The 60,948-nt window shown below is 40.5% G+C and overlaps 1 long non-coding RNA gene across 1 annotated transcript; it reads left to right on the top strand.

The window, feature by feature from the left end:
- The first annotated feature begins 15,259 nt into the window (after positions 1 to 15,259).
- LOC127528913 (uncharacterized) lies at positions 15,260 to 29,290 on the top strand. The gene is made up of 5 exons (XR_007935533.1): positions 15,260 to 15,307; positions 16,155 to 16,175; positions 25,729 to 25,761; positions 26,027 to 26,067; positions 29,167 to 29,290. It is a non-coding gene; the product is annotated as an uncharacterized LOC127528913 (long non-coding RNA).
- Positions 29,291 to 60,948: the final 31,658 nt, after the last annotated feature.

The raw sequence follows: 60,948 nt of genomic DNA, 5'->3' as shown, positions 1-60,948 counted from the left end.
TAATTTATACCATTATACACTAATCAAGGCTGTTTTTTCCATGTCTTAAAGAGCAAGATATAGCATTGAAGTTTGTGCAATTATTAATGTGAGCAAAACAAAGCTGTGCTAGTCAAGGTATTAAAAAAATCAGCATGGTGGCACAGTTCTAAGTGCTCCGGATCCCTGGGCTCAAGTCCAAGCTGACTGTGTGCATTTTGTTTTTGCCGCCATGGCTGCATGGCATTTTCTTCAGTGAGCTGCTTTCCTGCCCCATCCCAGCAAGCTGCAGTCGGGATGGACAGGCAACTCTAAATTATCCCAGAGTGAGTGAGCACGGTAATGGACTAGCATTCAATCCAGGTTTGCTTTCAGCCTTATGTCCAATACAACCATGACCCCGTAATGGAATAACTGGTGTCGGAAAAGGAATGAATTAATACAATTTGATTCATTAATAGTTGGAGCTCAAAAACTATATTACACTCAGACTGAAAGAAGTGCATTTTCAGTGAATAAATGGTTTAGCCCCATCCACTATTAAATTTATTGAAACAATTAACTAAAGATGAGTATTATTATGTTTCAGTCTAACTGAACCTGACTGTCATTAGAAAATGAACAAAAATGAGTATCAGTGGAGCATATTTTATGATCTCAGCTAACTTTGACTTTTATACAGTTTACAAAAGCATCACATCTGTGTAGGTGACATAGCTGCAGATTGTGACTATGAGAATGACACAAAATAACGTTAGCCAACCGATTTCTTAGACTGGTACGCTCAAAACTCTGCTACCACATCTTACTACATAACTGATAATAGTTGCGGATATACTTTACTTGTATTTAAAGTTATTTTAAATAAGATAGTGATCTTTTTATTTTATTCCAATGGCTGTTATTCTTTCTGTCATTTCAGATATGGAAGCTCAAGGCATCAAGGAGAGAGGTTTGTGGTTATAGTGCTGATTACTATCTAACTATTAAACAAAAAGAATAATTTAACTTGTTCTACCTTTTTCAAAAAATTTGCATGACATTGCCTATCAGTTTTAACGCTTCTAAAAGATGCAAAATTTGTACAGCAAGTCCCTTTATTGTGCCCCGGCACGTGGACTTATTTTACATAACCATTTTGTTGGAAGAAATGGCTAAAGATGTTCTTGGTGTCTGAGAGTCTGAAAGCGAGTGCGTTAAAAGGTCTTTAAAAAGTAGAGAGATACAGACTTGGAAGAGTGGTGCCATGCAAACCAAAGCTGAAAATGTGAAAAATTTGAGTGGTAAAAAAAGAAAATATAATGAGAAATGGTTACAAAGCTTGAAAAGTACAAAAGGAATCAATGGAAGGAATTTAAAGAAGTAGTGTGCTTGAATTGTAAGGTTTTATGCTTATTCATACATTAGAAAATAGCAGAATTTCACAACTACTTCAAAACAAGCTATTAAGTGTAAATTGATGGAAGGGTGGAACAGAAAGATGTTAAAAGTATATGTTTTCTCCTTTATGTTGTGTATATCACTATCAATATGACAACAAAGAATTTTATAAAGCAACGAACAACATGACGGTACAAGATTAGTCTACCTGCTGCTGCTAAGACTGCTTTTGCTTATTACAGGAGTCATTTCAGCAGAAACAGATAACACGAAGGAGCTGCAAACAAATGGAAAGCGAGGTATTTTAATTTTTTTGTTGTTTGTTTCTTTCACATTGATAAATCTGTGTACATACCCCACTACAACAATTTATTTTCATGAAACACAAAGGACTGGTGGGCAGCACGGTGGTGCAGTGGTAGTGCTGCTGCCTCGCAGTAAGGAGACCCGGGTTTTCTTCTTGTGTCCTCCCTGCGTGGAGTTTGCATGTTCTCTCTGTGTCTGCATAGGTTTCCTCCCACAGTCCAAAGACATGCAGGTTAGGTGCATTGGCGATCCTAAATTGTCCCTAGTGTGTGCTTGGTGTGTGGGTGTGTGTGTCCTGTAGTGGGCTGGCACCCTGCCCGGAGTTTGTTCCTGCCTTGTGCCCTGTGCTGGCTGGGATTGGCTCCAGCAGACCCCCGTGACTCTGTGTTAGGATATAGCAGGTTGGGACTGGCAAAGGACTGGTTTGGTGTGCTGCACAGACTGAAATGCAGTGCCCAGAAAAACCAATACACGAATTATCTGGAATCCTAAACTTTTGGACAAGAAGCATGTATCGTACACTGACACCTGTTTATTTGGTGAGGTATCCATGACACAAGACACCTTGTGGTTTAGGTGCTCTTAAGAGGAGTGCTTACTTCAGGCTGAGCTTACCCTGCTGAGATTACATATTGGAATAATTTTTACCTGGGAAAGACTTCTGACTTTTCACAACAGTAAAGGATCCTTGATCAAATTTAAAGACCTTTTCTTGGGTAAAACAGGTTCATATGCATACAGGCCAAGATCAAAAGGTGGTATATACAGTATTTTCTCAGGGTATCTTAATCTGTAAATAAAAAAGCCAAGTACTAGTAGTTTGTGTTAAGGCAGATTTGAATGAGCACCACTAAATACAATGTGATTACAAAGAGAAGTTAAAACAACACCTTCTAAAAAGCATATACAGTATAGGTTTAGTGCAGGGGTACATTACATATGAAAAGGTCATTATTTAGCAAAGAATCAGCTAAAGTGCAATAGCAAGAGAGTGATATTTCAGAATAGTGAAACATACACTCCCATAGAATGTGAATACATGAAGAAATATAACCCACTTGTGGGCTCGTGCTTGCTTAAGGTGTGGGTTCGAAAGAGCTGCAAGCAGACAAATCCAAAAATTTAGTGGTCACTAAATGCTTGTTTAGGTATCTTGTGTTTACTTGCATGAAACTCTCCAGGAAATCGTTCAAGCCTGCAGAAGTGATGTATGAAGTGAAGTGAAAGTGCGGGTCAGAGCTAAAACGTGTTGTACTGTAATAATGAAATCCATCCATCCATTATCCAACCCGCTATATCCTAACTACAGGGTCATGGGGGTCTGCTGGAGCCAATCCCAGCCAACACAGGGTGCAAGGCAGGAAACAAACCCTGGGCAGGGTGCCAGCCCACCGCAGTAATAATGAAATGATGCTACTTATTCTGTATGCCTTCCCCAAGACATAACAAGAAAAGTTAAAGATTTCACCAATAGATGGCGCTAGTAACGGATAGAAATATTAAAGGAAGTGTTAAAATATTGATTACAAAATTATACTAAAACAAACCCAAGACTAAAAAGTTGAAAATAATATATACATTAAAAAATACCTTTTAAAACCACACTTATATTAAGTTAAAAAGTGTAGTAAAAAGTAAAAAATAAGTCTCTCATACATCACTCATAAAAAAAAAAGGGTGGGCAGTTTTGTTAAGATTTTATTGATTGATGAAAAGCGCCCACGCTTTTATTTTATGAGTGATGTATGAGAGACTTATTTTTTACTTTTTACTACACTTTTTAACTGAACTTAAACCACTTAAGTGTGGTTTTTAAAAAGTATTTTTTAATCTATATATTATTTTCAACTTTTTAGTCTTGGGTTTGTTTTAGTATAATTTTGTAATCAATATTTTAACACTTCCTTTAATATTTCTATCCGTTACTAGCGCCATCTATTGGTGAAATCTTTAACTTTTCTTTATATGAAAATTTCATTTCTTAATTAACATGGATTAATTGATCAATTAGTGAAACTGATTATTGATTCATGTATTGTCATCGGAAGTGAGTAAGTGTGCAAAATTTCAATTCATTTGGACAATAGGAAGTGCGTTAAATATCGATTACAAGATTTGTACCAGACAACAAACAGGTGAAGTTAAAAGAAGCGTGGCAATAACTGACAAGCAAAATTAAATGCAATGGCCGTGTCTGTAAGGAAAACTACACCTAGAAATACACAGTGAATAAAAGGGCATCTTACAGCATTTGGCAGAAGTAGGCAGTGCTAAAATGAACAGATCTTCAGCTGCATTCCTCAGTGTATCCTTACGTACTGCCGCATAAGTCTGGAATTTTGGTTTTATGATCATAATTGCTTTACACACAGATATATAGGAGCTGAAACTTTCCAGCAAGCATGGCTTTTTGTTGGCATAATTGGGTGGCCTTTACGGTTAAGTAAGAAATCAGACTGGCCACCGTCCTCCACATGATCGTAACAAAATAGTGTTTGGTCAGATTTGCATATGCTTTGTTGACAAGTTGATTGGTGTACTTTAAAAAGAAGGAATTATCCAAAAATTAAGACATACAAGCTTGCCCGATGGCTAGCACAAGATTTCTCTGCTGGCCAATGTCAAGTCTATGATTCATTCTCCTCTGTAGAGGATAAGGCCAAATTTTGGAGACGCCACTATAGGACTGTGCTGTTCAGTTGGTTTCTTCCAGCGATTTTTATTTGGGAAGGTAATCTAACATCCAAAAAAAAAAAAAAAAACACTAAGCACATCTTTACTTTAGTTTAATTTTTTTTTTTGTTTAAAGATCTCCACTATAAGAATTGGTAATTTCACAGCTTTCATTGAACTGCAATTTTCAAACAATACATTTGCAAATATTTGTGCCCTCTGCCTAATACAGTGGTACAATATGCAAATAATAATTAAGTCCTAAAGCATTTAGTTAGTTTACACTTTGCTAAAGAATAGAGGTGTTTTAACACTGCGGTCAATGGCCCTGTTGCTGTTAGGCCACTCCAAAATTTACAGCCCAGTAATTAAAGTCTTAGAATTAGGGAATTGCCAGCATTGTTGGAATCGCAGGTTCACAATCTTTAATTATGTCATTATGATAAAGGGAAGCTGATCCATTACCTGCTTTATAAGTTAGAAAGTGGATTCCTGAAGTCCATTCTAAACTGTAATGGCAGCCAACAGACGTACTTTTACTGTCATGATCCTTGCTGACTTAACTCCTGTGTAGCTCTGTGAGACAACATGATGTTCACGCCAGTAAAGGATAACATGAATCAGTCCTGCTTGACACAATGCATATTATCAGTTGTGTGTTATTTGTGCCATCGAGAAGTTGGGGAAAGCACACATTTGATGGTAATTTAGCAGGAACATAAAACAAAACAAAACAAAACACAGACATTCACAAACAAACTGAGCAAAGTTAAGTTTGCGTCCTTAGAATTTAGAACCGCATTACTTCTACAAAATTTCTAACCAAATGAAAGAACTTCAGTTTTCTTTGGGTTAAAAGATAAATGATTTCCATCAATGCAGTGTTTAATTTCTTTAAAGCAGTTAACCAACAACATAATTAACTGTGTATTGTATAAGGTATTAAAGCTGACAGTATTAATAATGAGTGAAAATTAATATTATGTATCCATAATAAATGGTCTCATTCAATGATGGCATTAATATCATTTTATTGAACCATGGGGTTTGTGTGGGTGCCAAAGTCATTGATTATAAATGCAGATATAGTAAATGAAAACCACTTTCTAAACATGTTAAATTTATTTCAGGTTAAAATAGGACCAGAGGCCATAAGGGATGTACAAGATGGGGTTTGTTTCCAGACACAATCATACTGAGAAATTTTCAGTTCATCAATTACCCAAACATGGATGTTTTTGGGATGTGTGGAAAAAAAATGTCAGGAATACCTGGACAAAGACAAAGGGGGAACACGCAAACTCCATACTGGCAGTAACTGAGCCAGAAGTCAAACACTAACTGCTATACCAACTGCTACCAACCAATTCAGAAAATAACCTTAGCAGGTAGTGTCAGTTTCTTAGCACTTTAGCTGCAGAGCTCTGGTAGGGTGGAGTGGTGGCACTGAGGCTAGAGAACAGTGCTGGCAATCGGAAGGTTGCCGGTTTGAATCCCGCAAATGCCAATAGGGATTCTGCTTTGTTGGGGCCTTGAGCAAAGCCCTTAACCTGCAATTGCTGAGTGCTTTAGTAGTGAGAAAAGCACTATATAAAAGCAAAGAATTATAATAACACCTGCACTTGTACACCTGATGTTGGTGCGGATATCACCTTTGGGCACATTAGATCTTAATCAGAAATCAGTCTTTTTAATTTTAGTGCGATGATAATGATTTTATGTTTTTGTTTTTCAGATCTTGATGCACAAGACCTTGAGGAGAGAGGTGTGTAGTTGCAGAGTTTGATCCTATCTAGCTGTTTACCAAAAATGGTGATATGCAACCCAATATATAGAGCCAATGGGTTAATTAGTTCATGGCGTGGTAGAGCACAAGTTACAAAGGGTACAGGATCAGCAAAACAATCTAGCTTTGTATGAGGTGCACCTAACAAGTATATATTATAAAACAGGTAATAAAATCACATCATGGTATGAAATAATAGAGCTCATTGTGAAGGCTTTGTGACACAAAAATGAAATGTTGGAAGAATGCTCAACCCAAACATGATCATTTTTTACCCGCTATTTACCCTGTGTTGTTTAGTGGTGGACATCCTCAGTCCTGGTGGTCCATGGTGGCTGCAGATTTTTGCTCCAACCCAGTTGTTAAAAGAGAAGTCAATTAATTCTGATAAAGCACTAATTGCATAAGTAACATTTTTCTGCTTCATTTTAGTTGTTTCACTTGTTTGTATTTCGAATCCTTAATTGCTTATTTTAGTCTTAAATAGCTGCATTCCCTGTTTTTTTAATTGCTCGTTATTAGCAATAAGAATCGAATGACAAAGGAGACAGCAGTTCTTCATCTAACTTGTTTCTGTTTATACCTGTGTGTATTCATCATGCATTATTTGGTTTAATAAAATACTTAGAAGAAAACTGAAGTGAAAAAAGTGAGGGGCTAAAACCTACACATTTGGATGAAATCCTTAGGGGGGAAACTATTTACAATATAAGAATGATCTGATACTGCTGACTTAACATTGGCAAGCCATGATATTAATTAAGATCTCTTACTGACAAGGATTGTTTTCTAATTAAGCAACTGGGTTGGAACAAAATACTTCTGGGTCAACTTGCTCACCCCGGTTTAGAGTTATGAACAAGAAAAACTTTAATCTCATGGGAGAATAGAGATCAGAGAATTCCTGATACAATAAGCTTCAACGGAGATTCAGCCTGAACAATGTGCTCTAGTTTTATTCATGAGATGATTTTCTAGATTTGGTTTATTTACCATTATTTTAGCCAAATTATGTTTAAGGTGTTAACATTATATGACTCAAAATGGGTTATATGACACAAGCAGGTTTTCGTCCTGGTCGCGGAACAGTGGACCAGCTCTACACCCTTAGCAGGGTCCTGGAGGGTGCATGGGAGTTTGCCCAACCAGTCTACATGTGTTTTGTGGACTTGGAAAAGTCATTCGACCGTGTCCCTCGGGGATTCCTGTGGGGGGTACTCTGAGCGTATGGGGTACCGGACCCCCTGATAAGGGCTGTTCGGTCCCTGTACGATTGGTGCCAGAGCTTGGTCCGCATTGCCGGCAGTAAGTTGAACCCGTTTCCAGTGAGAAAACGGCGTCTCAGGAAGGGGAAGCAGTGCAGTGTCAACACTGTATATGGTGGGGATGGTGCGCTGCTGACCTCGACTCGGGATGTTGTGGGTTGGTGGGGGGAATACTTCGAAGACCTCCTCAATCCCATTAACATGCCTTCCAATGAGGAAGCAGAGCCTGGGGACTCAGAGGTGGGCTCCCCCATCTCTGGGACTGAGGTCACCGAGGTGGTCAAAAAACTCCTTGGTGGTAGGGCCCCGGGGGTGGATGAGATACGCCCGGAGTTCCTCAAGGCTCTGGATGTTGTAGGACTGTCTTGGCTGACACGCCTCTGCAACATCGCATGGACATCAGGGACAGTGCCTCTGGATTGGCAGACCGGGGTGGTGGTCCCCCTCTTTAAGAAGGGGGATCGGAGGGTGTGTTCCAACTACAGAGGGATCACACTCCTCAGCCTCCCTGGAAGAGTCTATTCAGGGGTCCTGGAGAGGAGGGTCCGTCGGATAGTCGAGCCTCGGATTCAGGAGGAACAGTGTGGTTTTCGTCCTGGTCGCGGAACAGTGGACCAGCTCTATACCCTTAGCAGGGTCCTGGAGGGTGCATGGGAGTTTGCCCAACCAGTCTACATGTGTTTTGTGGACTTAGAAAAGGCATTCGACCGTGTCCCTCGGGGAATCCTGTGGGGGGTACTCCGAGAGTATGGGGTACCGGCCCCCCTGATAAGGGCTGTTCAGTCACTGTACGATCGGTGCCAGAGCTTGGTCCGCATTGCCGGCAGTAAGTCGAACCCGTTTCCAGTGAGAGTTGGACTCCGCCAGGGCTGCCCTTTGTCACCGATTCTGTTCATAACTTTTATGGACAGAATTTCTAGGTGCAGCCAGGGCGTTGAGGGGGTCCGGTTTGGTGGGCTCAGGATTGGGTCACTGCTTTTTGCAGATGATGTTGTCCTGTTTGCTTCATCAGGCCGTGATCTTCAGCTCTCTCTGGATCGGTTCGCAGCCGAGTGTGAAGCGGCTGGCATGGGAATCAGCACCTCCAAATCCGAGACCATGGTCCTCAGCCGGAAAAGGGTGGAGTGCCCTCTCAGGGTTGGTAGCGAGATCCTGCCCCAAGTGGAGGAGTTCAAGTATCTCGGGGTCTTGTTCACGAGTGAGGGAAGAATAGAGCGGGAGATCGACAGGCAGATCGATGCGGCATCCGCAGTGATGCGGGCTCTGCATCGGTCTGTCGTGGTGAAAAAGGAGCTGAGCCATAAGGCGAAGCTCTCAATTTACCAGTCGATCTATGTTCCTACCCTCACCTATGGTCATGAGCTATGGGTAGTGACCAAAAGAACGAGATCGCGAATACAAGCAGCTGAAATGAGTTTCCTCTGCAGGGTGTCTGGGCTCTCCCTTAAAGATAGGGTGAAAAGCTCAGTCATCCGGGAGGGGCTCAGAGTAGAGCCGCTGCTCCTCCACATGGAGAGGAGTCAGATGAGGTGGCTCGGGCATCTGATCAGGATGCCTCCTGGACGCCTCCCTGATGAGGTGTTCTGGGCACGTCTAACCGGGAGGAGGCCCTGGGGAAGACCAAGGACACGCTGGAGGGACTATGTCTCCCAGCTGGCCTGGGAACGCCTTGGGATTCTCCCGGAAGAGCTAGAAGAAGTGGCCGGGGAGAGGGACGTCTGGGCATTTCTGCTCAAGCTGCTGCCCCCGTGACCTAACCTCGGATAATTGGAAGAGAATGGATGGATGGATGGAAATTTTGATATTGTTTACTGTTGTTCAAACTGGGGCACTAGTGAAGTGAACTTGTATCAGGAATTTTGTGAAATGTTCTTGTGCAGATGAGATGTGTGTGTCAAAATGACTAGAGTATGGATTGTTAAAGGACTGCTGGTCACTTACATGATTTATTGCAGATTAATAGCCTATAATTTTCCACGGCCTTTATGTCTATAGGCTTTTGGTATGCAATTAAAGAAAACCATTAAATTAAAATTTGCTCTGGTTTTTGGAGAGACTTAATAACGCAAATGGAATTTTTTTACAATTTAAACAAATATGTTTTATAATTTCAGATACAGCGTATTTAGATGATCAAGATATCGATGGTAAGATATAGTGCCTAAGTGATGCCATATTTTATGCAACATTTGTAAGATAAAATCCTAATTAGTCTTCATTATTATGAAGAAACCTCTACCAAACCACTTTGCGATCATCCACATATTTTTGATTTTGATTTGATATACTTTATTAATCCCCGAGGGGAAATGTCTTCTCGTACAGGATCACCCATTATGCTGCACCCCTGGAGCAATTTTCACATTAATCATCTCCATTATTACAAATGAGTGAGTTTAAATTCTGCATTGGTACCACCCAGTAAAAAGTAAAGCACTGCCATCTATCATCTCCACAGTGTCAAGACTCACTCTCAATTTCACTTCTCAGCAGAAGACCCCAGGGGCGAGTCTGAGCTTAAGAGTTACTTAGTGTCGCCATTCAGTCTAACCTACTGGCCTTTGGCTTGTGTAAGGTAAACTGGAGTGACTGGAAATGTCACGTTGACACAAGGGATTGGCCTGATATGTTAGCCCTGTATGCTGGAGTTGTGAGACAAAGCTGGTAACCAACTTGTTACCCTTAAATGAGCTAATAAAGCAAAAAAGCTAATTTACAATGGGCCTTGAAGATATCAAAATCCATTATATGTAATTGCAGAGAAGGTGTGTCATTTTAAAAGCATTGTATTATCAAAATAAATTCTGATTTATACTGTACTTCCTCCCCTATCTTAATAAGATATTGATTAACCCATTTAATATTATCTATGATTTGTGTTCAGTTTATTTACATCTCCATGCATTGTGTGGTTTTATCATACAGACAAAATGACTAAGTGAATTTGTGCTCATATACTGTATTTTATAATAACAATTACCAAGTACAAATTGCATTTTGAAAGCTTGTTTGCATTTTCAGATGAGGTTGAAAATGAGGACCTCTCACTGGGTAAGTAGACGAACTGCTTGATCTCTTCATTAGGAATGCACTGTGCAAAATAAATTATTCAACTCTCCCAAAAACACTTTTAATCATATAGACACTGGGATTGAAAACACATTTAGATGTGTATTTGATATTGTTGGAAATGTATAATTAAACCATGATATTAGAGTATGATATTACAAGTACAGCAACAGCCATCTCCTAACTTGTTAAATTTTAACATCTGGACCAGTTTCATTAATATGTGGTCATCAATATTTGTGTCTGCTGTTGTGTTTAAAAATAGTCGCTTTAGAGTTAGGAATATTTCTCTTTGAAATTTGGAGGTTTCCTCTGTAAATCCTGAAAATATATTGCAATTTAGTAAGTGCAGTTGGATTCCAAATGTTGAAATTCCACTCTGTCTTCTCACTCTGCTACATGACGTTAAAAACGTTGTAAGATGGCTAACCTTAATAACAGTGTGACCAGTAAACAAAGTGGAATGACCATCAACAGAAATTATAGTCAGTGGTCTAGATAGCAATGGACACATCCTGTAGGAAGGGAAAATCAAAAAAGAGATCTCCTTAATGTCTTTTTGGTTTCTTCTAGACAGCAATGAGCTCAGAAATAACTAAACATGGAAACGTTTTCTTTTATTTCATGCTTCTCAGATTGTTCTCCTGAGAAAAAAAATACTCCAGTATTCTCACAAGTGTCTCCTTTTTGAGTTTCAGTTGAGATCTCAGCAAAGTCAGACAATGAGTTCAGATCTTCCAAGATGTGTCTAAACACTTTGTTTGCAATTTGAAAGAATTTACATTGTGTGCTCAGTAATATATGGTGAAATGTATGAACAGTTGTGGTAATAAAACACTTTACTATGATTACATAGCTGTAGGCCTTGCTTCTGAATACAACTATTAGTTGCTATAATTCATATTGCTGTGCTCCAATTAGATCATACTCAGGCTAGAAGAAAAGCTAGCCATTATGGCATAATGGGTAAGATGGCAGAGATCAGACCCTGAGTTGTGGACTCAAAACCCACTACTAACACCAGGTGATCACAAGCAAGTCACTTCATCTGCTTGTGTTCCAACAAAAGAAATGTAACTAATGGTGTCTCAAATGTAAGTCACCTTTGATAAAGGCATCAGTCCAATTAGTAAAAAATATGAAGTCTTGAAGAAGATTAAAGAAAGACTACAAAATGTGTCCATCCATTCCACTATATCCTAACACAGGGTCATGGGGGTCTGCTGGAGCCAATCCCAGCCAGCACAGGGTGCAAGGCAGGAACAAATCCCGGGCAGGGTGCCATCCCACTGCAGGGCACACACACCAAGCTAGGGGACAATTTAGGATCGCCAATGCACCTAACCTGCTTGTGTTTGGACTGTGGGAGGAAAGCAGAGTAAACCCACACAAACACGGGGAGAACATGTAAACTCCACATAGGGAGGATCCGGGAAGCGAACCTGGGTCTCCTAACTGTGAGGCAGCAGCGCTACCACTGCGCCACCGTGCCGCCTACCATGCTTCTCAACCCCCATTATTAGTATGGAATTCTTTAACCTCAGTTGTGTCTCCTTTCTATCTAAAGCTATTTCTCCTAAGGAATTTTAAGAGACACATTAATGACAAAGTTGATTATTAAATGAAACATAAACGAGAATCTCTTTTAGGTCTCATGAGCCATCAAAGATCAACTTTTGAGTAGTAACATTTTCCTATGGGAAAAGATAAGGAGAAATCTTGCTGTTGTATTGTTTGTCAGTAGCTGCAAAGGATGTCATACTTAAGGCCGCAGCGTCCAGACAGCGTTGCCTTTCTGATCTGTCCAGGTGAGAGACAGGGAGGGAGATGTTAAGTGCAATATCCTGTTTAAGTTTTATTCTCACCTCTGACAAAGGGGGTGATGCTTTAATTCTTACACAGTGTAGACATTCACCACCATAACATCTTTAGCAGATGGAGAAATCAAAAAAGGTAAAAGAAAAGTCCTGACGCAGAACATAGCCTCTATTCATATTATGTACACGGTAAAATTATTTACATCAGGTTCTCCCACAGTGATAATTCGCTCACTCGTAAGGCTGAATTTAAATCTAGTACAGTTGTTAGACACTGGCAATGTTGATGTAAATGTTATAAATATTGCCTCATGATGGACTGCTGCTCTGTCCAGGGTTGTTTCCCTTCATGCACCCAGTGCTCTGGCCTCTGTGATCCTCAAACAAATAAAGCAACTACTAAAAATATATCCACAGATTGCTTAGTGCACCTCCAACCCTTTCTTTGCAGCATTTCCCTTCCTATAGTTGTGGAAGCCTCAACTTTATTTGAGTCTCTGTTCCTTTAGCTAAGAATACATTGCAAAGTGTCCACTTAGTCTTATTTAGTGCTGTCACTTTCCCAGAGGGATGGTTTCTTTGGAGAATTCAACTCGGCGACTACATGGCATGCATCTACAAGTGGAATGGAAGATGGCAGGTTTTGCTGAAGGTAATGTCCTTTTATACACAAGGCTACCATGTTCTTTAAAGCGCTGTTTCTTCTTTTCATAGGCAATCTCGCTCTAGAAGCTAATGAAGGTGAAAATTTAGGTGAGCCTTTTTTAAACTATAAATGTGTTGAATAACAGGTTTTGTTGCTATTGGCAGCCAGCATGAAGCAAGCACTCCATTATAACACCGTCACCTGTCAGAAGCCTAACTGAAATACTGTGGTGCACTGGAATGAAAATGGCAGGCCTCAGGCACTTGATAAAAAGAACACTGTTGTGAATTGAGTCCCAAATGAGCTATGAAATGGTGTGAGGCCTTAAAAATGAGCCACCAAAGCAAGTCTCCCCACTGGCTTGTGTAGAAACCCCTCACCCTAATCCTGCCAGGCCCCCGACTGCGAACAGAAGGCTTCAGCCTGTCTAGGCCTCAACATGCAGAAACTGGTTTAAAAATTCAAAAAAGTCTCAGACTCTCAAGAATGCCTTACAAGAGGAAGGACCATGGATAGTGCACCTTGTATGGAGAAATCAAAGCACTGAATTTTTATTAAAAAAATGGGAAATCACAAAAAATGTTTAAACAATAGCAAAAACAAGGCAATTAAAGGTAACCACATTTAAAAACACGCTTTCAGATAAAAAATAAGAAACAGAGCAGAAAATAGTCAATAGCCAGGAAATCCAAATCAAAAAGCAACACCTTAATATTCTCCGATGAATTTCAATGAACCGCTCCAGAGTGTCATATCTCCACTAAGCTTCCTCCCCCTGGCTAGGGTGCAAATGCTTGTTTTATGTTTTTGTTGTACATTTTTGCATTATTTGTATGCATCTCTATTTATTTAGTTAATGATTTGCAGCATTCTTTTATGTATCTGAGTATCTGTATGCTTGAGTTGATCCATGTCTTCTGTGGGTGGTCCCCTAGAAGGTGGTGCCACCTGCCAGTCACCGCCAGGAACTGCCTTTCATAGTTCCTGGTGGTTCATTGTGAATGCGCTCGGGACTTGGTGAGTTTACTTGTATTTATTACTCTTCTGTGTTTATTGGATTTCTGGATTTTTGACTTTCTGCTTTGGGTTTTGACCTCTCTATTGGAATCTGTATTGGGAATTGTTTTACTTGGATTGCCTTTGTGCTCCACAGAGCTTCAATATGATTGGAAACTATTTTTTTGTGGAGAATACATTTTTTTTTATAACAGTTTTTCAAGGCCCATGAGTATCTAGTTTGGGTTTATGATGGGATTTCACCCTCTAGTGGTTATTTTTGGAAGTGGACATACTTTGCAACTCCTAGTTCACGATACTATAGCATTTTGTTCACTAAATATATAGCCAGGGGAGGTCTCAGCAGCAGTGACATCATTGTAGCCCCACCTCTTGCAAAACCACTCACAAAGATCATGGAGTATAGCCACAATTAAAGGGACAGTACACAAACATTTCCAAATAAAATAAAAAAATACATTAGACATAGTGGTGAAGATCAAGATGCCACTCAGCCCCATTCTGATTGGCGTAATGCCTTGTGCTCGATGCATTCCTGATATTGATGTGCTTTTTTTTTTCTTTTTACATTATTGTTTGGGTAAATGGTACTGGACTTTTTGTAATTCTTTACTGGCTTGTGCTACATAGCCTTGACTACGAAAAGTGTAGACCAGAAATGCAAATGCATAATTAGTTAGTTAGTTGTTTTTCATTGGAACCCTGTGCCCTATAGGGTTAATTATAAAATGCCTGGAATAGCTATGTATTTCTTAAAGTTTTATAGAAAATACAAGTTGTGTGGCAAATGCATACATAACATGTTTGTGAAGACATAACTTTGATGTGAAAAATAACTTACCGTTTAAACACCCAAGAAAACAGGTCATGTAACCAAACGTAAAATTTTAAGTGACAGTGTCCTGTAAACACATACATTCCTTAGCTCCTTACACTTACCAGTTTCTTTACATTATATGTACTATTACACAGGAAGCAATCGTAGCACTAAAGACGGATGCCTCATAAACGCCATCTGTTGGTCATTTGGGATAGCCAAGCGTGCAGCTCCCACATGACATACTGAAGGGTACACCGCACACTCAGTGTGGCTACATCTGTATGTTCACAGAAGGCTTTAGGCAATATGAAATGTGTTTCCTCAAGCTAATGGGGTCCTAGATCATATGGGTGTAATTATGTTCATTAATGAACGGCTCCGTGCTCCAAAATATTATGAGATGTACAGTATGGTATTAATCAGCTGTTCATTATTTCCACCTGTGTTGGATGTATTGAGTTTCTTACTGCCATGTGCTAGAGCTGCTAAAAAGATTACATGTTCTTCTTGTTTCAGAAAATTTGGCTGCAAACAAATTTGATCATTCAGGTATATTTTACATTTTGATCAACTGCATTTCTTATTCCTGCATTCAGGCCTGTGATTCTTGTCAAATGTAAATGATTTTAAGTGGCCAGATGTTTGAGAGAGAACAGGTAGAGCTTCACTTGCAATGAAATGAGGATGTTCTCTGGCTTTAGAAAGCGTCAGACACCTCATCAATTGATGCAGTTATATTAAAGGGGTAGGTAACCATAATAAGTGTTGCAGAGTTTTCCTCGTGAATAGGGAGGCTGAATTTGAGGAAGAGAGAAATAAATAAAGAAACATTGGAATATAGGGCTGGCTGACCTAATCGAGTCGAGAGTCTAACTATTGATCCTGACATTAGAACTGAACTGAACTTGACTTTGGGATACAAAGTGTTCTAAAGATTAATTCTTAAAATAAGACATCTAGATTTAGTGCAGGAGAGTAGGAGTTAACATTCAGCAGAAAGCTGGAACCAGTTCCAAATAGGGTGCCAAGTCCACTGCAGGACCCACATTCTCACCAGAGCAAGATACAAGTTAAAATCTGAATATACTGGCACCATACAATACAGGCTAGGGGGTTGCTTTTCAGCTTTCTCCCTTTGATACATTATAGAGAGGTGTTTTTTCCTTGAAAATGACACATTATGGAATCAGTTTACTAATCTGAAATTGACATATACTTGAAATGAACGGCACAATACAATATACATGGTACACCTTCAGATCTAGTTAAAATCTCCTCTTACTAGTCAAGGTTAGGCATAACACATAAAGTAAGGTTAACTTTGTCCTCCTTCTGTTTGGATACTGACAACCTACTTTGCTGAAATATTTCCTTGTTTTCTTTGTCTTTACTACAGATTCAGTGAAAGGAGAAAGAGGTAAGTATTGAAAAGAATGCTCTGGTTTGGATCACCTGATTTATACCTTACATAACATTCTCCATCTATCCATCCATTTTCCAACCCACTGAATCTGAACACAGGGTCACGGGGGTCTGCTGGAGCCAATCCCAGCCAACCGCAGGACACACACACACACCAGGGCCAATTTAGGATCGCCAATGCACCTAACCTGCATGTCTTTGGACTTTGGGAGGAAACTCACGCAGACATGGGGAGAACATGAAAACTCCACACAGGGAGGATCCAGGAAGCGAACCCGGGTCTCCTTACGGCGAGGCAGGAGCGCTACCACTGCGCCACCGTGCCGCCTCATAACATTCTCAAACCAGCTTAATCCAGTTGGGCTCGAACCTACAGTGGAAGCACTGAGCACAACGCAGGAAGTAGTTCTGAACAGATAGTCAATCCATTGCAGGGCGCACTTGTTCACATAGATCCACTTTGGGATCACCAATCAGTCTAATAGGCAATGGAAAACACATAGAAAAGAAAACGGACTGCCCAGGAAAAAAAAAAAACCACACGCATACATGGAGAGAACATGCAAACTCAACATGGTAACAACCAGATGTGGGCTATGACCCATACATGAAACAGATTTATTAACCATAGCAGCACTGCACCGGCTTTATCTGCTCCTAAAACATGACATTGGAACAATTGCCTATATTTCCATTACAGGATCATGTAGAATTAGAGCCTAAACTAGTAGCAACAGATGCAAGGCAAGAACCATCCCTGAAAAGCCATGTCAGTTCTTTATAAGGAGCACTATCACATAACACCCTCACTGGAGTCAGCAATCAAACTAACACACATGACTTTTGAGAAGAGAGAGGATAAAAATCACAAACACAACACATTTATATTTCACACAGACTAGACTGGGGATCAAGATTGAGCTAAAGGAGCTGCAAAGCAGCAGTGCTAACCACTGTGCCACAGTGCTGCCCATTGCTAAACTGAATCAACTATGGTTGAGAAACTGGCATGGCTTTATTAGAGTGGAGCCTTAATTCCTACTATTGTTATTATTATTACTGTTATTCAATGTATTTCTGGGATAGTCCATTGTTATCTCCGATATCAGGCTTAAGCCAACTCAAGGTTGAAGATTTTATGTATTTGTCACAAGAGTATACATTGAAAATGCAGCTCACTAATCAGCCTGGATTGTGCCATTAAATTAATAAGTATACATTACCAATAGATATAAAATATTAAAAGGTGCAGATAGATGTATAATAATTGTTACATAACAGTTAAACAGATGACTATTTTTACAATTTTGAGGAATGCCTGACAAGATGACCGTTTCTTATTTTTATTGCCTGGGAAGTGAAGCTCTTTCCCTATCTTTTTGTTTTTGACTTGAGGCAATGCAGGCGCCTGCCAGGTCTTAACCATTTAAACTGGCTGTACAAAGAGTGAGAGAAGTCCTTCATGATTCCTGCTACCTTGGTAGTACACTTTTTTGTATATAGGCCCGGTAGTGACGTGTTCAGCTGAATGCATAACTCTCTGCAGTTGCTTTGTGGTCCCTTTCAAGCCATTTCATCACCAGGCAGTGACACATCCTGCCAATATGCTTTCAACAACCATATGCTAGAAGAACTTCAGGAGTCTTTTTGAACCTCTGAATTTCTTCAGTAGTCTGAGATGAATACTCTCACCAGAATGTCTGGGTGTGTGGACCATGTTAAGTCACTCCTGATGTTTATTCCCAGCTATTTGAAACACTCAACGCTCTCCACTGCAGTACCGTTAATGAACAGAAGTGTGCGTTCAATTCTGTGATAGATAGATAGATAGATAGATAGATAGATGATAGATAGATAGATAGATAGATAGATAGATAGATAGATAGATAGATAGATAGATAGATAGATAGATACTTTATTAATCCCAATGGGAAATTCACATTCTCCAGCAGCAGCATACTGATACAATAAATAATATTAAATTAAAGAATGATAATAATGCAGGTGAAAAACAGACAATAACTATGTATAATGTTAAATGTTAACGTTTACCCCCCCCGGGTGGAATTGAAGAGTCGCATAGTTTGGGGGAGGAACAATCTCCTCAATCTGTCAGTGGAGCAGGACATTGACAACAGTCTGTCGCTGAAGCTGCTCTTCTGTCTGGAGATGATACTATTAAGTGGATGCAGTGGATTCTCCATAATTGATAGGAGCCTGCTGAGCGCCCGTCGCTCTGCCACAGATGTTAAACTGTCCAGCTCCATGCCAACAATAGAGCCTGCCTTCCTCACCAGTTTGTCCAGGCGTGCGGCGTCTTTTTTCTTAATGCTGCCTCCCCAGCACACCACCGCGTAGAAGAGGGCGCTCGCCACAACTGTTTGATAGAACATCTGCAGCATCTTATTGCAGATGCTGAAGCACGCCAGCCTTCTAAGGAAGTATAGCCGGCTCTGTCCTTTCTTGCACAGCGCATCAGTATTGGCAGTCCAGTCTAATTTATCATCCAGCTGCACTCCCAGATATTTATAGGTCTTTGCGTTTCATTCTCCCTGCTGAGCTGTTTTGTTTTGCTGACGTTGAAGGACAGACTGTTTACCTGACACCATAGTGTCATAAGCTGTGCTATGTGGTGTGTATATGTGGATGTTTTAAGGAATTTTGTTTGTGTTGAGGAAATTCCTTACTATGTGATATGTGCTATAATGGCTGCTTTCTGTAGTTTTATATATGTGTATTGTTTTATATGTAATAATGTCTGTAGGCTTTTGCGTAGTGCATGTGCGATGACACCAGCGGTAGCTACAGCAATGGGCACTCATTGTCCATTCCCTGTAAGCAGCATATTTCTTCTGCCTGTTCTGGGTACTTCTGTATTTTATTTGTGTGTGTATTTTGTAAGTTGTGACTGTTTGATACTGTAATGTCAAAAATATAATTTTATTTTGTTTGTCTGCTAGTGTTATGATGGACTGTTTTGTTTGTCAGTATAGTTCTGTCCCAGTATAGTTTATATGTGCCATTTTCTAGTACTGTGGTGAGAGAGTACTTATAATATAGTTTGTTTGAGTCTACTTGTTTGTGGTGCCAGTACTTAATGTATTATTATGATTATTATTAATTCCTTCCTTTTAATACTTTTCTTTCATAGATGCCTGGCTCTGTCTGCTGTAATACTTAAACAGACTTTAGATGTTTGGTTCTCTTTTGTGTGCTTGACTGTGACACTAACACGTTGGCCAGTTCCTTTCCCTGCACCAGCTTATCCATAACAGATTGGTGGGATGCTTCATTTATTCCACTTATCTTGATGAGGGATACGGTGGCAGCATGCTGGCTTGGACAGGGCTGGCCACTGTAGCCTCTTCCAGCTCCTCCTGGAGAATTTCCCAGTTCTACCAGTGCCACTTCACAGTTATAATCTTTCAGTGTGTCATCAGTCTGTGTCTGGTTCTTTTACTAGTGGGCTAAAACTAAATGTTCTAAATGTTTCACAAAGGTTAATTATGGCCTTAGGCCTATGTGTGGCTGCAGAAACTTGTTGAAATGCAAAAAAAGGAGCCTCATTTGTCCAACAAAACCAAGTTTAGGGACCTCTTTTTAACAACATTATCCAGAAATCCCTGGCTTCATCAACCTACCTCAATGCATACTGAACCCACTTGATCTGTTGCAGAAGCCACTGTAACAGTGAAATGGCAATGGGCACAAAGCCCAAAACCAAGCTCCGATCCATGGCATGGTCACACCTGCACTGGGACAGTTTAGAGTTGTGGCAACATAAACTCCTAAATCAGTTCAGAGGTTGCCTCCTTTATGACACACACATAGTTGAACCAGAAAGAAGTGTTTGGATGAAACAATTGAGACCAATCAACTGAATGGTCTCTTCTCGTTTGTCAAATTTCTTATGTTCTAGAGTTGCCAAGACGTTAGTGGGAGTAAAACCGGAGTTACATATGGAGAGGAAATGAGCAGAAATATAAGTTCTCAAACACTGTGACTTGAACCCAGCACTCTGGAACTATAAAGTATCAGTCCTAGCTACTGAGCAGCCTTGCCAGTTCGTGGTGACCCAGCTCGTTTTCTCCTATTTTATATATGGAAAGCACTTGTGTTTCAGTTATATAACATTAACCAAAAATTCTCTGAAACTCATCCATGCCATTTTGCTGCTTAAAGAAATAACCAGTAACCCTACACGGTTTCACTGGCAGAGGGAGCTAGAAGCCTCCTCATTGTGTCTTGTTTATGTAACCAGAGGCTTCCTGAGGTGACCATGGTAACCACTGTGCCGCCTTGCCATGCCATGTCGCCCCACCCCGTCTTCTGCCACTCTAAATATGGAAGGCAACCAAGTTTCATTTAATTAATGATAACCAGTAAGGATTTGGAACCCTTCCCATGTGCCAGGGTACAGCACAAAGTGCTCTCACTTGTCACTTGACTTTGATGGTGTTCTGTGCTCCCCATTCTCATAATTAGAGGCAAAACTCTCTGCTGCAAAGATATGACGTCAAAGAACATTTTATTAATGGTGAGATGCCCTGTGCTCTGCTGATAAGCCAGCACCAGAGCTTCTGTCACCTCTGATAAATCGTTCTGCTGTTTGGGAGATCAGACAGGGTCACAGGGTGACTACACCTCTGTGTCACTTCTCAGATTCTCTGTGGACTCACTTGTTTGAATACACTTCTCTAAGCTGGTAAGAAGAACTAACACCCCAAAAATGAGAACAAAATGTATCTTAGGAGAAATAAACGGCAAAAGGAAGTGAGTGGCAGCCCTAAATGAGTGGCACTTCCTGCTATCAATGCGGAAACATATTACCGTATCACTTACATACAGGCCTGCCAACCCTTAAGATTATGTAATAGATAGCACTTTTTGTTCATCTGTATTGTATAAGGACTTACTGTATACTGAACTGTTGAATGAGGTGCTCCCATTTTAGGAGCATAGCAGACATTCATGGGGTGACTTGGGGTGCTGATTAATGATGTGATGGTGAAAGGTCCACAGGTGAACAGTATGGCATTTCATGTGTGAACAGAAGAGGCAGGGAGAAAGCATGTCTGAAATGATCTGTCAGTCCAAAATGACCAGAAAGGACCACAGAATAAGTGGGCTGGCAACTGGGAAATGGCCGATACTGGGCTGATCTCATTTTAACGGCACATCGTGAATAACATTTATGCAGGCTACGGCTGGAGTGGACTGTAAGCTGAGGTAACAAGCAAATCTAAAATGATCCTGACCACAGAGGGCATCACCTTGATCTTGGAGTTATGCTGAAATGATCTTTCATTCATTTATGAACATACAAGACGCAAATTGAGCTGAGGGCTTATACCTGAAATGATTGATGAGGACAATGTGATGAGAGATGGCACATTCCTAAACCCAGACTAGTAAGGATGGTAAAGGGCACCAGTGGGATCTCTGAGCAATATTGAAAAAAAATGTCTTTTAGCCTTAATGATTGAGTTCACTTGCATATCAGGATTTATTAAGTCCAATAGTGTGACCGTGTGGCACCATTCTGAGATTAGAAGCAGAGAAAACCCAAGCAAAATGACTCCTTTTATTGGCTAACTAAAAAGATTACAATATGCAAGCTTTCGAGGCAACTCAGGCCCCTTCTTCAGTACTACAGAGATTAGAAGCAGAAATTCTCTCAGTATGTTGACAAAGGGGGTGGCCAAAAAGGAGTTCTAAATCATACCGGAAATTGTCTTTCATTGCAGTTTTACTATAGGACGAAGTGAGCTACGCTCAAAGGCATAGCAAATAAAAAAATGATCATCAGGCTGTGTGTGACTAGACAGGGCATCAGGCTGACCACAAAAGCACATCAGAAAGTATCTTTTAGCCTTAACGTCAAACAGAGATGGCACCAAGTTGTGCCTTTAGCCTAATGCAACCCAATAAAATAGTGAGCTAAGCACATGTCAGAAATGGAGCTTGGGCCAATGTGATGAAGTATGGCATAAAGATGAACTGAAATACATTTACAAAGCGAATTATTACCCATTATTTGTCTCTGGTTGACTGGCAATAGCCGCTTATTGTGGTACTTTTGGTCTCTAAAACACTGAGGTATGAAAGACAGTAGATGGCTAGCACTGTGACGCTGGAGGTTACTGACACAAGGCAGTCACCTAGATAGATAGATAGATAGATAGATAGATAGATAGATAGATAGATAGATAGATAGATAGATAGATAGATAGATAGATAGATAGATTTAAAAAGTATGAAAGTGTAGGTTCATAATGCAAAGTGATTTACCATCTCTTAGTGTTTAAAGCTCTTGGCCTTTGCTCTGCCTTCAGACTTTTAATTTCCCTCATGTTTCAAATGTCTACAATTATAATTGAGCTTTTGTTTCTTATCCTTGCTTTAGCCTAGTCAGTCTCCACTTAGAAAAAAAAGGATGTGCACTTTTTAAAAAATTCCACTACATTAAAGTAGTTTTCAAAGTTACAGCAAAATTACTAGAGGGGGAAGCAGGCTGAGGTGAGAGTCATGTCCTAATTAACAGTTTAGGACCAAATGTTTCATTTTTGTCCAACTGGAGAGGGCAGCGGCTTGAACTCAGAGGGAAATCATGCTGGCACCAAGACATGTCACCAAGTTGATCATGGGGTATAATTTAAAAAAAAATTAGTTTAAACTGATTTAAATGCCTTAATAGAATAAGATGTATTTAGGATCATAGTGCAAATGCATTCGCTTCAGATCTACAGTTTCCTTCTTATTTTCTGGATCAGTCTGATGTGCTACTTTGATCATCTTAGGGGGCAGAGTAAATTCAATACAAATCAAACCCTACCACACTCTAAAAAAACTTCCCAGAACTCATCCCTTATATATATATATCCACATAGCTGCAGTGTACTCAGAATTTGACAAAATACATAAACAATGATAGTTCAGAGCAAATTGAAAATTAAGAGGAGAGCATACAATACAATACAATGCAATTTATTTTTGTATAGCCCAAAATCACACAGGAAGTGCTGCAATGGGCTTTAACAGGCCCTGCTTCTTGACAGGCCCCCCTTGACTCTCTAAGAAGACAAGAAAAAACTCCCAAAAAAACCCTTGTAGGGAAAAAATGAAAGACACCTTGGGAAAGGCAGTTCAAAGAGAGACCCCTTTCCAGGTAGGTCGGGTGTGCAGTGGGTGTCAAAAAGAAGGGGGTCAATACAATACAATACACAGAACAGAACAAATGCATCAATACAGTATAAAAAAAAAATTATGGAGCACAATTTAACAGTAGATGATATCACATAATATGATTTGGATTTGTTTCGAGTCCTGGAGACCTCAGCCATCAAGCTGCCTCCCCCATTTGGCCTTTCCACAGCTGAGACAGCACTGGGCCAGCCAATCCGATGAAAGGACCCCTCTACCCCACGATTCCTGCGATCCTCCATCAGGGATGACTTTACCTTAGGCAGGCAAAACAACTTAGCAGGTGGGCCGTGGCACCAAGTGCCACATTTGAGTACTGAGAAGAGAAACAGAATAGGTGAGGGTTAATAACAAATTACAACTATCTTGTTACTTATGTTTTAGTGCTAAGGACTAACAACAGAGATGCAGTCTGTACAGTTAATCAGCAGCTCTAGTCAGGATATGCTAAACTGAAGTAGTGAGTCTTCAGCCGGGATTTAAAAGCTGAGACTCTCTTATAGTAGCAGGCAGACCATTCCACAGTTTAGGGGCCCTGTAACTAAAAGCCAGACCTCCCATTGTTATTTTATTAATTCTTGGAATCATAAGCAGACCGGCATCTTGAGATCTTAATGTGCACTCTGGTTGTAAGTCATGATAAGTTCAGACAAGTAAGCCGGACTTTGGCCATTTAATGCTTTATATGTTAAAAGGGGGATTTTTGAAATCTGCCCTAAACTGCCCGGGAGCCAGTGTAAGGATTTAAGAACTGCAGTTATGTGTTTGTACTTTCTTGTTCTTGTAATAATTCTTGCAGCAGCATTTTGGATTAACTGGAGGCTGTATAAAGAACAGTTTGAACATCCAGTGAACACTGCTTTGCAGTAGTCAATCCTACTAGAAATAAATGCATGAATTAATTTATCAGAATCCTGCTTATTTAGAAAATGCCTTAATTTCCCAACATTGTTAAGATGGAAGAAACATGATTTGGACAACTTTGTAATATGCGCTTTAAATAACATGCTAGAGTCAAAGATAACTCCTAGATTGCGGGCTGATTCAGTAAAATTAATGGGGATTCCAACTGAGTTAAATGATGACAACATATTGTTGTGATCAGCGTCATTCCCTCCAACATCTCTGTTTAATCTGTGTTTAAAGACAAGTAGTTCTCATCCATCCACTCCTTTAATTCACTAAAACAACTAATTAAAGATAACGTTGGAGAAACTTCATTTGATCTAAATGAAAGGTATAACTGGGTGTCAACTGCATATGAGTGAAAATTAACATTATGTTTCCTAATGATAGATCCTAGTGGAAGCATGTAAAGTGAAAACAGTAAAGGTCCCAGTACTGAGCCCTGCAGGACACCATACAGTATCTCACTTCTGTGTATAATGATGGAGTACTGTCAGCACATTTCTGTACATATTGGAATCGATTTGATAAATAAGAATTAAACCAACCGAGCATGTCAGTTCTAAGTTTAGAACAGCGGCCTATAAGCCCCAGGAAAATTGGTTGGAATCCGAATCTGAACAATCGGTTGGTGCACTAGTAAGTTTGACCTGGGGAGCAAAATAACCTAACACAACAGCATATCCTTCCTGAGACACTATAATTGTATTAAACAGATTTAATATATTAAGAAGAGAAAGTTTCATCATTAAGGAATAAAAAATACATGGGTTACCATCTAGGAAGATTGCAGATGTGGATGGTCATGAAACTGTCTTGTTTTCTTTCATGTGATTCATTTGAAGGTCCGCAGGTAAGAGTCCAGGATGGGGGTAAGCCTTTCCATTTGGTGATGCTGTTGGCTTATATTGGGGTCGCACACACACAGACATGTAATACACTTGGCCTTTTGTAGTGACCCCATCTGGAGACACATGCAAATCCCAACTTGAGCTTTACTAAATTATGAGTGTCTGGACGGGAAGAGTTTGGGCCCACTCACGCTGAGGGAAATGGGAATACATTCAAAGAAAGAAACTGGACTGCCAGTCCTCTACATAGCATGGAAAGACTGTCAAAATATAAGGATGGTTTAAGTCTGCTGATAACTAAGGGAACACAAAGCAGGGGTTTAAGCTATTTTATGCTTTCTTGATGGTGGGTGGGTGGTGGGTATTATAATTCCTCTGTTATTTGAATGATAATGGAGAAAGCTGCTTCAGGCCTCTTGTACACTGTCTGAAAGGACAACACCAGAAATGTCCCTGATAAAACTATAATGCCACAGTCTCTGCTCCCTGGAGTAAGCTCATGCCTTCTGATACACCAATCAATTCACCTGAGAGTGTGGAACAACCTACCAGCAACAGATGGTCTAATAAATGTTTCTTTTCATTTAGATAATATCAATATGGATGAACTTGGGCAGCTGGGTAAGTTAAACTATGATGCAAATATTCATTGTGTTCTTCCTTAAAGTGACTTTTTAATAGTTTTGCTGTATTCCCTGCTGACATTTTCAGGGCACAATTAGAACAATGTGAGAAATGCACTTCTTTTTCTTGAAACAACCCTTTCTAAAATATAATAGTTACTATTACATGCATGCAGCATATTGTCTTAACTCTCTGAGGTTTGTTGTATTTATTCATATGAAAGACATTGTAAAAAATACTTACCAACAAATTTTCACACTAGATGAACTTCTTCAAAGTATCGAAGATCTGGACAATTAAAAGGTAAGACAAACATTGCACCCAGCAACATGACGACCCAAGTCTAAGGCCAAGAAAATGTGCCATCTGAATGGAGTTTGCATGTTCTCCCTGAGTTTGCTAACAATTACGTCCCACAGTCTACAGACTTGAAACATCCCTAGAAACAGTAGAGGTGTGTGTTGAATGAATGATTATAGTCAATGGTGGGCCAGTGATCTCCATAACATTGGTGCCAGATGATACAAAAAGCTGTTCAGGTTCTTTGTAGCTTTAACTGGAAGAAAACAAACTCTGAAGATATATTAATGGAAAGACAAGTAGCTGAAATGATGCTTGAGCAGGTAGCATTGTGCTGGAATTGACTCCTAGCCCTGTTAGTCTCTCTCGATGGAATGTACGTGTTCTCTCCATGTTGTGTGGTCTTTCCAGGTAATCTGAACTTTCTTAAGGACATGCATTTTTGGGTAAAGTGATAGCTCAAAATTGACCCTATTTCATCGAGTGTTCACGTGGGCATGAACGGGAGCCCCTTCTGAGCTAGTTCTTGCCTTGTGCCCAATGCTGTCTGGATAGGTTAAAGCCCTCCTTGACCCTGGAATTGAACTATTCAGGAGTGATGATGGATACATTTTAGTACTATGTGCGCTTTATTTGAAACCAAAAGTTTTCTGACTGTAGATGGACTGAAGAGAGACTACTTTATATCTTCTGATTCAGTACTTCTGCCTTTTTTGGTTAATGCATAAAACAGTGATTATAGTTTCATTTTATTTGCTTTATTTACCTTATGTAACCATCTCTCCTTGACCACTTTGTCCTTAATAGTGTTTTGGTCATCTTGGGCACATCCTAGAAACAAGAAAAAAAACAAAGCCCATTGCAGGGCTCAATAGTGCAGACAAACACTCACACTTCAGCGCTAATCGGACGGGACGAGTTTTAAACAAGGAATTGCATTAAAGCAATTACTACTGGAGAGTGAGGTTGGGAGCATGTGCTGATTACAGTGTGTTGCTGCACCCACCACACAACGAACCACCCAGATTGAGATCCGAGTGCAGCCTTGCAACGGGTGGCACCTCAGCACCACGCTGGAGCCGTGAGAGGTTTTTTTATGGTGGCTGGAGTGCCGGTCCTGCCGCCAACCTCCAAGTTTTCCCTGCAAGCTGGAGGATCTGCTTGCAGGTTAACGTCTTACACAGGAGGAAGCAATTGCAGGTTAAGGGTCTTGCTCAGAGGCCCAATGGAGTAGAGTCACTTCTGGCATTTATGGGATTCAAACCGCACAGATGTCTAGCCTCACAGCCACCGCTTCGATTACTGGAGGGCCATCTGAATACCTCTTTTATTCACTGTGTGTTCACCTCTCAGTAAAGATTACAGAGACTGTTACCTTCTATAAAAAGTCAGAAAAAAATAACCCCAGGTTAAACTATACCCATACGAATTGATATGTTAGTAAAATTCTATTATTCAAAAAAGATTAAAATTTTAGAGATAAGAATGAGGTAATAATTGCTTTACCATGTGCCTGAAATGGAAAAAAAAGAACTACGCTGGTATTGTTGTGTGAGCTAAATAAATGGATGGGTGGAAGTGGGGCAATGGGAATAAACTCAGAGATTAGAAAGAGTGCTGATGTAAAAAAATGAATAGTGAAAACCTGGGGGTGCGAATGGATATATTGTTTTTATAAATAATGCTTGCTATTATATTCTGAACTGATGCATGCATTAACAACTTAAGGCTAGGACAGGGGATACCAGCGTGTATAGGCCCACTTCTAGCACTAACTATACTTCACCTCCTGGTGTAAACTAAAACTGTCAGAATAGGACTTAAACGTTATAGTTGTCCTCCAGTAATGATTACTTTACCCCACCTTCTGTACGAATAGGGCTTAAATCATCCATCCATTCATTTTATAAACTCATTAGATAGATAGATAGATAGATAGATAGATAGATAGATAGATAGATAGATAGATAGATAGATAGATAGATAGATAGATAGATAGATAGATAGATAGATAGATAGATACTTTATTAATCCCAAGGGGAAATTCACAAAAGACGAGTCTCGGCGTGTAAAAATCCATGCCCACGTTGTAAAAGTAAGTGTGTCCAGGGAACGAATCCACGTAAAATAAAGTGATAGGAGCGATCAATAAAAAAGAGAAAAATAAAAGTAGAAAAATAAAGTCGTACACGGAACTGCTGATAAGGCTGCCACTCTTGGTGGCGCCTGAGTCATATATCTCATATATAGTCATATAGTCATATATCATTAAGTCCAGTGCAAGGGTTGTAGGGTGTTGGAGCCGGTGAACAGGCAAGGAACTACCCAAGACGGGGCACAGTTAAATCACACCAGGCCACTTTTAAAGCCACAAACAATCTGTTGTGCATGTCTTCTGGATGCATGAAGATACCACAGTGCCCAAAGAAAAGCCACAAAGACATGGGGAGAACATGTATAGCTCATGAAGATAGTGACTTGGCTAGGAATCAAGCCAAAGAAAATACAGCTGTGTGGCAATAGCACAAGTCCATTAGTCTGTTTGACAACACTAAATTAATTTAAGCTTGTCAGTTAACCAGTTATACAAGTCTTTATGATGTGGCAGAACCTAGAATATGAGAGATGAGCATAGATTACAAATAAAAAGGGGACAAAAACACCAGAACACATCCATCCTGTTTAAAAATCTATAATGACATTTGTTTAAAACAACATGACATGGCTTCATGCAGTGCTGTGTCACTCACATCTTTGTTTTAAGGCAGAGCCGAGTGCCTTTTAGAGGCATTGTAACAAAGGAAGTGACAACCCGCACCAGACTAAACTGGCCTGTTCTCGTCTTAGATTTTATTAAACTTCCTCTTAAATCATTCAGAGAACAAAACACTTTGACTTTCTTTTTCTGAATAAAAAGAAAACAAAGTCAGTGCATTTTCAACTCAGAAAGGGCAGTGAGACAGATACAAGTCAGATCAGGTAGCTACTTTACCTCACTGTACAAGACAACACAGGAAAACAATCAATGAATTATGTAAGTATATTGAGCTACGGAGGGTCCTTGAGATGTTAAAGACTTCATCATGCACATTTCATCCACAGGTGCTTTATGGGGGCCTTCCTATCTGAAGAGTCTGCCTCGAGCAATAGAAGAAAGAAAGCACAATGTACTATTGGCTGCTGCCATAAATAACTTAACATTAATAAACTATGAATAAATTCTGCATTTACTTACATCATTAAACTTTTTTTTATAATGTAAGTTACTGACATTCTATTTTCTGCATTTTGAAGAAGAAAAAAAATTCCTTCCTCCCAGGTAGGAGAAAAAAATGTTTAATCGGAGCCTCAGGTCCACTTCACAGATGGGAGTGGAATGAACTGCCGTTCCCTTTGGGTGAAAGAGATCTGGCTATGGAATTCCTCCTACACTCAATGAGAAAAGAGGGGCAGCTGCAAAGGCGATGATAGGTTTGGTGGAAGAATGTGACTGAAACAAATGCTGGGAAAGAGATGATACTGAGGGTATTTATAGAGCAGAAATTATGTTTCAGGCATCACATGACAAGACAACATTCCTCTCCTGCATGCATTTCTTAAGCCGACAGTAAATATGCAAAGAGATGGCCAATTCATGGACTTTAGCTTGATAGTCTTCTGAGGCTGTTCATTTTAATTTCATTTAAGTTTTAAATGCTTATGTTTTACATTTGTATCTGTTATATTTTGTTTTTAAATGTATATTCTGCTCAAGGATGTCATTTAGGGTTCTGCAACCAGAAATAAGTCACAGGCTGACACCAGGAACTCATGGCCAAAAGGAGTGAGACTACTGGGAAACATAGGAAAGGACAAGAGAGCTGGAGACCATGCCTACATTTCACAATGATCATAAGTGATCCTAAGCTTTTCCCTCACCCATACTTTTGCTTTCTAGTGCCTAAAATGGATCTGCATTTTATTTGTTTAGTGTGCTCATTTCCTTTGACCACACAAAAAAAAAAACTGAGAGTGAAGACAATAGCTATCTACCCAAATGTACGGAAAAAATCTCAGCTGAAACTTACAGCAGCTGCACAGGAACCTTCAAGTTGCCATTCAGACTTGATACCATACTGTAGATGAGGTTTAACTTACTACCCAGCTTGCAACACATTGTAGTGCTGGCTTTGGAGATGTTTAAAATGTGCGTACTTATTATTAAGAGTGATAAAAGACCAGGAGATGAATTCGGTAAAGAAGCAGGCTGAATCATAGTCAAGAATCAGGACATGTTCATAACTGGGGCACCAAACTAGTAGTGTCTTAACCCAAAACAAATTACAAAAATTGTAAGTTGAAAAGGTGAAGCAGAAATCAAAATGAAAACTAACAAAACAAAAATCCTAACACTCAAAAACTTGGATACCGAACTCCATGTGCCACCATCTTATATAGGTAGGAATGATGACACAGTCTTTTACATTAACCCGTGTCTGTACAGAAATGCCCACAGTTTACTTGTGTGGATGATCAGGAGATGAAAGAGGAAAACAAACTTTAACACCGTGCCTGAATCAGAAACAAAAAGATCTGGCCTACCAAAGTGTCAAAGGTTAGCAGTTGAGAGTTACGTTTGGCATGTTTTAACCAGAAAAGAAGTGCACTTAGTAATTGTTTAAAATGATTGTCATAGTTTGCCTACAAACTTGGGTGATGATGCCCCTGCATTGTCACAATATAGGTGCTCAAAGATAATGTCATATTCAGAAAACACGTTGGTCAAATGAATGCTGCTCTGCGTATACATTTGAAATTCCCCATGGGACTAATAAGGTTTATCTAATCTAATCTAATCTAATCTAATCTAATCTAATCTAATCTAATCTAATAACAAGAAGTCACGGCTGTTTGCAAAACAAGAAAAATGCCTGCAGAATGTGGAAGTAAACAAAACATAAAATGACAGCGCAAATGTCATATAAGTAAAAAATATTTCTTTTACATCAAAAGAAATTAATAAAAATGATAAAACACGAAGCCTTTATTAATAATTCAACAGTGTAAACATAATAACAGTGTCATGTGACTGTAGAGAAGCAAAGCAAATGCAAAGATTATGGCTACGTTTTGCAAAATATAACAAAAAGGTGGCAACAAGCAGAACACAAAACAAAGTTGCCAGAATAATGATAAATATGAAACAAATAGAAAAACAAATATACTAAGGCACAAAATAGAAAAAAATTATAAAAAAATGAAAAAAAAGAATCACAACACATATCAGTGCCAGCAAACAAACAATACAAATATTTAAAAAAATACATCCAAAAATTATATTTTTATATGTTACTTACTCCATGCAGTTTGTAATAGGTGGTGGCACTAAAAAAATTGTAATCTCACTTTTCACGGAGAAAAAACACAAAGAAGACGCAGTTTGAATGATAACCCTAAGGTGATCAACTCAACAACAACAAATGATGTGACAAACGTCCATAGAAAAAAATTCTTGCGTAATCCGCATGACCGTTATCAAATTGTGCGCTCCAAATTGGCAAAATACATGCATGGTATTAATATTTCTGGAAAAACTCAGCATAAAAGATAAACAGAAAAGTTAAATAGGCTTAAAACAGTACATTTGAATTGAAGGCAGCATTCTTAACCAATGAAAGAGGGGGAGAGGCAGATCTCTAATTGAACTCCAACCAGTAGACATACCACCTGCACTTCAGAACAAGTCAACCACCCGAAGCTAAACTTGTTCAGGCCTGGCCAGTACTTGGATGGCAGACCAACCAGGAAAAGCTTAGGTTATTAGTGAAAGAGGCGTTGGTGAGGCCAGCACAGAGGGTGTGCCCTGTGGTCTAAATATGGATCCTAGTGCAATGATGGAGACATTGTGTTGCAAAAATGGCGTTATCCTTTTATTTAGTATTTTGCAATATATTTAAAGCTGATATTACCATGCCCAATAGCCAAATATAAATAAAGGAAAATTTTCTATTGGTTAAACCATACTGTTAAGTCTTGTCAATTTACACAGTGAAATGGAGACCAAAACAAAAGAACCAAAATGTGGTGTTAGAAAACTTAATAGGATCTATCTATCTATCTATCTATCTATCTATCTATCTATCTATCTATCTATCTATCTATCTATCTATCTATCTATCTGGATCTTTCTGTTCATTCATGTGGGTTTTCCATTGAGGGAGGATTGTCTAGAAACTAAAATATTAAATTGCCTTTCTGTGTACTAAAAGCTACTGGATAATAGCAAACGCCCCATTTTCCTTCACTGACAGGCTGCACTCATATTTGCTGCTGGGATTTTTTATACTTGTAGACTGGGAGCAGGCACAAGTCATCCCATTAAAGGGAACTTTTGGGCACAGCCTGGTATTGTCCTCAAGTTGTGAAACTTATTGCAATGAATGCTGTCTGGCACTGGGGGACTCCGAACGTGGCACCACCTACAAATTAACTGCCTATACAATACTGAAGACACTCCATATGTAAGCTAATATGAAAACAAGACAGATAGTGTGATAGAAATGAAGAATGGAGAAATACATTGTGCATGGTGTAAGTGCAGGGAAAAAGACAGGAAGACAACAACAGGAAGCAGTTAGGCAATCTGTGCTTTAAATGAATGATTCATAAAAAAGATAAGAAAGCACGGAGTGCTGATCTTTGTGATATGTAACTCTGATTAGTAAGATACCAGCACGCAGCTCATTATATAATACTAAAGCACAGCATAAGAAAAATGACGTAACTTCAGTCACCTAAAACATTAATGCTGCAGTAGGGATGTCATCAATAAAATGGGTAATTTGGTAAAAATGGTCAACATTTCTAAGCCTCCTAATTGTGATGCCACTTTTTCCATTATTTTAAGATGGGTACAAAGCACAAGCCAAACGTAAATGCAGCACTGGTCCTTGGCAGGACTCGATGTTTGAAATTCCCACTGCAACAATTTCAGGCACCAATTAAAATGAATATGCATGTCCTTGGGATGCAGGAAGAATCCACAGTACATGGGGAAAATGGAGGCAGACAAAAGACTAAAAGATTAGATGTGGCGCTACTAGTAGTAGTTGTATTATTATGTATACAGAGTATGCTAAAATTCTTACACGTCTAACCAACTCTTCAGAGCCATGATAAACAAGAAATGTATTAAAAGAGATCGATTCATTTGAATTAATAGAAAACACATATCAGCTTACCCGATGTCTTCCCTACCCCTGCTTCTATGCCACTTGCTCAGCTCTGTTTCCACTTCCTGAAACCTGAGAGAACTTCAAGCATAGCTTAACATTAATCGTCACGTAAAGCCTGATAACTGAACCCAGGCCATAGGTGCTGTGAGGTGGCAGCACTAACCACAACGCCATCATTCATCCCATAAAAGGATCTTTGCTCTCTAAACCCACTTATTCTATCACAGAGCTGTAAGTCTGAAGCCAGTTTCAGTAACTTGGCCACCAACCCTGCCATGCCATTCCACACAATTTAGAGTCATTAAGTGATAGAGGTGTCTAAGTAAGAAATCATTCATCTCCAGTGTGAAACCACTGTAACAGGAATGAAGAGTGGTGGCTAAGAGACAAAGCTGTGCACCTCGGAGGTCTGTGGCCAGCAGCCTTATTTGACTGAGCTGCCGCAGATGCCTTGTACCCTGAATCTTATCATAATGGAAGTAATTAGAAATGACTCATTCACAGTGAGAAAAGTATATGGCTGCATTGTGAGAAGGTCAGTCATAATTAAAGCGTAAATAGAATTATTTAACTTTAGCAGTTGAGATAATGGCATACAAAAACAACTGTAAATGAGACAGAAGAAATAAAGAACGGCAAAGTGCGTGACCCTACAACCGTCACCCGAGCAGACGGCGACAGAAGTTCAGGAACAAGCAGCTCTCGCTTGGAATGATCTTTCAGAAGTCAAAACAAAAGCAGAAAAGGGAGCCGTGAAGGTCAGTTTGTCAGACTCGTTGGCGCAAAGCTGGTATTGTACTTTGGGATTGCCGGCTTGACCAGCGTCTGAGCACATCATTCTGCATCATGGGCAAAAATGCTAGCCAGTGCAGAGTTTGCAGGAAATGTAGCGATTAAAAGTAGAGAGAGGCTTCATATTGATAAAAGCTGCATAGTCTTGTGAGGGAATTAAAACTGAACTGATTGCTAACATTTCAGTTTTACATTTGCTTAGGGAAACAAACTTTGAACTAGATGTGTCCAACTTCATTACTTCAAGAAATTTAATTATGGGAAAAAGTGCTAGGAGCAGTAATGTTGGCTGAGCTGTGCAGCTAGTGAGATCATGCTGTCTGGAGTGATGTATGATTCCTTGATTAAGAAGATTCTTTAGCATTTCAGATGCAGAGTTCCAACGCAGGAAATGTCAAGAGACACAGTGGCACAGCCTGATCATCCTTTTCAGTATTAAAGTTTTCCCAACTTTATGCTTCAACCAGAATATGAACTTCCCCAAATCTCCAGAAAGATCTGCAAGTGTGCTACTGGCTAAGATAAATAATAATAATAAATAATTCTTTGCATTTATATAGCGCTTTTCTCATTACCCAAAGCGCTCAGCAATTGCAGGTTAAGGACCTTGCTGAAGGGCCCAACAGAGCAGAGTACCTTTTGGCGTTTACGGGATTCGAACCAGCAACCTTCCGATTGCCAGGGCATATCCCTAGCCTCAGAGCCACCACTCCGTCTTACAGGAATGTAGGCCATAAGATAGCTTTAACAGTTCCAGACTCTAAGATCCCAGTTAATGATGGCTAATAATTTCATAGGGTACAGTGAAATTCTTACATGCATGGTGCCATGATGATCAGTAAGTGGAATATAACAACAACCAATGCTTTCGCCTGCCTTACCTCAAACACTAGGCGTGATTAGCCTAAGAAGCTGGACATTGAGGATGCTGGTTCAGTTCCTGCCACTGACTAGCTGTATGACCCTGAACAAGCGATTAACCCATCTCAGTTCCAAAATAAAAATATTGAAACGGTGGGAATATGTCCCAATCTTGTAAATTACCTTGGGTGAAGGATATCTGGCAAAAAAATAATTTCTACATTTAATTCATCTGTAATCATCTATAGGGTATTTACTTTGCAAATACTGACTTTACTCATATTTTCTTTGCCTGAACACCAGTCTCATTTTAAAGCTCCATCAAGATTTGCTCTCGTTATATCCATAATCACACATCTTGCGGTCATGTGGTCATTATGTTTGCTTTTTAAAGCATTTGCTTGCTGTGAAAGGCCACACTTTGGCAAAATTGGAGACCATCATGAAGAATCCCCTCCATCTCCTTCACGTGGCGCTGTCTTGGAGCACTTTTAGCCACAGGCTCTTCCATCACGGTGTGCTAAGAGGTATCTTGGTGGGGGGAAGGGGGGGGGGGGGGGGGTCTTTCCTGGCTGCTGCAATCAGGCAATTCAGTGCTTTCTCTCGACATCCTAAATTAAATGCTTACACTTTCTAATTTTGCTTGGCTTTTCTCTAAATTCACTTTCTAATTTCTGCAAAGCATACATTTTTTATGTATCTATTTATGTTTCTATTGATTGATTGTATTGTTTGTCCTATGACTTGTTTTTCATGTTTCTGCTGCTGTGTGCATCTAAAATTTCCCTTGGGATTAATAAACTTTATCTAATCTAATCTAACCTAACCTAACCTAATCTAATCTAATAACAGATACTATAATTTCTATACAGTATCTTTTTGGAATGACCATCATCTCAAAGAACTGTACATGCTGTGAAAAAAGAACACATTGTTGGAGTCCCAAGAGGGTAAGGCCTGTTTAATGCAGGAATGTAACATTCTGCCTTCTTGAAAGGTAGAAATAGTTAAGTGTGATGTTCTTCAACGTCACTTGAGATGACTCTGGTGCCCAGTAGAGGTCGATGAGTTTTATATTAAAAAGGAAGGAGAGAGACATGTGAACCATCTGGCTTCTTCTGCAACCCTCTCCCAAGATCTCCTTGGTTTAGCCCCTGGTGGGCTTGTTTGGATGATCAGTTCCACAGACATGATACAGCTGTCCACAGCAAGAGCCCAGGCAGGCCTGACAATGAATCAGAGGCAGGAAGTGAACCAATAACTTTTTGAGATTTAAAATCCAGTACTTTAGCTATTAAGCCACATAGCCTTTCATAACAATTGACACTTTTAACAGCCAAGGAACATATTACTAGTTAAGAAATAATTAAATATATTAAACATTAAACACATAAATCAAGTCAGATCACAGAATCCATATTACTAACCGAGAATGCTAAACCGGATGATGGACGCAGGCACATCCGGCCATGGGCCGTAGCTGCAAAAAGACGTACTGCGCAGGCGCAAAAAGAGTCCGCGAGAGTCGGCTGAGGAGCCGAGAAAGGCGGACAAAAGAGGGCGAGAGAGGCGGATGAGGGGCCGCGAGAGGCGCAGGCGCAAAAAGAGTCCGCGAGAGTCGGAGAAAGGCGGAGAAAAGAGGGCGACAAAGGCGGATGAGGGGCCGCGAGTGGCGGACAAGACCACAGAAAAAAGGAGTGAGCACATACAAAAAGGAGAAATGAGGCGCAAAGTCAAACGCAGGAAAAGCACGAAACACATTGCACACGAAACTAGACCCGAAAAAAAAAAAAAAAAAAAAAAGAGGCTCGCACACAACAGCAAGGCACACCCCCCCCCCCCACCCCCCCTACAGGCACCGGACGGGACACACACCAAGAGGGGGATTCAACAAGCCCATGGAACACAAAAAAAAGAACACAAAACCACCCCACAGACCCTACAAGTGAGGGACGGGACACACACAAAGAGGGGGATTCAACAAGACACAGGAACACAAAAAGAAAGAAGACGCTCGCGCGACAACAATCCTCAACAACCCCCCCCCCCCACATCCATAAGAAGTCACACCCAAAGCCACATATTCTAAAGTGAACGTCAGCACCTTCACACTAGACAGCATAGGTGTCAGCATTGGTGGATCTCCTTACAATAAAGCACTATTAACCGTTCAACTGCAGAAAAGGAAACATATTGAAACAAGTCATGAATACACGGTCACGGGTACAAAACGAAAAGGAAAGGATAACAGGAACAAACACACGAACATGAAAGAAACAACAAAATAGACGGCTATGCAGCATAGGTGGATCTCATTACCATAAGGCACTATTAACCGTTCAACCGCAGAAAAGTCTCCATATTAACAGTGAGTGCAATACTTCTTATTACTTATCCATATTTCTAAAAGAAAAAATGTCTCGACTCCAAAAACGCAAAGCTCAACTACAGCTTCTAACTAACGATGTACCTAAAAGTAAAAACTTTATGAACTGCGTTAGATCCTACAATAGTTCATTTGCTTTTAGTAAATATCAGGCCACCAAAAGGCAATGGCCCATACTGCTTTCCCATATGTGCACAAATACTGCATCGCATTGGAACAGTGCACCCTGAAACAAATCAACAACGCAAATATGCACAAATCTACATCCTGGATCCACATGACGCAAACTATCAATCAAAGTGCTGCATCGCAACAGGCACGGATTCAAAACGAAACACCTCCCGTCTCAGACATACGTTAACGGCAAGGAAGGCTACAACGGGCGTCTCACACAGCACAGGCAAATCGATTACAGCTCCAAAACAACACGTCCCAAATACTACATATGCAACAACGCGCCTCTCAAACGGCACAAGCAAAACATACCCCGGAAAAATTCATTCCGATTAATGAATGTCATTTGCAATCATTGTCATTCAGTTCACTTGCCTGAAGAAACAACTGGCAATACAAGTAATTCATTTAGACGTTGTTGTCAAAAGGGTCAAATTAGACTGCCTTCTTTACATTCATATACTGAATATCTACAGAAGATTCTAACTGACGATGTACCTGAAAGTGAAATCTTTATCAACTGCATTAGATCCTACAAATCGGTATCCACTATGAACATTAACGGTGGGCACTGCACGTGACATCCGTCTTCAAAAAATGTTGTTTATTGATGAATGTACAATGGCATGAAGTCACTTACTCAACACCATTCATAAACTTCTACAAACGTTTATGAATAATAATATTCGATTTGGAGGAAAGGTACTTTTATTAGGAGGAGATTTTAAACAGTGATTAGCTATTCTTCCAGATGCCATGCACTCAGCTATTGTTCAGTGCACCTTAAAATACGCAGACAATTGACATTGCTTTCAAAAGATACAGTTAGTAAAAAAGATACGATGTCCAGAACCAGATCATAACAATTGCTTATTACAACTGAGAGATGGTACACTCACCAATACAGATGAACTTCAGCCACATATTATTACAATTCCTCAAGCCTTTATCTGCGACGACTTAGTTACAGACAGATTTGGAACAGCAATCTCATTAGACCAAATGCCCCTTTTAACACAACGCACTATATTATGTCCAAAAAATATTAATGTGGAAAACATAAATACCCAAGTCATTCCATTACTTCCTGGAGAGACACAACTCTTTCTAAGCTCTGACAAAGTTGACTCTGATCACGATAATGACCATCTTCATTGACCTTACAAGTTCTGACCTGGAATTACCTTTTACACTTAAACGGCGTGTACAAAGAAATTTTCCAATAAACCTTTACACTGTGCCACACACTTTATTGTTTGCTTTCTATTTGCATCATCTACACCTTCACACTATTCTATATCTCATTCATACATCACGCTCTTTGTCATTCCCAACACCAGGGGTTGTCGAGCGAAGCGAGCAGGGGGCGGAGCCCCCTAGTAACAGCATAAACAGACAAAGGAAAAAGGAATAATATTTTCTTTAGCACCTCTGCATAGTCATGTCCACCTCACAGCTCATTTGAGTGTCTGTGAAGTTCTCCTGGTGTCTCACTGCTTTCTTCTTAAGTTTTCCATTTGTTTCACAGAGACTTGAAGGTGAGGTCATTGTTGACTCCATACTAGCCTAGTATAAGTAATGGAGTGAACAAGTCCTATGATGAACTGGCTTTATGTCTGAAGCTTCCAGGATACCAACAATCAACAGTATTGTTAAGCTATACAAGATAGCAAATTAATGAAGAGACAGATCAGGAGACTGGCATAAGTTGGAAATGAAAGCAAAGGTCAAAACTGAGACATTAAGAGCACAACAACACCCAACAACAGGAGCCAAAAGTCAACACCAGAAAAAGTAAGTGGAAATGGCAAAAGATCAATAAAACTTACAAGGAACACAAGGAGGCACAAAGAGGCGGTTATCTACTGTAGCAAGGTAATCCCTCAGCACATTTCTTTGGGCCTACTATTCCCTCAAATTGGGGATCTGTTAGAAGACCCATTAGCTGCCAGTTTATGGTTTAATAGGAGATGCGGCACACATTGAGGTGGCTCAATTAAAATAGCAGCATACAGCGCACATGATGGATCCAGTGATGGAAGTCTGCCTGGAAATAGATAGCTTGATGAAAAGTGTAAAAAAGCAGGAGATTTGGGTGTAACAGTAGAAGGTTTAGGTTTCTGGCTGACCGAGATGAACTTTATGGCTCATTTATACTGGCTCAAAAGGTGCTGAACATTAACACATCTCAAATGTGTGTAATCTTCTATATTGTAATTATCCTCCTCCTGGAGACCAATAATTTCATCTAAAAAGCAGCCACCTATGTGAGCCTTATTATTGTGACCTGAGTTGGAAGGCAGTAACGCTAACCACTGTGCCTCTCTGAGATACAGTCATATGAAAAAGTTTGGGAACCCCTCTTAATTCTTTGGATTTTTGTTTATCATTGGCTGAGCTTTCAAAGTAGAAACTTCCTTTTAATAAATGACATGCCTTATGAAAACGGTAGTATTTCAGCAGTGACATTAAGTTTATTGGATTAACAGAAAATATGCAATATGCATCACAACAAAATTAGACAGGTACATAAATTTGGGCACCCGAACAGAAATATTACATCAATAATTAGATGAGCCTCCTTTTGCAAATATAACAGCCTCTAGACGCCTCCTATAGCCTTTGATGAGTCTCTGGATTCTGGATGGCGGTATTTTTGACCATTCTTCTATACAAAATCTCTCCAGTTCAGTTAAATTTGATGGCTGCTGAGCATGGACAGCCTGCTTCAAATCATCCCATAGATTTTTGATGATATTCAAGTCAGGTGACTGTGACAGCCATTCCAGAACATTGTATTTCTCCCTCTGCATGAATGCCTTTGTAGATTTCGAACTGTGTTTTGGGTCATTGTCTTGTTGGAATATCCAACCCCTGTGTAACTTCAACTTTGTGACTGATATTTTAACATTATCTTGAAGAATTTGTTGATATTGGGTTGAATTAATCCGACCCTCGACTTTAACAAGGGCCCCAGTCCCTGAACTAGCCACACAGCCCCACAGCATGATGGAACCTCAACGGTAACAGGTGTTTTTCTTGGAATGCGGTGTTCTTCTTCCATGCAAAGCGTTTTTTGTTTTGACCAAATAACTCAATTTTTGTCTCATCAGTCCAAAGCACTTCATTCCAAAATGAATCTGGCTTGTCTCAATGAGCGTTTGCATACAACAAGCGACTCTGTTTGTCGCGTTAGTGCAGAAAGGGCTTCTTTCTCATCACCCTGCCATACAGATGTTCTTTGTGCAAATTGCGCTGAATTGTAGAACGATGTACAGATACACCATCTGCAGCAAGATGTTCTTGCATGTCTTTGGAGGTGATCTGTGGGTTGTCTGTAACCATTTTCACAATTCTGTGCATATGCTGCTCCTGTATTTTTCTTGGCCTGCCACACCTGGGTTTAACAGCAACTGTGCCGGTGGCCTTCTATTTCCTGATTCCATTCCTTACAGTTGAAACTGACAGTTTAAACCTCTGAGATAGCTTTTTGTAGCCTTCCCTAAACCATGAGACTGAACAATCTTTGTTTTCAGATCTTTTGAGAGTTGCTGTGAGGATCCCATGCTGTCACTCTTCAGAGGAGAGTCAAAGGGAAGCACAACTTGCAATTGACCACCTTAAATACCTTTTCTCATGATTGGACACACCTGTCTATGAATTTCAAGGCTTAATGAGCTAATCCAACCAATTTGGTGTTGCAAGTAATCAGTATTGAGCAGTTACATGCAATCAAATCAGCAAAATTACAAGGGGACCCAAATTTTTGCACAGCCAGTTTTTCACATTTGATTTAATTTCATACAACTAAATACTGCTTCACTAGAAATCTTTGTTCGGAAAATACCCCAGTACTCAGATGTTCCTAGGAAATGACAGACATACCACTGTTATCTTTTTTGTTGAAAGTAAATTATTATGCAGGCTGAGAGGGGTTCCCAAACTTTTTCATATGACTGTAAAATTATATTCTGATCCCATAATACTCTGAGCCCTTTATCTCTCTCTGCATCTCTTGAGCTTCTATCACTACAACTAACTAACACCCACAGTGTCTGGGATGCAAGGGAGCAGAGTTTTATACTCCAGGGGGCTGTTCCTGTCACTGCCCATTTGTGTTACATTGAGAGGAACATAACATGCTTAATCCACTAGTGAAGACACAATAAACAATTAATCTATGCAAATTAAAAATGTATTTTCATAATATTCTCATTATGGTGTAATGGATGGCACCAGCTGGGTTGGTTCAAGGGAGGCTGGCCTATCAAATAGGCAGGTTGGTACCTGATGAAGCCAGAAAATTAACAGGAATGGCTATACTGGCATCCCAGAAAGACTTGATAAAGAATCCTTGACTGGCCAGGATGCCAGTACAATGGAGGAACAGGATGAGGCAGCTTACTTGGGTTTACACCACTTGAAATTCTTGATTTTTTACAGATACCCACAGGTCATGTTGGGAACTATAGTCCTGTGGGGCAGCCCTGTTAAGTCCCGTAGGCGTGGTCAGTGGGTGGTCCCTAGGTTGTGGGACTTTCACCTTAAAGGAAGTGCTTCTGAGAGACAGTGTCATGGCACCGGAAGTACTCCCAGGTCCTGGATAAAGGAAATGTCTCTACTTCAGTACAATGGAGTTGGAGTTGGAAGAGGAGCTGGATGACACTCAACAGAGAGAAGGTGAAAAGAGAAGAGTGAAGATACATTTTGGTATTGTGTTGTATTATACAGAGACAGAAGGTGGGGGGAGGGGTAGTAATAAAATAAATGCTTGTGTTTGAACCTGGGACTATGTTTGGGATCTGTGGCTCTGTGATGCCCCCATCTGGTCACAATGGTCAGCTAATATACCTCTCAAATGAAAATACTGCAAGGTTTTCCTTTTTTGGAGTGCAGATCAGATAGTGACATCATGCATGCCATAAAGTGTGGAGGTGGAGTACGCTTACAGTATAGTATGCATGCGTGAAGGTTCTGTGTATATAAGGAAGCAAAGTGGGCAGATAACACAGCTTGTGTAGTACCATCCCCATCCAACATGGCTGCTACAGCTCTGTGATATAATGCTGGCCTTGCAAGGCATTGTGGGACGCTGCGAAAAAAACAGTTTAACCCTTTCGGCCCTGCCTTCCTATTACTAGTACATATATATGCAGCTGTTTTTGTAAAGCACATGTATGTTTGCAGCCATTGGAACTGGGCATACTACTATTAGAGCAGACTGGAGAGACTGGCATTCAGTCCACAAAACACGAAAGTGAAACAAGTAGTATTGAAGTATTTGGCAGCTATTGTTGTTTTTTTTTGTTTTTTTTTCATTTATGAGCTTCCTAGACACCCCAAAGATAGAGTATCTCACAAAATAAATTTTCCTATAAAAACAGAAAATTCAGGGCCAAAAGGGTTAAGTTGGACACACAACATATTTTCAGGAAAAAATCTGGCAAAGCAAGGTCAAAGATGAACCCAGCAAATTCTCTGCAAAAACGAAAACACTCTGGCAAATTTTGATGATCTCAGTAGAAATAAAAATAATATTTAGTGCCAATGTCAAACATTACAAAATAAAATGGCAGCACAAAAACAGCATTTAATAACATTTTGAAACTATAAATTAAAACATAAATAAAAATATCCTGAGAAAACTATAACAGATGACATCTTTGACGTGTAGTTATGTATCAGGCAGGGCTTCATCCCTGGCTCAGGTATTTTTTTACCATTTACTTTCTGTGATGTCTTTCAAATATTATTTTTGTATTGTATTATTAATTCTCTCTTTGGTGTTGTGCCTGATGAGTACGATTTAAGTAGTATTGGTCTATTTATTAATTATTTTGCATTATGGTAATACAATGTGTATTAGTTTTTCTTGCTTCCTGCCCTGCCCCCTGTATGTGGATCCTAATGGGGCAGGGCCACCTGATGATGAAGCCATGTGACTGTCCCAGCAGTATGAATGAAGGAGTTGTATTTCTCATTGCAGCTTCAATATTGTGTTTTCCTCTTTGACTTTTTCTATTAATTTTGCTTTTTGTTATTTTATCAAGTTAGCAGTCCCATTTGAAGATGCGATAGAGGAAGTGTATGAGAGGAAGAAGCAGAAGTATATGGATTGCTGGTGGCCGCCTAATATGAGACATTTTGAAGGAGGTGTCAGGGGGCTTCTTGCCAAGCCATCAACCACATTTCTTTTAAAATGTGACATTTTTAGGCCTGTGCAGGCCAGATGCCAGCCTTTTGATTTTGAGGCTAGACTGCCCAGGGTGAGACTTGCTCAGTATGTGCAGACCTCTGAAAAGGGCACATCTGGGTTTTGGATGTTTTAAGGCGGTGTTTCTCAACCACTTAAGCTCCTGGCTTCCATTGGTCAGTCACAAGTTGCTATTACTGCAACTCCAATGATCCCCCCCCCCCACCTCATTTCTGATGATCACACTTGAATCATTAAGGGAGACCCCCCCCCCCCCCCCCCCCAATGCATAACTACACTTGATTAGCCTCTCACTCCCTGCTCTGACACTCAGATGATTGCAATCGATCAACTAACTTACAAGGAAAAAAAACAATAAGGTTGGGAAACACTGTTTTAAAACTTGAGTTCCCTTTATGATAGTTTTGAGTGGCAGGAATTATACATGTTTGATGCAAATGAGTGTTAAACAAACTAAAAGCAATGTGAAAATGCACTCAAGTGCCATTAGATCTGGACATGTACTGCCTATTACCTGGAACAGACTTGTCCACTTGAACTTGACAAGGCCCCACTAGGAAATTTCAAAGGCTTGCCAGTTCAACCTGACATTGGAGCACAGCATATTGAGGCAACAGAAACATTAACTTCTGTCACTGTCTTTTTTTTTTGCAATAGTGACAAATGACATTCTTTCACAGCAGGACATCTTCCTGTTGTGTCTCCGTGCTTAGAAACAGCTGAGGCTGTACTTCTATTAAACTTGCATTTGCCAATTGCGCTGACAGCATGGACAGTCAGGCTGCATCACTGTTTTGAATGTCTGCATGGCTACATTTTCATTCATCACCCAGTTGAAATGCCACTCACCCTAACCTGACTCATTTAGCCACTCTCCCTAGCCTCACCGTACGGTGCACTGATGACAAGGACACTGCATGGGTGTCATGGCTGTGACTTACCTGACTTTAGAGTTGTCATCATTTATGTGCAAGTAAGAAGTCAAATCTCAGGTGATCTTTCAGAGGTGGGGGAAATTCAGGTGCTTCGCCATTCCAGCGAGATCATGGGAAGTCATTTTGTTACTGTGCTGGGCTGGCTATAGGTGAAATAAGACTTGTTGTATACCGTATGTTGACATTTTAACATAAATTCACATGGCCCATTACATCCATCCATCCACTCATCTTCCAAAGGTGCTTCATCCTGAGCAGGGTCACAGAGAAGCTGGAACCTATCCCAGCAAGCAAAGGGTACAAGGCAGGAATCCCATCACTGCTAACTAATATCCTGATAGCCTGTGGGTGCACATGAGAGTAAACCCTGAGATGGACTGTTTACTGCTTTGCAGCCAGGGCTGCCAGGATAAATTCCAATTTACTATAATCCTAAACTGGATTAAGCGGATTTAAGAATTATCTATTATTTTATGCTGCATTTTTAACATGCCTGTCAGTTTTTCATGACATCTTAAGCGGTATGGCCTGTGGTCAGATTTCCTTCTGGGTTTTGTAATGTTTTGTATTTTTAAACCTATGCAGAACACTAAGCCCTCCACTGAGTACTTTATAACAATTCATGTTTCTCCCAGCACTTCAATATCTTTCATCTCAACTTCAATATATTTTAGCTCAACCCAACAACCTTCAATCAATCCTGCAGATCTTCACATTCTCTTCTTCACTTATGGGAAACATGTAATTGGAAAAAGAGCTGTTTGAATGTGGAGGACTCCTCTGCTCTTATTAAACAATGGATTAAAAATTCAGGTGCAGTCCCGAACAATTAAGAAAATGTTTTGGTATAAAAGGAAGGGGGATCGGTAAAGGCAAGTTCAAAATGTTCAAATAAGCAAATAAAAAAGAGAATCACTCATAATAGTCTTTGTTATTTTTTGTTTCCTTTGTTCTGTCTAATTGTCTTGACCATTTGTCGACTCATTTTAGTATGAATTTCAAATCATCTCTTGCTTTAGCCGGTTTTCATCTCCATCTGCCTTTTGTTTGAGAGCAGATTCTGGTATAACATTACCTTACAAAACTGCTTAACCCAGTTTGGGGCTGTGGTGGGCTGGAGACCCTTGAGAATCCTAGAGTATTCTTGTATGTTTTATTATGTCCATTTTTTTTTTAATTAGAACATTAAAACAATTGTTACAAGAACAAGCTATTCGGCCCAACAAGCTTGCACCTCATTTGTGCAAAACAACTTAAGGTCGAGTTTTGAAGGTCCCTGAACTCTCATTGTCTGCCACACTAGATTTTAATTTATTTATTCCACGTGTCTGGGAGTTCTTTGTGTGAAGAAAGATGCTCCAAAATATGTATGTAATTTATCCATAACAAGTTTCTAACTGTGACCCATATTTTTGTTTAAGATTGTTTTTAAAGTACCAACAGGGATCCATAGCACTAATTCATTTCATAATTTTAAACACTTCAATCTTGTCACGTCTGTAACTCTGTTTGCTTAAACTGAAAAGTTTCAGCTCTTTCAGTCTCATACCTCGCAGTCCTGGAATCAGCCTGGTCGCACTTCTCTGGGCTTTCTCTAGCACTGCTTTGTCTCTTTTGAAATATGGAGACCAAAACTAAACACAGTAAATGAATTTATTATTTTTTACGAGTGGCCTGGAGGCTCTGTGGTAGAGCTGCTGCCTCACAGTAAGGAGACTAGGGTTCATGTCTTGGGTCCTCCCTGTGTGAAATTTGCATGTTTTCCCCATGTCTGTGCAGGTTTCCTCCAAATGCTCTCATTTCCTCCCTACAGGTTAGGTGGAATGGCAATACAAACATAGCCCTGGTGTGTGTGCACCTTTAGATGGACTAGCATCCTGTCCAGGGTTTGTTCCTGCCTTGCCCCCTATGCTGGCTTGGATAGGCTGCAACAACCCTCGAACCCTATTCAGGATTAAGCGGGTCAGAAAATGACTGACTGATTATTTTTTATTTTGATACTGCTATTTTGTGCTGTTTTGTCAATGGAGTGATACCACTTTGTAATGCCTGTTGCTGATCACGTGAAAAGGAAATCACATGACACATTATGTGAGCACACCTATATAGGATGGTGGTGCACAAATTCCATCATCCTAGCTCTGGCTCCCTTTGCTAAACTCTTGCATTTTTCTGTAGTGTAAGAGAAACTAAATGATGCTTTAGAGAAGACTTTAGCCTTAGGACCATTTGCGTTTTGTCTCTGACTTTAGCTTTGGTTTGCCGATTATTCATGTTTGTGTTATCTGACCGCTGCCTGCTATTTAGCCAGTAAGCAAAAAGAAAACTAGCTGACTTTGGTTTAATAAGTAATAAGTAGAATATCCTTATTTTAGATAAACACCAAATGAATAAGCTCCGAAAGCTGTGACACGCAATGAGAAATGCTTAATGAAAAAAAAACTCCATAATGTATTGCCCCACAGGACAACAGTAATATTTTTAAAGGACCAGGAGAAACATGTAGCTGAAAAGCAAGCCAGGGTTGGAACCGAAAGTCAATCTTACCGTTCAAAAAACAAGAAAAGTCATCAAAAAATCAGAAATCAGAACCAAGAGCAAAATATCAAAAACAGAGAAGGGAAAAACAAAAGGCTTAGAAAGAGTTTGAATGTGAGGTTTAGCTGCATATTTGGATACAGAAAAGCCACCGATATGACATTTTAACCAGTCATCTAACTGGCCTTTATAGTCATGGCCCTGACATGGAACCCACATCTCAACAATGAGATCCACAAAACTGCAGCAGCCACACAAAAGACAAAATGCTAATAAGCTACATGTTCCTCAGAAATGCCTTGTACATCACATGTGACTTTAAAATTAGAACCTCGGAGTTTCAGAATCCTAGAAAAGGATTCTGTTTTTCTTCTCGGTACTCAAATGTGGCACTTGGTGCCATGGCCCACCTGCCAAGTTGTTTTGCCTGCCTAAGGAAAAGTCATCCCAGATGGAGGATTGCAGGAATCGTGGGAGAGAGGGGTCCTTTCATCGGATTGGCTGGCCCAGCACTGTTTCAGCTGTGGAATGGCCAAATGGGGGAGGCAGCTTGAAGGATGAGGTCTCCAGGATTCCATACAAATCCAAATCTTATTATGGGATATATCATCTACTGTTAAATTCTGCTCTGTACTTCTAAAATTTATATTTTTTATTTCTTACTATATTGAGAAATTGTTCTGTTCTGTGTACTGTACTGTATTGTATTGTATTGACCCCCTTCTTTTGACACCCACTGCACGCCCAATCTACCTGGAAAGGGGTCTCTTTTTGAACTGCCTTTCCCAAGGTTTCTTCCATTTTTCCCTACTAGGTTTTTTTGGGAGTTTTTCCTTGTCTTCTTAGAGAGTCAAGGCTGGGGGCTGTCAAGAGGCAGGGCCTGTTAAAGCCCATTGCGGCACTTCCTGTGTGATTTTGGGCTATACAAAAATAAACTGTATTGTATTGTATTGTATTGTATAGAAAAGATGCATAGATAATCAGAATCAATTCAGGACAAAGCACACAAAATGAATGAAAAATACCAATCATAAAACATAAATGCACACACAAACAAGCTGAAAAGCCTTAGAAAAAGGCCAGGTGTCTTTACTTCTCCATGAATATTAATATCATTATGTTACACATGGTCTTTGTTTTTTTCTTAGTGTTGACTAATTTTATCATTATGACTGCATTGTCGCACCACCATTTCAGTCTAGATTTTTGAGAAAAGCGCATATGCAATATTTAATGATTTTTTTTTGCATTTTGAATTTATACTGTTATTTTCATTTATATTTTAAGAATGTGGTTTTTCATGGCCACAGCCAAATTGTTTACAGTTCTTTAAGCCATTAGTATCACGTGACCAGAAGTTGTCATGTGCTGCAGCAAAATGACGACTTTTTATTTAAGATGACATCTAAGTTTCTGGATTGAAACACAAAACGTTGCAGGGTGGTTGGTTAGTGCTAATCTTTGTAGGGAACTGGGCTTGCTTGTTATTTTGATGATTAATTTTGTTGTTTTTTGGGGTTTTTGGCTATGATTTTCTCTTTCATCGGCTATTTATGTTATGTATAGTCTGAAACTCTGTGGGAAAAGAAGAATCAGAAAAAGAAAAGCAGTTGAAACGGGCTACGCAATCTCAAAGTAAAATAATGTATGGGGTCAGAAAGCAAAAAGAACCAAGCAAGCTTTTGGGAACAAAAGAGAATTGAAATCAAATGAATGCAGCAGAGTGTCTGAAGCAGGGTTGCCAGACGTCCCGATTTGAGCTCCCGAGTTCAACAGACAAATCCCAAGTCCCACCTTGCCTCTGAAAATCCCGACTGAACAAAAATTGTATGTAGAAAAAAAATCTTAATTCAATTTTTATATTGAATATCAAGTTAAAGTGGCTAGCTAAACTTTTGTAGACAGCCTGGCGTACCACCTTCTATGAATTAAATTTGTAACTGTCAGCTGAACCTAAGTGTTTGAATCGGGTACATCGTGTGCTCATGTTGTTGTACGTTTCTCGTGCTTGTGTGTAATTCGTTTTGAAAGTGAAGTGATACCGATAAAGACTTTTCGACTAACAAGGTAGGTCGAACCTGCATTCTATTTACATATACTGTATTGTGTCATATTATATGAAACATAAAACACGTTACAAGTTATATCAAACATACCTGTATTTCTGTTACTATTTTATATAGGTTCTCTTCTATATATGTACTTATTTACATACAGTATATGTATGTTTAGATTATACATGTTTATACATCTATAATTATAATTTAATTAAAATTATTTATTTTTTTGGCTTCCTTTGGTCCTTAATATCTTTTATTTAGTTGCTCAGAAATGTTGGCTGTCCCAATCTGTGATTTTGGAAATCTGGCAACCCTGGTCTGAAGCCACCCTAAAAAGAATTGAACCCATGCAGTCATGCAACAAGATGATCACAAGGCTATTGCCATCTTAAATAGGTGATTAGTGATGAGGTCACACTTCATGCTGTCACATGACAGCAAGTAACCTAGCAACAGGTGAACAACAATGACAACAAGATTCAAAATGGCAGTGAAAAGACATGACTGTCATAACGTGAATAAAATCAAAATGAAGGTATGCACACGTTGACTGCTAAAAATGTGTTTACTCGCAACAGGCAATCTATGGACGGACATCACGGACAAGTTATCTTGCAAATCATCTTCGAGGTTGTAGCGCCAAATAGAGGATCATATGGGTAACAGATGTAATTAGAGGATAGTGGCCATCTGAAATAAGAAAGAAAAATCAGTATGGCGTCACAGAACTGAATATTTCACTTTCAGATTTTTCTTACTAGCCATATTTTGGATAACACTTATTATTTCACAAAAATAATTGAAATCTTTAGAAGCACAACCATTTAAATATCTCTCAGCAATTAGCATCTCACCACTTTGAAGTTCAAATGGAACCTCTGACATGTGATTGCAGCAAACTGAGCAAGGTCCTTCTCGTTAGACCCTGCTGAGTTATCGCGCAGCTCACAAAGAAGTTTCTGCTTCATGTACCAACTATGAGGTAACTCAAATAGAATTTTTTTTTTTAGAGAAAGTACATTTTTGTTTGCAAGTTTTGGCAAATAACAAAATGCATTTAATTAGTATTTAAAAGTAATACCTTGAATTTACATTGGTGTCAGGAACAATTTATACTGCGGTTGTCAACGTGTTAATAAATAAAATGTGTTATATATACAAAGTGGATAAACTTTATAACAAGTCCATGCCTACTGAGTCTCTCCTTATGGCTTGCTGGGTACCCACAGGATGTCACTGGACAATCAGCATTGAAATGGCGACATGGTATGTCTTGCCTACAAGTTTATAAGTATTTAAAAGCAAACAACACATTTCTCGGATATCGATTTATTTAGCTAGGGAAAGGATCAATAGTTAGCCAAGACCTCTGCTTGTTTTTGACGATGATTTTGCACTTTTCAGTTTATATGCTACATTCTTGCTCCTTCCAGTTTAGACTTTCTGCCTGTTTTGATTACTCTTTTGGGTCTTCCAAAATGTCAGGTTCATTTCCTGGTCCACTTATCAGATTGGCTTGACATTTTTGGAGCTGCTAATTTCATTACACCCACCAGGTAATTATAGTTGCCGGGAAACTTAGTAAGGGAAATGTAGTCAGAGATAAACACATCATATGTAAGAAGCGGCCAAAAAGTGTACCGATTAGTGAGGAGTGACAAATAAAGCATCTTGAAATTAACACAGCAGTAGAAAGTTCTCAGCAGGCCAAAGGCATTAATAAATGGCAATGTTACAAAATGAGTCACAAATGAAAATAGACGCTTTCTCTTGTAGCAAATGAAGATGACATCTCTGTGGCTGAGCTGCCTCTCTTTACTGCCCTATTTCTTCACAGCCGTCTAAGGGTTTGGCTCCTTGGTGCCAATGCTAAAATAAATGATTACTTGTATTGAACCAGTTTATGAAAGAAACAGCTGTAAGGCTTGCTTGACATTTTGAATGTATTTGATTCGAGCACATGGTATGAACACATGGACATAAGCGATGATAACTTAAGTGTTCAGACTCTCTTGCCTTTTTATTATGAGGTGTGTGTCAGTTTGTTGTCTTTCAGTGACTGCAGGAAATGAGGATGCAAACAAAAGCTGCAATGAGTGTGTCTTTGTGAGTCAGCTTAGTGTTGTCGGAATAGGTTATGGCACCTGACTCTCTACAACCAAACTGATCTCAATCTACCCTTCCAGACTGGAGCCATGCCCACCCTGTTCCATCCATCCATCCATCTTCCAACCCGTTGAATCCAAACACAGGGTCACGGGGGTCTGCTGGAGCCAATCCCAGCCAACACGGGGCACAAGGCAGGGAACCAATCCTGGGCAGGGTGCCAACCCACCGCAGCCACCCTGTTCCTTTTTGTTTTAAGACCCATACCTCTGATAACACCTTATATTCATATTTTACCTAAGTCTTCTTAATCCAGTTCAAAATTGCAAAGAGCTGCACCCTAGGAGCAACTAATTGAACGAGTGGCCCCACTTCAGCAGGACATTGTCACACGCATATGGGGACAATGTTACCATTCCCAGTTGTACTCAAATGACTTGTTCATAGAGTATTTGACCAGGACATGACCGGAGTGTTCAATGGGCAAGACAAACAAAAGCCATGTAGGGGTTGGAATCCAAAAAGAAATGACAAGAGCTCCATCAACCAAAAGATTAACCAGTCTTTTAAAAGTCTTTGTTAAACAGATAAAGCAAAATTACTAACCAATAATAGAATGCAGGTCCCTGACAAACACTAACACTGATGAAGATTAATTTGATTTATTCCTAAATTCAAATCTTTAGATACCTGAAAATGTGTGTCACCATATTATATAGGAAATCTGCCATGACATTACTTGTATCAATGATGTCCAACCACGTGACTAACAATGAATGTCACAATAATAAACAACAAAGACAAACAAAACAGTTGTGCCCATGAGAAGAACAAGCTATAAAATGGCTCTGGAGTGACAATACAAATATGTTAAATACAGCATACTTAATACAATAAACAATACAAAATGAAAATAAAAGTCCCCAAACTGAAATTACGTGAAATGTAGAGTCACCAATTAACGTAACACATATAACGTATTTTAGATGTAAAAATGAAAGGCAGCATGTACCCATGGAGAACTTACAAACTCTGCGCAAAGAGCGACCATGAAGAAATCTGAACTCCACCACATTCTTAACCAGGCACTTTGATTCTTAACCAGGCACTTTGAAGCTGTGAAAGGAGCCACTGTGTCACTTGTAAATATGCCACCAACAATGCCTTTTATCTGGTCCCTCTAGCAAATTCAGTATTAAACAACACGTCTCTTGCCAGTCTAATAACCTTATTTACTCAATTTCTCGCAGATAGTGTTCAGCCATACTGTAGGTGAAAGAGGGAGATCACTAGCAAACCATTTCAGGGAGAATGTTCAAGTCGTTAAGATCAAAGTCCTTTGTAGACCACTTCACATCCCTTGGACATTGCCACACTGATCTCAGAGTTTGTGTTCTTTCACAGGCCTTCAAAGACACATGTAAAGGAAAAACAGAAGAAACGAAGCTCGTTCTCACCCTGGGATCATATATTTCTCCAGGACTGACATATCAACTAATCTTATAATTTCTTCCTTCACCTTCCCTGATTTTACCTTTTCTCACCTTATCTCCTTTCATCAGTCCTGGCATTGTTTTCTCTTTTTCCTCATACGTATTGTGGTGGATGGCCGGCTAAATATTCTGGCCCACATCTCCAGGCCGCCAGGTGGAGCCCTCCCAACAGCATGGAGGTTCCCCGAATTCCAGCAGGGCCTTATGGACCTTGTAGTTTTTATACACAGCCCTGCTGGATACCATGGGGACCACCAGGAGCTGCTGTAGGGAGGCTTGGTTAGTGCTATGTACCCTATAACCTGGATGTACGTCCTGGTCACGTGAACAGGAGAAACGACGTGCTTCCGGGTTGAAGAAAGGAGCTTTTATCCGACCCGGAAGTGTTCACAGTCACATGGACAGAAGAGAGAAACGCTTCCGGGTCATGGACTATATAAAGGACTCTGGGAGACCAGAACACTGAGCTGAGCTAGGAGGAAGGGTGGCTAAGTGTCTGGGAGAGGAGGATTGAGAATATTGTATTGATTATTGATTGCTGAGCTTTGTATGTGTAATGTGGGGTGGAGGGTGCTTAGTGCACATTATAATAATACAAAGAAGAAGTATTGCACTTTTACCTGGTGTTTGGCATGATACCTGAGGGTTCAAGAGGTCGATGACGGCCTCTACTGCTACAGTGTATTACCAGCTCTTTCCTTTCAGTTGCAAATCAGGTGAAGGCTATATTGGTGAAACATTGCGTCTTTAACCTTTTCCTTTTCAACGTGAAAATAACCTTTAACCTTTTTTCATTTATATATATATATTGTAGATGCTCCAGAGAATGGATGGCCGTCCAGCCCAGGATGGAGGTCGAATCCTTACCCGGCTGGGATGCCATAATGGAAGGATAGACTAAATGGGGACAACACCTGGCCGGGACACCTTATGAGTCTCGTCCTGATTGGGATACCGGAAGGCTACAGAAATCAGCGAGAGGGGACGGTAGAAAGCATTTCATCCCCCACTATACTAGGTGGCAGTGTCCCTCATATAGAGCCCCAGTCTGGACACCCACAGGGCTAATGGGAGTTAGACTCCGGAACTGCAGGCCTGTAGGAATCCCTGGGGGATGACAGAGGGACCTCCCTGGCTTTCTTATGACCTGGAAGTACTTCCAACTGGCCACATCATGTCACCAGAAGTGCTCTTGGGTCCATCAAAAAAGGAACCTGCTGCCACAGCTCGGAGAGTCAGAGTCGGGAGGCAGAAGGTGATACTCAGTGTGAGGAGAGTACAGAAGGAAGCATTGTTTGTGATTGGGGTTATTGGTTGTGTTCATTTATTTTGCCTATTCTTTGTATTTGAAGAGCTGTTGGAATTAAATACCTTACCATCTGAACCTGAAGTTGTGTTGGGTCGTCTTTGTCTGGGGTTTGGGGGGGCTTGCTAGTGACCCTAACTGGTCACAATATATATATATTGTGAGTGCCATGGAGGACAGATGGGCATCGCAGCTGGATCATTGCATGACCTCCTACCAAGATGAAAAGTGCCAGCGGATGAATGAGCAGGAGCTGCAGGCCAGGAGCAGTTCCATCCCCTATATGTTAGGTGCCAGTGGTCTGCTGGAGGCATCTCAACTTGGACACCCACAGGAGTTTATGGGAAGTGGAGTCCAGAAGTGCAGCCCTGTCAAGTTCCCTGGGTGCTGCTGTCATTGGAGGTCTTCCCTAATTCTCAAACAACCTGCAAGTGCTCCCCACAAGTCATGCCGGGTCCAGCATAAAGGCAGCAGCGACACTCAACTGGAGGTGGACGGAGGAGAAAGAAGTTCATGGTGTCATAAGATTATTGGCTGTGCTTATTTATATGAAATGCTTGATGGATTAAAGATCCATTACTTGAACCCGTGACTGTGTTGGGCATTACTGGTTCTGGGGTTTGGGACTTGGAGATGGGCCCTACTGGTTACAATATATACACACAGTACAATGGCTGCTACTGGTTTAACTCCCGCTCTTGAGCCAGTCTCTCAACCTGCCATTGTTCCAGTGGTAAAAACACCAAAGCCACTGTGCTATGAATTTGTGATTTGTAAGAAACTTAGCATAGAAGCATCAGTTAGTTTCTCTTCCAGACTAGACAGAAAGTCTGAGTGCAGTCTCTGATTAAAAATAGCCGACATGCACGACTCCAGTTGACATCACAGAAACACGTGAAGTGCAGGCAATCCTACATTTACCACCTAATTGGCTCCGGAAGAGCGATTGTACAGTAAGCCAAGTTATCCTAAGATGAACCTTTTAGTTCCCTTAAGCAGAACGGTATCAACGTTGGTTTGCTTCTTAGAAATTCCTTTCAGAGATGATGGAAGTACAATTTGTGTTTTCAAATACATTTATTACCTAAGATCAAAATGTTCAAAAATTAATCAAGGGCTATGACCTGGGGTTCAAATAAGGTGACTGTCCCTCTTGAGTGGTGTAAAAGGCAACTATAGGAGGTGACGCCGTTACTCCAAAACCCCCAAATTGGTGTGGGCAACTAGCCAACCTGGTCAAACCCAGAAAATGGCATTTACACCAGCAGAAGGAGACAAAAAAGGGCTGAAAGTGAAAGTGTATTGCTTAAGAAGCAGATGCATACCGTCTTGTTCCTGACTGTCCTCTGCTTATTTCCTATTTTCAGATGACACTCGTGTTATACGGAAACTTTGAGGTGTCGATTTTTAACTGGGATGTTCTAGTGGCGCCTGAACTATTCCCTTAAGACTGAATGAAGGTGACTGCGTTGTAAAGGAGGTCAAGTAAGGGCAAGCGATTCAAGGTTTCATAACCATCCAGTAGACCAATCCAGTAACTGAACAAGAACAAAGGCAGAGAGTTACCTGCCTCAACTAGAAGATTGGCAGAAGGTGCCAACACTGCAATGGAGATGCTGGCATCTCAGAAGGACTCAATCAAGCATCCTCACCTGGCTGAGAAGCCAGTATGCTGGAAGAACTGGTGGAGGTGACCTCTGAGATGCTGGTTGGCAGCATCCTTTGATATAGTACCTGTAAGGAAACCTACAGGGCATGCTGGGAGCTATAGGACTGCAGGGATGCCCTTTTGAGTTTCATGGGTGCTGCCAGGGGGTGTTGTAGGGATTTTTGATCCCTGTTCTGTGGGCCTTCTGTCTGACCTGGAAGAGCTTCCTATGGGCAATGCCCTGGTATAGGCAGTACTTCTGGGTCTGGTATAAGAGAAGCAGGTCGAGTTGGAGTCGGGTGTGCAGGACGGACAAAGCTCACCTAGGAGGAGTGGAGGAAAACAGATGAAGACAGAAGTGTGTTTTGTATTGTGTTTGTGATATTATTACAATTAGTAATTGTAAAGTCAAAGTAATTGATTGTAATAAAAATCTTTTGTTTGAACCTGGGACTTGTGTTTGGGGCTACCCTACAGGTCAAAGTGTTAATGTTGTCCCATCCAGGATTAGTTCCTTGAGCCAAGTATTGCTGGGATATGCAACAAAATTCTAAATATGATGGCTTTATTATACCTGCCATTGCTGTGTCCCAAACATTAAGATGCACTAAAATGAGGGGCCACCATTTAGAAAAAGTGTTGTCATTTCTACTTGGTGTGACCACAATGTATGCACTTACCTGGAATGTGCACTTTAATCACACCTGATTTGTAATTTTAAACTGTGGAGCAGAGGAATAAATCAAGGAAAAACGTTTCTTTGTCCCAAACATTATAGAGGTCACTGCACACAGTTCCATCTTCTTTTCTGCACTGCCATTACACCCCATCTCCTCTGGTTACCATCTCAACATGAAGAAAGGTGAAGAAACGTTGAAGCCCCTCGTGAAATCTATCAAGGAGGGGTTTAAGGTAGTCCATGTGAGGGAGGTGCTGCAGTATTGAGAGTCAAGTGACCCTAAAGTCTTGGGGGTATGTGGTAGTAGTTGAGACCGGTCAGAAGTGCAGAACTGAGACAGCTGTGGTGCAGGCAGAATCATGACGGAGGGAACAGTGACCAAAGCAAGAGCGAGACTAGAAACGTGTACAACTGTCAGTTATGACAAGGTATGAGTGAAAGAACAGCAGAAAGAGGTCCAGGGGTAAGTGAGAGCAGTGGTCAAGGAAGTGTGATCCAGCAGAGAAGTAGGAACGAGACAGAAAGGCACCGGGACCAGACGGGAACAAGTTGTGGCGAGAAAGATCTAGTAAACAGACCATTAGTGGGCAGAGCCACACCACATGATGTTCTTGGTCCAGGCAGTGTATGATATCCTCCCAGGCACATTTATCCTGTACTGCTGGGGCGTGGTGGAGAAACCAAATTGCCATGGAAAGGGGACTCTCAAAAACATTTTGAACTGCTGTCCAAACAAAGACTTTGTGGGAAGGCTGATATCACTGTCAAGATGACCAGGTACTTAAGACCATCGTTGATACCATCAGTAGTGCCAGAGATTCACACCCACAAAGCCATTCACCTGCTTCATCAAACCTGGAGAGAAGCCAGGAACAAAAACACCATTAGGACTGTACAACTTAGCCCAGGACTGGAAGCTGATGACAGATTTAGGCAGGCAACTTAAGTTCCCATAGTACATTACCAAGACCACTCTCAGAACAGGCATTGTCTTGGCATCACCGACAGCAAAGCTACAGCCACTAGTACCTCTGATGGGCCGTGGGCCCTGACATGTTCTGATTAGCACCATGTCATTGGCATCCCAGCAGTTTGAAGACCCGAGTGCTGAGTCATTTCATTGAAATAAATGTAGATATATTGCTTACCAACAGTGTTAGCCAGAAGATCTGGCACAGAAGGATGTGTCCCTAGATAACCGCTGGATCTCAAGTGGCACCTACCACTGCCACCAGATGATTAAGAGCATTGTGAGCGGCCTTCTGTCCTGTTCAGTGTGCTCAGCAGATGAGAAGCCATGAAGAGAGGCATGCAGTATTACCACAGTGAGCATTTAAAGAGGCCCTCTGTGTTAATCCAGGTTCCCAGAGTTCATCTGTATATCAGCACACACCAATGGTATGTCCTGGGCAAATGAGTGGAATAGGAAATGTGTGGTTGTTGAGCCCCCACAGATGTTACAAAGAGTCTGGAAGGTGGTCTGGCATCATCTCAAGATGACTGCTCTGATAGGAAGGCCTGTCCAAACAGGAGCCTTCTAAGCCAGAAAAGTTGTGGCCTGGAACTACTAAGTTCCTTCTATATGCTAAACCCAGAATGACAGTAAAGATCAGTTGACAAATGGAGAGCAGGCCTCCATCTTTAAGCACAGAACAGCCTATTGATAGCTTTTAGAGAGGCGCTCAGTTGTAATTTAGCTCACGTGTTGGTGTGTGCAGCACTTTAAATGCAGTGTGAGGTTCAGAACAGATCAACACTCATGTATGAGCAACATTTAGGATGCTACTGGCTTCCTCTATTTTGTTGTGCTAAATTACACCTAATAAAATTATGTTTACATTTTCAGTGAGCCAGATTGAGAATAATTCTTTGACATTTTTACCTCAGTTTGTAGATTTGAGGCATCCACATGAAAAGTTTTATCAACGTCTACATACACAATACAATAAACATGGAATGACTTGGGCCCAACACATCCATCCATTTACTTCTTCTTCTTTCGGCTGCTCCAGTTACACAGCAGATCATCTTCTTCCATAGCTTCCTTTCTTCTGCATCTTGTTCTGTTACACCCATCACCTGCATGTCCTCTCTCACCACATCCATAAACCTCCTCTTAGGTCTTCCTCTTTTCTTCTTCCCTGGCAGCTCTATCCTTAACATCCTTCTCCCAATGTACAGTAATCCCCCAGTCTATCGTGGTTCAGCTATTGCGCCCCTGCTATATCGTGGAAAAATTCAATAAGTACTGTACATCTTACCTGTAGTGTACTTTGCAGCCAATTCATAACAAAGCACATGGTTTTCAACAGACAAAGAGTTTCACGTTACAGCACCCAGATGATTTCTTACAAAGCCCGTTATTGGCTGAAAGAGGAGACTCAACCAATCAGAGCGGATTTTATTCTCTTGGGCTCCGATTAGCTGCTGCTAACGTGGTGTAATCTCGCAAGAACAGTGAGCGTGGGTCCCCGACAAATCGCGTACCTTGCTTGTGGTCTGACTTTTCTGAGCAAACTTTTGTGAACTTTTCGTTTTGTTTTAAGCCCTACGATAGCTCCCAGGCATCCTGCATCTTGTAAGCCTTCTGGTAGCAGTGAGCCTAAGCACCAGAGGAAGACCTTGACCATACAGGAGAAGGTAAAACTGATGATGATTATTATTGTTACTCATATCTTTAGCCCGACATCCGTGTATTATATGTGTTTCTAAAGTGTGTTTTAATAAGTTTACATATGTTTAAAGCATGTGGGAGGGTTATTTTAAGGCTTAAACTATAAAAAAAAATGTGGTCTTTCTATATCGCGGATTTTCACCTATCATGGGTGGGTCTGAAACGTAACTTCCGCGATAGGCGGGGGATCACAATACTCAGCATCTCTCCTCTGCTAAGCCCACTTAATCCGGTTAAGGACCGTGGTGAGCTGGAGCCCACCCTGAATGCTCTGGTGCAAGGCAGGACCTAGGGCCAGTCCATCACAAGGCACAATCAACCAATCATCTACTTTATGTATGCTTTCTTGATGTGTTAGAGGAAACTGGAGCTGAAAAGAAAACTCACATAGGCACTGGGAGAACATGCAAATGGATAGTAACCCGTCTGGGATGTGCACCCAGTCTTCTGGAGCTGTACAGCAGGATATTTCACTATTCGGCCCCCAAATAAATGTGTGTAGTTGCAAATCAAAAGCATGGGGAGCTCTGAATTACTAAGTAGGGAGCTTGTCCATTTTTTAAGCTCAAGCATTTATTAAGATGGGATTGCAGGGTGGACAGGCAGTTAAGTATTTATGGAGTGGCCAGACAGGCAGCTAAGCAGCTACAGAAAGGCTGGACGGACAGTTAAGGAGTTATGAAGTGGTGGGACAGTCAGTCAAGTGGTCATGGAGTAGCTGAATGGACAGTTAAACAGCTATGGAGTGGTTGGACAGACAGTTAAGTAGCTACAAAGCATCTGAATGGACAGTCCTGTACAGTACGTAGAGTGGATGGATGGGTAGTTAAGCAGCTACGGAGGGCCTGGATGGACAGTTAAGTAGTTGTAGGACAGGGAGATGCAACTTGGAATACTTGAGGGTCCAGAAGACACAACCACAGGTACCATGAGCACCTTCTCCTGGACAATTAGGTTATTTGAGGATAACACACACCGATTTGCACAGGACAAATAGAGTAAGTAAACACCAAAATATTTGGAAATGAGGGCTGTGTGTTCTAACCTGGTCTATGGAGGAAGGTGCCACATAAGAATAAAGTGAACTGTGTCTCCTAAAGCTACTCTCCCTATTGTTGTCTTGTTGAACCTCAGTGAAGTTCATTTGGCTTTGGTGTTCTTATCTGAAGCACACTTTGAAGTTAACTCAGTTTACTCTTTTCCTAATCTTAAAGACAACCCTAACCTTAAGCGTAAAAATGTTATGTTCACTTTATCAAACCTGCTTATCCAGTTTTGGTTGTGCCTATCCTGTCAGCATTGTGTACAGGCGGGAACTCAACCCGGATGGGACATCAATTTATTGCAGGGCCCACACCCATACACACTCATTGGGTCAATCTAGAGTCACCAATTAACCAAACCAGAGCATCTTCATTTCTGGGATGTGAGAGCCATACAGTCTTCTTCTTCTTTAGGCTGCTCCTGTTAGGGGTTGCCACGGCAGATCATCTTCTTCCATATCTTTCTGTCCTCTGCATCTTGTTCTGTTACACCCACCACCTGCAGGTCCTCTCTCACCACATCCATAAACCTTTGCTTAGGCTTTCCTCTTTTCCTCTTCCCTGGCAGCTCTATCCCTGGCATCCTCCTCCCAATACACTCAGCATTTCTCCTCTGCACATGTCCAAACCAATGCAAATCTCGCCTCTCTGACTTTGTCTCCCAATCGTCCAACTTGAGCTGACCCTCTAATGTCCTCATTTCTAATCCTATCCATCCTCCTCACACGCAGTGCAAATCTTAGCATCTTTAACTCTGCTAC

This window comes from Erpetoichthys calabaricus, chromosome 1 (genome assembly GCF_900747795.2).
Source record: "Erpetoichthys calabaricus chromosome 1, fErpCal1.3, whole genome shotgun sequence".
NCBI lineage: Eukaryota > Metazoa > Chordata > Cladistia > Polypteriformes > Polypteridae > Erpetoichthys > Erpetoichthys calabaricus.
This window is presented reverse-complemented; position numbering and strand designations above follow the sequence as displayed.